Consider the following 72,089-nt stretch of genomic DNA (forward strand, 5'->3'; position numbering starts at 1 on the left):
ACCACTCTACTTGAATTTTGGACCACTCCTCTTTCGCCAACTGTTCCAGGTCTCTCAGATTGGAAGGGTTCCTTTTCCCAACTGCTGTTATAAGATCTCTCCACAGGTGCTCTATGGGATTTAGATCTGGACTCTTTGCTAGCCAGTTCAGTACTTTCCACGCTTTTTCTTAAACCATTTCTGGGTGCTTTTTGATGTGTGATTTGACGTGTGCATTCTCCTGCTGTAAGACCTATGGCCTCTGATATCAGAGACCCAACCTTCTGACACAAGCCCTACATTGCACCCTAGAATTTTTTAGTAGTTTTCAGATTTCATAATACCATTCACACAGTCAAGACATCCAGTGCCTGAAGCAGCAAAGTAACCGCAAAACATCAGTTAACGTCCACCATGTTTGACTGTATGGACTGTATTATTTTCTTTAAATGCCTCATTTCTTTTTCTGAAAACAGTAGAATGATGGGCTTTACCATAAAGCTGTGATTTTGTTTCGTCTGTCCACAGCACATTCTCCCAAAAGGATTTTGGCTTCCTCAGGTAAGTTTTGTCAAACTCCAATCTGGCTTTTTATGTTTCTGTGTCAGCAGTGGGGTCCTCCTGGGTCTCCTACCATAGCGTCCCCTTTCATTCAGATGGTGACATATAGTGCAAGCTGGCACAGTTGTACCCTGTGCCTGAAGGTCAGCTTGAATTTGTCTGGAAGTTGATTGAAGTCCTTTATCCACCATTCGAACAATCCTTTGTTGCAATCTTTGATCAATGTTTCTCTTTTGTCCACGTCCAGGGAGATTAGCTAAAGTGCCATGGGCTGTAAACTTCTTGACAATATTGCGCACAGTGGACACAGGACATTAGGATCTCTGGAGATGGACTTGTAACAATTTTTGTTCTCAAATCAACAGAAAGTTCTTTGTTGCTCTTTCTCTTCTCCATTCTCCGTGTGGCACACAAAGACACACAACAGAAAGGTTGAATCAATTTTTCACCATTTTAACTGATTGCCGGTGTGATTTCTGTATTGTCAGCACCAGTTCATTGATACAGGTGAGTTTAACCCTCCTCTTATGTTCGAATTCCGTTACTATCCATGATGTTTAGGGTCAGTTTTGACCCGTGTTTTAAATCAGCCATAAAATACCCTCTGAATAATTATTTATCATCAAATTTGTTTCTTACCTCTTGGTTACCTTGTTAGGCTTCTTTATCCTTGAAAAGATTGGTTTTAATATTTTTGGTGTGACCCCTAGACCTTTCTTTTGATAGCATACCTCTCATTTTCAAATTTAAAAAATGGTAAAATAAAGTCAGCAACTCTGAAATGAATTTTTCCTATGTTTCTTCACTTTATTTAGAGAAGCAGACAAGCAGGAAAAGAGATAGGCCCCTCCCTACCTACAGCTCACAGGGTTGAGAGGGGATTGGCTGTCAGTGTTACTAAGCAGAGAGAGTGTTTATGATTTCAGTTTTGGCACTTATTAGTGTCCTAAAATCCTATATTATAACTGGGTCAGAATTGACCCTAACACCATGAACGTCTTAATTTTCACCACAGTATTTTATAATTTAGTGAAAAGGATTATTTTTCTATTACATTGTTTAAATAGAGGTTCCTGACAAAGTAAAAAAATCTTGATGCAATAAACAAATTTATGTGATACTTATAGACATTCAAAACCTGAAAACAGGTCAGTTCTGACTCTAACACAAGAGGAGGGTTAATTACAAATTACAGGAGCATCACAAACTTGGAATGCAATTATTTCTTACAATTTCGGGAAGGTGCCAATAATTTTGTCCCATTCATTTTTGGAGTTTTGTGTGGAATGTGTCAGATTTGGCTTTTTGTTTCTCCATTTTTGTGTCATACCAATACAAACAAAATTAAATAAACATGAAATTGCCTAAACATTTGTGATTGCAACAACTTTGTGGGCGAAGTGGTGCATTATCTGACTGAAATGAAGGGATGCCAATATTTTTGGCCACGACTGTATGTAATATTCAGTTTTTAATGCAGCCTGTGGGCTGAACGAAAAAAGAGAACCTAACAGATTCTTCCATTCACATTGATCAATGTGGATGAAGAAATCTCTGCTAGGAAAAGTGTGTTGTATGCCCACCATTAGAGTATACCTTCCTGCATCCACCAACTTCTAATGATCGGCATAGATGCAATGTTCTTTTTTTTTTTTTTTCGTTTTTCCAATGAGCTGAACGAAAAAAAGAACCTAACAGGTTCCTCGCCGATCGATGTAGACAAAGAAATCTCGGACAAAAAAAGTGAAAAAATGTATGCCGAAGCATAAGGGTAACTGCCCACTGACCACCTGAGGCCTCAAATGCTTGGGCATATATGTTTTTTAACTGCGGATGAGAAATCTCCTCCAGCAGTGCTGCAAAGGCTGATATATATATACCGTATATATATATATATATATATATATATATGTATACAGTATATATATATATATATATATATATATATTTATATATAGCAATATTTTCATATTTTTTGCATTGGGCTTGATATGGTTCTGCCATCGTTACCGGTAACACTTCCAACACATTTAAGTTGAAAACCCAAGTGTGAGAACTGAGACAATGACCATTCCAGCATCTTTGGTTTGTTTTGTTTATTTTGTAATAGGGATGGGAGAAGGGAATGAGTGGGATACTCCTCTGGCTCAACTGGGACACTGTACCAAAAAATGCCTGTTAGCGCTGTCTTGACGCCAGCTGAATGCCGGCCAACGCTCCCTGGCGCTTGAAGATTCTGTTCTGCTGAACTGTGCTGAAACTTCGACTTTAATCCTCAGATAAACTCAGAAGATCCAGGACTGAAAGACATTTAACTCCTGACACTCTGTTTAGCTCAAAGGTTCGGTGAACAGCTCCCTCCAGCCCTTCCCTGACTGAGGTGGCTCCTTGTAACTGCTGTTGTTGCTTGCTGCAACTCTCAACACTGTACACTTCACACTGTACACTTAGCTCTTCAGGGCCCAACCGCTGGCATCCCCTCTAACACTTCTGGGTCCTCTTTACTGGGCACCCCCTCTAACACTTCAGGGTCCTATCGCTAGGCACCCCTCTGACACTTCAGGGTCCCCTCACTATGCACCCCCCTTGACACTAGCTGACTCCTGGATCCCTGGGACCTTCAGCAGAGTGGTCCCCTCTACACTTCATGCAGACCTTCAGGGGGCAATTCACAGTACTCACAAACTTGGCATGCTTTCCTGAAACTGAACCCCTCTATTTCCACTGGTCCTTGGCACACCGGATCCTCTCTGCAGCTCAGCTCAGCTCTCTCTCTGGACTCTCAGGCAGCCACCCGAGACACCCGATCCTTCTGACAGAAGGAGAGACAGCTGTACCCTCCCTCCTGGGACTCTGCTTCCCACCAAAGATGCTGCGTCATGCATTTTCCTCAAACTTATACCCACTCCCAGAATCCTCTGCGGCAGAATCAGCCTTCTGGGGTAGATACAGGCCTGAATGAGTCACTGATTGGGTTTCCTCCACTGCCCAATGAGAATCCTCTCATGGAGCCAGTGGGGAGACTCCCCTCTCAGCAGTCACACCTGGGAGACATGACAGCCCAGCTGATAATCATGGCCTGCTGTTAGGCAGCCAAGGCCCACTATACTTTTACCTAGCACCTACCTTGTAGGGTGCTACATATATATACAGTATCTCACATAAGTGAGTACACAGCCATTAATGTCTAAACCGCTGGCAACAAAAGTGAGAACACCCCTAAGTGAAAATGTGGAAATTGGGCCCAATTAGCTATTTCCTCCCCGGTTGTCATGTGACTTGTGTGAATGGGGAGCAGGTGTGTTAAATTTGGTGTTATCGCTCTCACTCTCTCATACTGGTCACTGGAGGTTCATCATGGCACCTCATGGCAAAAAAACTCTCTGAGGATCTGAAAAAAAGAATTGTTGCTCTACATAAAGATGGCCTAGGCTAAAGGAAGATTGCCAAGACCCTGAGCTGCAGCACGGTGGCCAAGACCGTACAGTGATTTAACAGGACAGGTTCCACTCAGAACAGGCCTCGCCATGGTCAACCAAAGAAATTGAGTGCACGTGCTCAGCCTCATATCCAGAAGTTGTCTTTGGGAAATAGATGTATGAGTGTTGCAAACATTGCTGCAGAGGTTGAAGGGGTGGTGGGTCAGCCTATCAGTGTTCAGACTATATGCCGCACACTGCATCAAATTGGTCTGCATGGCTGTCTTACCAGAAGGAAGCCTATTCTAAAGATGATGCAGAAGAAATCTCGCAAACAGTTTGCTGAAGACAAACAGACTAAGGACATGAATTACTGCAACCATGTCCTGTGGTCTGATGAGACCAAGATAAACTTATTTGGTTCAGATGGTGTCAAGCGTGTGTGGCAGCAACCAGGTGCGGAGTACAAAGACAAGTGTGTCTTGCCTACAGTCAAGCATGGTGGTGGGAGTGTCATGGTCTGGGACGGCATAAGTGCTGCAGGCACTGGGGAGCTACAGTTCATTGAGGGAACCATAAATGCCAACATGTTGTGACATACTGAAGAAGAGCAGAAGTAATGTATGCTTATTGCTTCCTGTTAGCTATATCAAAAACCCGGACAGAGCAGTTCCAGTCTTTGTCGCCTCTACGATCGCCGACTGGTCAATCGGGTGTCCTAGTGGGACAGAACAGTCCGAGGGATGGGGGAGGCATCCCCTCCCGCTGCTTGGAAAAAGAGATCAAGCGGCTAGTTAGCTGCTCGGGTTGCTTTTGCAAGAGAGCCACACGTTGGCTCTAAACGTTGGCTACATTTTTTAATGCCTGGAACTGCATGTCCCGGATGTCAGACAAATGAAATTAAACATCCCTGTGTACATGACCTGCAGGGAGAGCAGAGCTATGGGAGGGGCCCAACAGACTCCACCCACTACAAAAAAACTACAGAAGGACCAGTCTTTATTACAGGAGAGGAAGGGGTTAATTTACTAAAACTGGAGAGTGCAAACTCAGGTGCAACTGTACATGATAGCCAATCAGCTTCTGACTTCAGCTTGTTCAATTAAGCTTTGATAATAAAACCTGAAAGCTGATTGGTTTCTATTCAGAGCAGCACCATTTGTTGCACTCTCCAGTTTTAGTAAACCCCCCCAAAGTTTTTACATGGTATTACGGCACAGATCTGGAAGAAATACACAAAGCGATTCAAGAAAATTACACATAACAAATTGATTTAGAGAATATTTGTTGATCTCAAAACTCACCTTTAACCACTTGCCGACTGCCGCACGACTATTTAATAAAGTTAACCCCTTCCCTGCCAGTGTCATTTTTTCAGTAACAGTGCAAATTTTTAGCACTGATTACTGTAGTAATGTCACTGGTACCCCCAAAAGTGTCAAAAATGTCAGTCAGGGGTCCTATCTGTCCATTTCAATGTCGCAGTCCCGCAAAAAAAATTGCAGATCGCCGCCATTACTAGTTAAAAAAAACAATAAAAATGACATAAATCTTTCCCGTAGTTAGTAAACGCAATAACTTTTGCACAAACCAATCAAAATACGCTTATTCTGATTTTTTTTTACCAAAAATATGTAGCAGAAAACAAATTGGCCTAAAATTTTAAAAAATTTAGATTTTTACATTTTTTTGAGAATTTCATATAAAAAAATGTGAAAAATATTGTTATTTTTTCAAAATTGTCACTCTTTTTTTGTTTATAGCACAAAAAGTAAAAACCGCACAGGTGATCAAATACCACCAAAAGAAAGCTCTGTTTGTGGGGAAAAGAAGGACATAAATTTCATTTGGGTACATCGTCGCATGACCACGCAATTGTCCGTTACAGTCACTCAGTGCCGAATCGCAAAATAGGGCCTGGTCTTTGAGCAGTCAAATCCTCCGGGGCTTAATTGGTTAAAGTGGAACTTCAACTTAAAACAGAAGTGCCACTCACCCTCCTCCTCCTCCTCCCCTCCCCCTCTCCTATACCTTTGGTATTTTTTTTCCTGGCAGTTACCCCCTCCCACATCCGCTGGAATCGTCTATAGGCCATCCCATACACTCAGTGGGAAGCTGCAGGGAGTCAAAGCCATCTTTCCACAGTAAACATGCCGAGGGCCAAAGCCCTGGGCTGGAAAGCGTCTTTTTAATAAAAGTCAGCAGTAACAGTATTCATAGCTGCTGACTTTTTTTTTTCCACGGTGAAGATTTCTCTAAATACTTTTCTTAGGAACCTCCCTCCCCCACACTTCCAGGTTCCTGTACCAGGTGAAAATGACGTTCTGAGTTTTTGGAGGCCTCCTGGGTAGAGATGAGGGATGAACTTGTATCCTAGTCCCTCCAGGAAGCTGTCACTGCACCCTGCCGATAATAAGGGCTCATTTACACTTGGTGGTTGGGGCAGCGTTAAAACCCCACATTTGAGCCACAGTTTTGTCGAATTATTAGCCACTCCCTCTTTAGCTGGGAAGGCAGCGGCTAGGGGTGCACATACGCTGTGGTCGTGATGCTTTGCTTCACGTCCACAGCAGTAATTATACCCCCTGTTTCACAGGGTGGGGGGGCACTACCACCCACCTAACCTGAACCATTCAACTGAATAGGGCTGCCCTGCAACTGCACACAATATATACGGTTGTGGCACGGTAGTCTGCCATTCTGAGGGTTAAACAGGCATAGTGGAAGCAATTCAGTGCCTCCAAAACACCTGTCAAATGCTATTTAATCCACCTGTGACACAAAGTAACATCATGCTATTTCGAGATTTGGTCCTGAAAGAATTGGAAGAAAAAGAAATACATCATAAATCACAAGGAGATCTAATGAAAGGTGTGAAAACATTATGTGATAACAAAAAACCTTATCATTAGACCTGACGATAAAGGAGGGGGAATCGTACTACTTAAGAGGGATGATTATATCCAAGAAATGGAAAACCTTCTGTCGGATAATAGTACATACGAAATTTTGAAGAAAGACCCCACACACCTTTACAAAAGACAGTTGGAAAAATTAATCAATAAAGGTTTTAAGGAAGGCATTCTAAATAAAAAAGAAAAAGAATTCCTAATACCTTTGGCACTGAGACTACCCCCTATCTATTATCTCCCGAAGATTCATAAGAATCTAAATCAGCCACCTGGAAGACCCATTGTTAGTGGGATAGACTCGGTATCCTCGAGAATAGGTAAATACGTGGATTTTTTCTTGCAGCCACTGGTTCAGAAAACTCCTGCTTTTTTAAAAGATACCACCCAGTGCATTCAGGAGATAACTCAGTTGAATGTAGATGGAGACATTTTGCTGGTGACGGCAGATGTTGCCCCTCTATATACTGTCATTCCTCATCATATAGGATATGAAGCCGCAAGTATTTTTTTTCACCAGGATTTCGAGATCCCACTAAAACCAAAGCAGTTTTATCCTCGATTGACTTATTTTTGGGATGGAACACAACTATTTTTACTATGGTAATAAGTTCTATCGCCAACAAACGGGAGTAGCCATGGGGGCTAAGTTTTCCCCTAGCCTTGCAAACTTATTCATGGCTTTATGGGAGGACAGAAACATATTTTCTAATAATATCAAAGAGCTGATATTATGGAGAAGATACATTGATGACATGCTCATAATATGGAAAGGCAGTGTCGATTCTCTACAGCTCTTTATGGAAAATCTTAACTGCAATAGCTGGGGAATAAGATTCAGTTATGAGTACAGTTCTACCAATGTTAATTTCCTTGATTTGGTGATCTCTAGAAAAGGGCTGAGCTTTTCTACCAAATCATACTTCAAGCCCACGGACAAAAACGGTTTCATAGCAAATGATAGTTGCCATCACCCAATATGGTTGAAATCAGTTCCGAAGGGTCAGTTTAGAAGGATCCGTAGGAACTGCACCGATGATGCAGATTTCCAAGAACAAGCTTTAGTTCTGAAAAAGAAGTTTGTGGAAAAAGACTATAACCCACTCAATCTGGAAGCAGATATTCATGAGATAGGAGAGGTCAAACAATTGGAACTGATTACCCCTAAGGAGAAACCTACACAGGATAAAAACTCCTCCAAGTTCCAGTTTGCATTTACGACTCGGTTTTCAAATATAAATGGATGAAAAATATTTTTTCCGCAAATATTGGGGAGTCCTTCAAGGAGACAAGATTTTAGGACCCGTGCTCCCAGATAAACCACAAATGGTTTATAAGAGAGCTCCAAATTTAAAGGAATTAGTGGCCCCTAACCCCATAGAGAAACCACTTGTTCCTAACATGTTCCCCAACATGAAGGGTTTCTTCCCATGCAGGAACTGCAAAGTCTGCAAAACAGCCAAAACAATTAAGACGAAGAATTTTACTTCTACTGTCACTGGAAAGGAATATTCCATTAAACACTTCATCTCTTGTCATACTAAGGGAGTAGTGTACCTTCTCCAGTGCAGCTGCGGACAACAATACGTGGGGAGAACCATACGAACAGCAGGAATAAGGATAGGGGAACACTTGGCCAATATCCGAAAGGGTTTTGTGGGACGCAGTCTCTCACAGCATTATGCTAAATATCATCATAGAGTCCCCACTAACCTACAAGTGATTGTCATTGAAAAATATGTGCCTCATTGGAGGGGGTACTAATTTGAAAAGAACCATATCCAGAAGGGAAACCTTCTGGATTTATGAATTAAGATGTTTCCGCCCTTTTGGGCATAACATTGAGTGGGACATAAAAGCTCACATCAATAATAGTTAATTACATTGTAGGCTGATTCAACAATGCTACACTTTCTGAAATATAAGCAGGTGATTTTATGTTTTATTCCATTTTAATTAATTTATGGTAATTCCCAATATTCCTATAATTATTTATTACATAGTTTGTAATATATACCTGGTTTTTATATGATATAATTAATGTGAATTTTTAACAGCTGCCCTATCCTACATGCATTCATTGGTATGCCCCTGCAGGATATAGGAAGTATAGATACTTCCGTTGTCATCTGTACAAATTGTAATTTTTTAAGGTTTTTAAATTATTTTTTCCATTAAAGATTGTATGTTCATCTCTTCCTTTAGAGGAGTGGGCTCTTGACAATATTGGATCATTTCCTCTTTTAAAAATACGTAAGTTAATGCTTACAGCAATGAGGTACACAAAAAGTCCGGTCCACATCCGGTATTTTGTTGCAGACACCAGGAAGTGTCTGCTCTTCATTGGGTATATTAAGGACGGAAGTGACGGCGTTGGCATTCTCCCCTTTCAGTAGAAGCTTTTTACAAGGAAACTACGGGAAATTTATTTCATTTTTATTGTTTTTTTTTTTTAACTAGTAATGGCGGCGATCTGCGATTTTTTTTGCGGGACTGCGACATTACGGCGGACAGATCGGACCCTTGACTGACATTTTCGACACTTTTGGGGGTACCAGTGACATTACTACAGTAATCAGTGCTATAAATATGCACTGTTACTGTAAAAATGACACTGGCATGGAAGGGATTAACTTTATTGGAGAGGGAGGAGTTAATGTATGCCTGGTGCTTACTAACGTGTGTGGGGGGAGGGGACTGTGTGACACAGGCACAGATCGCAGGTTCAGCTATGCTGAATCCTGCAATCTGTCACTGTTTGTCACTTAGGAGATCCGCCCGCTTTGTTTACACACTCGATCCCCGACGATCGGGGAAGAGCGGCGGTGATCACCGGCGCTCCTCCCCTGGCCCGACTTCCGCTGTGACTGAATACAGCGGGAGCGAGCCTCCGATGGCGCGCGTGTGCGCTGCCCACAAGGGGAGGAGTCCAACGACGTAGGTCTACGTCGCTGGACGATATCGAGCCACTTTGCCGCAGTACGGTCAACCTGACCGGTCGGCAAGTGGTTAAAGATAAAAAAATAAAATATTGACCCAATATATGGGCAAGATATACCAGACTACATGGGCATATATGCCTAAGATTATATTATATTGTGCTAGAAGCCTCATTTTATAAGCGGTTATAAGACTTAATAGATAGAATACAGGTGTAAATTGTGGCATAGACCATTGTCTTTGCAAATGCTGGTAATTATAAGAACATGTGAAGAAATGCACATAAGTATATCAGTAAATGTACAAGGATCAAACAATACCTGTATATAGAAGATAAGTGGAAGAAGAGGTAGAGAAAGAGTCCTTCTCGATGGTCACTCACTGCAACAGTGTGTGAACCAAACCGCCATTTAGAATATTGTCCGTTAAAATGGAACAATCCTGCCCCTATATAGAGTAGATGGATGATTGCTGTAATCCCCCACAGCTGAACAGTAATACTAAAGCTTTTTTTTTTTTTTTTTTTTAAATAACAAACATGTTATACTTACCTGCTCTGTCCAGTGGTTTTGTACAGAGCAGCTCCGATCCTCTTCTTTTCGGGTCCCTCACCAGCGGTCCTCCCCCTTCAGCGGTGCTTCCAGAGAAAACTGCTTGCCCTGGGGGCACTGCTGCATGCTCGCTCCCGAACCGCTGCTCTATGCGTCCATAAGACAAATAGAGCTGCAGCTCCGCCCCGCCCACCGCTCTCTCCTCATTGGCTCACTGTTTGTGATTGACAGCAGTGGCAGCTAATGGGCTCCTGCTGCTGTCTCATATGCATGAAGGTAAAAACCTTCAGCCTTTAGAACCACTTTAAAGCAGACATAAAGTCTGATATATTTTTTCATGTTAAATACAAGTAATGTGTGACATGTGGGTGTTATTTCTCGCAGGGATCTCTGTGCTCCCCCTCATAATGGCCTTGTCCACCTATTTCCCCAAAAGGCTTGTATCATCTTTGTTCGGGCATCTCCAAGGGTCATCTGAGATGCTCAGTTACATAGGGGTGTCTGTACAGTGTCATATGGTATTGGCTCTGGGTATACAAGTCTGTAACACTAATCAGTTTGCTGCTTCCACTTATTCTGAAATCTGCTAAATATGTGCATTTTGACCCACTAACTGAGAAAAGAGACTGAGAAAATGTTTTCCTTTTGCCTGCTGCATATTAATTACATTAGGCAGAACTCTCAATGGTTGTGCGTAGGCAGGCTTTTTTTGTGCTGGAAGGCATCGGTACTGCTTACTGGGACCTCCCAGCAGTGGGACAGAGTTGATATGACATGAATAATTGTACATATCTGTCCAGGTACTACAACCAGTGGCGGCTGGTGCTCAAAATTTTTGGGGGGGGGGGGGGCGCAAACAGAAAAAATCGAATAGGCATTGCTTTGCGGCAAAAAATTACATGACTTTGAGGTCAAGAAAGTGTGAAAGGGGCCTTCAGTAATCAAAGTATAGTGTGCCCCCATCAATGCAGAGTTACTACAGCGTGCCTCCATTCAATGCAGAGTTACTACAGCGTGCCCCAATTCAATACAGAGTTACCACAGCGTGCCCCCATTCAATGCAGAGTTAACACAGCATGCCCCCATTCAATGCAGAGTTAACACAGCATGCCCCCATTCAATGCAGAGTCACCACAGCATGCCCCCATTCAATGCAGTGACCAGCATGCCCCCCATCAATGCAGTGACCAGCGTGCCGTGCCCCCATCAATGCAGTGACCAGCGTGCCGTGCCCCCATCAATGCAGTGACCAGCTTGCCGTGCCCCCATCAATGCAGTGACCAGCGTGCCGTGCCCCCTTCAATGCGGTGACCAGCGTGCCCCCATCAATGCAGTGACCAGCGTGCCGTGCCCCCATCAATGCAGTGACCAGCGTACCCCCCATCAATGCAGTGACCAGCTTGCCATGCCCCCATCAATGCAGTGACCAGCGTGCCGTGCCCCCTTCAATGCAGTGACCAGCGTGCCCCCATCAATGCAGTGACCAGCGTGCCATGCCCCCTTCAATGCAGTGACCAGCGTGCCCCCATCAATGCAGTGACCAGCATGCCGTGCCCCCATCAATGCAGTGACCAGAGTACCCCCCATCAATGCAGTGACCAGTGGGCCGTGCCGCCATCAATGCAGTGACCAGCGTGCCGTGCCCCCATCAATGCAGTGACCAGCGTGCCGTGCCCCCTTCAATGCAGTGACCAGCGTGCCCCCCATCAATGCAGTGACCAGCGTGCCCCCATCAATGCAGTGACCAGCTTGCCGTGCCCCCATCAATGCAGTGACCAGCGTACCCCCATCAATGCAGTGACCAGCGTGCCGTGCCCCCATCAATGCAGTGACCAGCATGCCGTGCCCCCATCAACACAGTGACCAGCGTACCCCCCATCAATGCAGTGACTAGCGTGCCGTGCCCCCTTCAATGCAGTGACCAGCGTGCCGTGCCCCCCCTCAATGCAGTGACCAGCGTACCGTTCCCCCTTCAATGCATTGACCAGCGTGCCGTGCCCCCATCAATGCAGTGACCAGCATGCCGTGCCCCCATCAATGCAGAGAGACTTACCTGCAGCCATGGATTCTCCTGTCCTCGAGTCCTCCCGCCTCCTCCTCGGCCAATGGCATGCATTCGCCTTTCGGCCAATCCGGAGCGGGTCTCGGACCTGCTTCCTGATTGGCCAGGAGGCGGATCCGTGTGACAATAGCGAATTTTCATTCGCTATTGTCACACAATGGGCGCCCCGCATGCAGATTAGGGGGCCAGACGCATGGATAGGGGGGGCGGCGCCCCTGCACCCCCAACACACCGGCCGCCACTGACTACAACCCTACAATGTCTGGACATCTATGCTTACACTTTGTAGTCAGTGCTGTGACAAGGTCATCCATTGCTGAGGGTAAAGATGCCAAACTGTGCCCCTCCTGGGTGGAGGAGGTGCTGTTAGATACGTCATGTGCAGTGCACGGCACCAAAACATATGTGTCATATAAGTTTAATAGCAGTGCACATTCTGTCTCAAAGTAAAATATGGGCTAACAATAAAAATAAAAAATTAAAAAACACTCCAGTGAGAAGGAGGTCTGTTCTGAGAAAGAATTGCTCTGCTATAGGTGTAAAGGGAAATGCCCCTGCAATGGTGGTGTCCCTGTAAGTAAACAAAAATTTACCTACAATGGGGGTGTCACTGGAAAGAAAAGATGCCCCTGTGTGTGGTGTCACTGGAAGCAAAAATTGCCCTTGTGTCTGTAGTGTCAACCTTAGAAGAAAATGCCCCTCTGTCGGTGATGTTACCTGAAGGCATAAAATGTACCTGTGTCAATGGTATCACTAGAGGGAATAAATGCCCCTGCATCAGTGGTGTCACTGGAAGGGAAAAAAAATGACCCTGCACCATTGCTACCACTGGTGCTCTGTGGCTAGAGGATGGCATGTTGTCACATCTCCTCTCTCTCCCCTTTATTTCACTTTCTTCCCCTACCCACTGCTCTGTCCTGTCTTCCCATGCCTACTGTTTGCTGGTTTCTGTGTTGTTCACTGTTAACTTTTTAAATGTAAGGTTGGGTAAATTACCTGTTTTGGATATTGCTAAAGCCTCACTAAAGCCACATCATAAAAAAAAAACTATCAATAAATGCTGTATTACATGCTGTTCATACTCAGTCACTATGGGATTAGTTTTCTGTATTCTGCAAAAAAAACAGGTTGATCCTGCTGCTCTCTATCTCCACCTTCTGTTCATGTCCCCAATTCAGTTAGGGATTTTGCAGACCAGTGTTGGCGGCTCTGCACATGCTCAGTGAGTTTCTATACTGAGCATTTTCTCCCTATAACATCTGGCCAGCCCACTCCCTCCCTCATCCTCCATGTCCACTAATCAGCTAAACACAATGGGGGCAGGATATTACATGTAGATTAGTGGTGACTTTACCTCCCTCTTATTTTAGGCTGGAGGGATGTGAGACAGACTGTGAGTGGCAGAAATCCGCCCACACCATGTTTTTTCCACAAAATAATAAAAATTTGATTTTAAATATATATTTATATGACGATTTAAAACAGTTTATTGATATTATTTATTTATTTTTGTCCCCTTAGTGAGAACCACCCTCTCTATTTGTCCTGTTTACCATTATCATTGAAAGTGGAAGTAAAAGAAAATCCCACATTTTGAGTTGTCCCTAGAAAAGGACACTAGTTCTGGTGACCTGGGGGGCCCCAAGAAATTCCCTTAATTTTCCAGGGATTTACTCTTACTTCCTGTGTTGGCTATGAGACAGGAAGTGAAGGTAAACCTCCCCAATGGGACACAGATGGCAAAAAAAACCTTACAGGGGTTATAGTTCTACTTTATTGAGCTTGAGTGAAAGGACTGTTGCTGGCGCCAAGCCAATTAATTACAGCGGTTCCTTCAGGCGTAGAGCTACACATGCTGAAGTTGTATCTACAGCTCACGATACATTAGCAGGATTGGTAGGTTGTAGAAAGGTTCAAATATTGAGAATGAAGAATGTGACATACCTATACCTATACAACATCCTCTTGGCTATAAAAAACAATAACAATTCTAAAGCACAACTTTGCTTTCTCAATCAGCATTGACTATTTTTACATTTCTTCAGTTACTTCCTGGTTTCCAGGTCTAGGCAAATGATGTCATACATCCTAGGAGTCTGCAAAAGGAAAGGAGGGTTTTTCTTAGTTAAGCAAACCCTCCTGCCTGCATACCTGAGCTAAGGGCAGATGGATTCCATGAAGTAAATGCTACATGAATCATCTGCCCTTACTCAAGATGGTTATGACTAGAAAAGCTACAGGTGGTTTTGAAAGTGATTTTTCAGCAAAATAGGGAGACATGGATGGGTGGACGAGTTTGCTTTGAATATTAAAAGTGAATTAATGTTGATAATTTTGCTTTGTGGTGCTCAGATACAGTGTAGATCTTTAGTGATTTTTTTTTTTTTAATAATGTCTATATAAGAAACACACTGTGCAAACTGTAGTGTCATTGTGGACTGGTGGGCAGGGGAGAACTGTTCCTCTACACTGGTGGTCAGCGACATTAGATCAGGGCTCGACAAACCCCGTTTTGCGACTAGAATTAGCGACCTGGCGCCTGGAGTGCCCTGCAGGAGGTGTCCTGTCCCTTTTGAGCCCCCACCTCCTTCCCGAGTGCACGGACTTCCGCGCCGTCCAAAAACTGAGGCCCCGGCTTTTCAGCCTTCTGAGATGAGAGGCTTCCAATGCGGAACTGGCGCCCTCTTGTGGTGGCCGGGAGTAATGACTGTTTCCACTGCCAATGTTCTCAATGCCTTCCCATATCCTTCCAAAGAGGAGATGAGAGGGAAGTTTTTGCAGGCTTCATCTCCCTGTCCAGTTACCTTTGCTTAAAGGCAAGTGGGCAGGGAGTGTGGTTATTATTATCAATTTTTTAAATTAAAAAAATAAATAAATAAATAATAATAATTTTAAAGATAAAGATAAAAAATGTTTCTTTTTTTTTTTTCCAATTCTTATTATAAAAATATATATATATATATATATATATATATATATATATATATAAATATAATCTTTTTTTTTTCCCCTCATCGCCGTGCCACAGCCAAAGGCCCCTTTCACACGGGCTGTCTGATCAGGTCCGCCCGTCAGACCTGATCGGACCCTTCATTCTCCTCTATGGAGCAGTAATCTGCCGCCATCTGATCCTGTCTGCCAAAAACAGACGGATGGTGGTTCTATTTTCTATCCATCCTGTGGATCGGATCAGATGGCAGCGGATGGAAAGAGACAGTCTGTTTCCATCCAATTGCGCTATAGAGGAGAGTGGGGTTCTAGTCGTATTTATGTGTAAATTTAGTATCCGTTTTATTAAACAAAGCTTGGTTGTTAGTTAAAAAAACAAAAACAAAACTGGCTCCTAACTTTTTTAGCTGGCTCCTAGATTTCAGGCAAATTTGTCAAGCCCTGCATTAGATACATTGTATGATAGTGCAAAATGATCCTCTTACATTCTTTCTTTGAGCTGCAAGTAGGATAATGTAGAAAATTGTATGTATCAATTTAGGGGAACCATATTTTAAAGTGAAGCTCCACTCAAAAGGGGAAGTTCCGGTTTAGGCACTCCTGCCCCCCAAATATGCCACATTTGGCATGTCATTTTTTGGGGGGGGGGGAACAGGTATCTAGTTTTGACAGGTGGCTCAAGCGGAAGTTCTCCTCTCCCCCTCCATTCTTGCAATCTTCCAGGACATGTCAGAGGTCCCAGAAGATTGCCTGACCAATAGGGAGGCGCTGCACAGCCCGTGCTTGCGCAGCGCGCACCCGACTGTGAAGCCGCAAGCTGTCACAGCCAGATGCCCACACTTGCAATGCCGCATCGTGGAGAGGAGAGGGAAAGAAGCGAGGCTTCGGGCGGCCGCATCGCTGGATCATAGGACAGGTGAGTGTGTTTATTCAAAGTCAGCAGCTACACTTTTTGTAGCTGCTGACTTTTAATAAAACACAAAAATGAGTGGAACTCCGCTTTTAAGAATTTGATGTGAAAGAGTGTTGTTGACTAGCAACTTCTAATTCATCTAATGTTATCAGTTTGTGTAGCTTTTGTGCTAGTTCTGTTACTGAGAGTAACTGGGGTTGTATCCAGTACATCATTATGAGCTTTTTGGAAGCCAAAATTCACATGTTGACATTTGGATAATTGGGTTTTGTTTTAGGCAGGCTGATGAATTACATGAAGAAGGGTCATTGTATTAGAGAGACCTTTTACATTTAGTGAGTTGGAACATGTAGGCATAACTGTTTATGAAAAGCTTGGATCTGGGAACAGTTCCATAAGAGATGGTCTACGCCCGGTCTGGGTTTGTGAAGTTAAAAAGTTTAGATTTAAAAGTTTGTTAAAAGTGACTTTGAGAGGGACATTTGATGGGCAGGGTAAATGCGTAATAGGCCCTGCGGGAAATTTTTAAATTAATTTCTCTCCATGATTTGCTGCTCATGGCCTTGGGAATGCAGTCAACTATTCGCCATCAGATCCAGGGTGACTTCCATGATCAACCGAAGGGTATGAATCCATACTGAAATTAAAGCAGAACTCAATCAACATTTTCAATTATTGGTAATCCTCATGATGCTAGCAGCATTAGTAAATAGATAGGAAAGTATATCATATTGTATTAAATATAAAAAATATTTTTACATTTCTTCAGTTACTTCCTGGTTTCCAGACCTGGGCAAATGATTTCATACATCCTAGAAGTCTTCAGGAGGGAAGGAGGGTTTGCTGAGCCTGAGCCAAGGGCAGTTTGATTTCAGGAAGTAAATGCTACACGAATCATCTGCCCTTACTCAAGATGGCCGCAGCCAGAGATGCTAGGGGGTGATTGTTAAAGTGATTCACATCACATAGTCAAAAAGAAACATTTTGGCTCTTGATATACTTTAAATGGAAATCTCTAAGCATGTTTTCCCCTGTGCAAGGTCCCCAATGAACTTGCAGACAGTGAGTCAAATATAACTTATTTCAGCACTACAGTTCTTCTTAGACTTTTTAGTCATGGTCCTAGTTCACAGTTCTGCTTTCCTAGAACATAGAACAGTATACCTCTGCTTGATGTTGCAGGTCAACTACAGCCACCAGTGACTCAGTGGATATACTGAAGAAAAGTTAAGAACCTCTGTCAGCTGAGCAGAAAGAAGTGATAGACAATCTCTCCAACAGAGACATTGAAAGGAATTTACTAAAACTAGAGCAGCTAAAATCTGAAGCAGCTGTGCATAGCAATCACCAAGCTTCAACTTTCATTCTTAAAGCTAGGGTTGCGCCAATACCGGTATTGGTGCCAAAACTAGGCTGAGAACAGTGGAGGGAGAGGGGCGGTGCTCGGAGTAGATGGGAGAGGTACAGTGGCTGTTGGCTGACCTTCCGGTTGGGGTATCGAGGAGCAGCTGGGTGGCGGGACTCCTGAATAATACTGCCGGCCCGGTGCTAGGGAGAGCCCTAATCAGATGCAAAATAGAGGCCATGGAAAGGTAAAGAGGATGATGGATCCACCGATCTACACTGTACTTGTACATTGTATGTGTGTGTGTGTGCGTGGTGGGGGGGGGATTGGAGGGGGGAGTGTAAGTATTGTAGGAAGTAGAAATCTGGTAGGTCAGTGTAGGGGGCAGGTAGGTCAGTGTACTTAGGTCAGTGAAGGTAGGCCAGTGGTGTGGTCAGGTAGGTAGGTTAGTATAGGCGGGGCAAGGTAGGTCAGTTTAGGTGTCAGGTAGAGGTCAGTTGTCAAGGTCTCACCTTGTCCTTCTGTTGGCAGCCATCTTGGACATGTGCAGACTGCTGCCTCTTATAAACTCTGATTGCATCATCACTTGCCTTCTGCCTGGGTGTCGCACAGTGACGATGCTGCATGCCTGACTATATTAAGCACCTGATGGGTTGCAGTCCTCGCCCTTGCGTTTGAGCTCCAATGTGCATCTCTGCTTTGTTACATGGCATTGAAGATGCTCCTAAGAGGCAGCTGGTGGAATTGATAAATCACCAAAAATTGTCAAGTTGAGCTCTCAGGACTCTCCTTTGTTTTTGACACCCAACACTTCCAAATGCGGATCCTCCTCCTCTGCATAATATATACAAAGTGGAGTGCTGTCCTGTCATCTAAATACCTAATGGACCTGGAGAAAAGAAGCAGCTTCGCGAGTGAGATGATTGTGTGTCTCCTCCTTCTTTATAAAGTAGTTGTTGAGAAATGGCCCGGGACGCTCAGCATTCTTGTATGCTGAGTGTGGAGCAGGCCTGTGTATATGAACAATCCACAGGCTGTAGCAGTCAGCAGGGCAGTAAAGCGCCCCCCAGGTATTGTATATCACTGCCTCGCTTGGACAAATATTTTATAGCCTGCCCACCAGATTTTTTTCGGCCGAAAAGTCGGAGTCGGTTGTCGGAAGCATCATACTAACAAGCCGAAAATCGGCAGATCGGTCAATTCCCTGACGATTTTCGACGCGTGTGTACGAGGCTTTATATTGAAGTGTTCTTTTCTTGAGCACGGTTTCCTTTAGATAGCAGCAGTAAATAGGGTCACTACACCTAAACAGCTTAGATGCACTGAGCTGAACCTGTAAGCAATCTCAGCTTGCAGTAATCTCCCAGGATTGGCACGGAGCAGGTTAAACAAGGAAAACAACTGCAGACACTTCAATTTCCCTAAGAGAACCTTTAGGCCCCATTCACACTAGTGTGACTTGTCCCGCGATTTTGGACCGCAAAATCGCATGACAAGTCGTTTTCCATTATTTTCAATGAGCTCCATTCATATCAGTGCGTTTTGAAGTCGCACCGACTTCAAAGTAGTTCCTGCACTACTTTGCCATGATTTTAATGCATTTTGAGGCATATAGCCTTGCCCATGCTTTCAAAATCGCGGCAAAAATCGTGCCGCGAAATCGCGGCAAAATTGCGTTGCAATAGTGTGAAAGGGGCCTTAATGGAAAATTGTACTAAGTGTGACGAATGCGGGGTAAACTCACACCAGGCTGCCATGAACACGTCACAATAACACAATCAGCCTCACCCTGCACAAAGATTTTCCAGCTCGTGGGACCACAATCTAGGTACCAGCAGGCTGAGAGCGATTGACACTGTATTTAGTTAATTGCACAGTTAACCTATAACATAACTCCCAACTGTCCCTGATTTCGAGGAACTTTCCCTAATTTGGAACTCTGTCCCTTTTTCCTCCTCCTTTGTCCCTCATTTTGGTCTGATCTATATAGTTGTATATAAAATGCACTATTTATCTTTCAAAAAGAATTTCCCAGTGCTAAACTTTTATCCAATTTCTAAATCGCTGCATTTGTAAATGTCAAAAGTCAGTATAAAGGAATAGTAGGGGTAAAGAAAGCACTTGTTGGTTTAACTAATCATTTTTTTTTTGTATAGTTCTCCTTTAACTACTTGCTGACCGCCGCAGTTTGACTGCGCCAGGCTGGCTCGGCTGCACGGAACGACGTAGGGCTACGTCGGTCGCGCGGGTGGTGCTAGGGGGCGAGCGTGCGGTGCTGGCAGCGCGCTCCTGTCCCCACTAGGCAGCAGGGGTGCCGATCCATGGGACCGGCGGCCGCGATTGCCGCCGGACACCCGCGAACACTCCCCGCTGAGAGAGAAGATGGTCAGCTGTTGTAAACACAGCTGACCGTTCTTCTCTCTGAAATTATCACAGAGCGCCTGTGATCCTTCTATATAGGATCACAGGTCTCTATGGTCATTTCACAAGCCCATCCCCCATACAGTTAGAAAACATTTCCCTAGGCTCACACTTAACCCTTTGATCACCACTGTGTTAACCCCTTCCCTGCCAATGTCATTACTACAGTAACAGTGCATATTTTTTAGCACTGATTACTGTAGTAATGTCACTGGTCCCCCCAAAAGTGTCAAAAATGTAATTTAGGGTTCGATCTGTCCGCCGCAATGTCGCAGTCCCGCTAAAAATCATAGATCACCGCCATTACTGGTATAAAATAAATAAAAAAAATAAAAATGACATAAATCTTTCCCCTAGTTGTAGACGCGATAACTTTTGCACAAACCAATCAAAATACACTTATTGCGATTTACCAAAAATATGTAGCAGAATACAAATTGGCCTAAAAGGTTGAAAATTTTTGATTTTTAAATTTTTTTTTTTGGGAACGTTATATAGCAGAATGTGAAATATATATATATATATATATATGTATATATATATATATTTTTTTTTTTTTTCCAGAATTGTTGATCTTTTTTTGTTTATAGCGAAAAAAATAAAAATCGCACAGGTGATCAAATACCACCAAAAAAAGCTTTATTTGTGAGAAAAAAAGGCCATTTTTTATTTCGGTACAATGTCGCACGACCGTGCAATATTTCGTTAAAGTAACGCAAGTGCCGAATCGCAAAAAATGGCCTGGTCGTTAAGGGGGGAAACTTTCTGGTCCAGAAGTGGTTAACAAAGAATGTGTAGTACCTAAAAGTGCAGTGGTATGAAATGTAAAACAAAAAAAAAATAAGGGAAATTTATTAAAACTGGAGCAGACAGACTCTAGAGCAGTTGTGCTTAGCAACCAATCAGCTTCTATCTTCAACTGGTTAAGGTAAAGTGATTGTAAAGCCTTAAGGTTTTTCACCTTAATACATTCTATATATTAAGGTGAAAAACCTTCTGTGCTGAAAAACCTTCTGTGTTGCAGCCCCCCCAGACACCCCTTTTTCTTACCTGAGCCCATCCGATCCAGCAATGTGCATGAGCACGGTGGTTCCCGCCGCTGTCGTCTCTCCTCATTGGACAGATTGATAGCAGCGGGAACCATTGTCTCCCATTGCTGTCAATCAAATCTGGTGACACGAGAGGGGGGCCGAGTCCCGATGTCTGTGTCAATGAACGCAGCAGCAGGACTCGGGAGCAAGCACGCAAGGGTGCCCCCAGGGAAAGCTGTTTTCCCTGGAGGCACCCGATGAAGAGAAGGAGCCAGGAACACCAACGGGGGACCCCAGAAGAAGAGGGTCGGAGCTGCTCTGTGCAAAACCATTGCAGACATTAGCAGAAACAAGCAGACCTTTTCAGCACTATAGAATACTACACACTGTGATACTTGAACAATGCTTATGATGTAATGTAGGCAGAGTTTAGCAGAGTCATGCTGTCAGATTGTAGCAATAGGCAGCAGGGTTTAAGGGGAGCACAGTGGAGTGATCCTGGGGTGCATTGGACCCTGCTTTCATTCCCTTAATGTGAGAAAGACAAGAGCAGGGGTGGCAAAAACAGCAAATCTGATGGGCAGCCTAACCATGTGGTGCCCCTCCCCAATGGAAAACTACCCTTGCTGCCCACCCCTGCTCCCGGTGCTGCTTCCTCCACTCACTCATCAGATGCCGGCGCTCCGAGTGGGAGGAAGTCCTGTCAGCTCTATTATATGGGCAGAACATGAGAGGAGACTTGCTCTCAGACTGAGCTCCGGCAGTCACTGAAGCATTGGGTGCAGACTCACTGGAGGTGCCGGGTCTGTGCAGGGCAGGTCTGTGTAACACAAATTGTCAGGTGGCCGCAACACTCCCACATCGATTGATGGTAATGAAAATTATCAACCTACAGAGGGCTGAATTCAAAAAATCAAAGGGCAAAACTGATGCAGCAGGCTAGTCCATATTTGCTGAGATTTCATTGCAGCAACTCAAAATGGTACTAAGTAAATTGTATGGCCCCCACATGCTTGAATGCATGCCTGACAATGTCAGGGCATGATCCTAATGAGACAACAGATGGTGTTCTTGGGTATTTCCTCCCAGATCTGGACCAGGGCATCACTGAGCTCCTGAACAGACTGAGGTGCAATCTGGCAGCGTCATATGGACCGAAACATAAAGTCCCAGAGATGTTCTATTGGATTTAGGTCAGGCGAGCGTGGGGGCCATTTAATGGTATCAATTCCTTCACCCTCCATGAACTGGCTGCGTACTCTCACCACATAGAGCCGGGCATTGTTGTGAACAAGGAGGAACCCAGGACCCACTGCACCAGCGTAGGGTCTGACAATGGGTCCAAGGAATCCATCCTGATACTGGCAGCCACGGTGCCATTGTCTAGCCTGTGGAGGTCTGTGCTACCCTGCATGGATATGCCTCCCCAGACCATCACTGACCCACCACCAAACCGATCATGCTGAATGATGTTACAGGCATCATTACTTTCTCCACAACTTCTCCAGACCCTTTCACATCTGTCACATGTGCTCAGGGTGAACCTGCTTTCATGTGTGAAAAGCACAGGGCACCAGTGGCGGACCTGCCAATTCTAGTGTTCAATGACAAATGCCAATCGAGCTTCATAGTGCCGGGCAGTGAGCACAGGGCACACTAGAGGAAGTTGGGCTCTCAGGCCACCCTCATGAAGTCTGTTTCTACTTTTTTGGCCAGAGACATTCACACCAACGGCCTGCTGGAGGTCATTTTGTAGGGCTCTGATAGTGCTCATCCTGTTCCTCCTTTAACAAAGGAGCAGATACCGGTCCTGCTGATTGGTTAAGGACCTTCTACGGCCCTGTCCAGCTCTGCTAGAGGGACTACCTGTCTCTTGGAATCTCCTCCATGCTCTTAAGACTATGCTGGGAGACCCAGCAAACCTTCTGGCAATGGCACGTATTGATGTGCCATCCTGGAGGAGTTGGACTGCCTGTGCAACCTCTATAGGGTCCAGGTATCGCCTAATGCTTACAGTAGTGACATTGACCCTAGCCAAATAAAAAACTAGTGAAAAACAGTCAGAAAAGATGAGATGAGTAGAGTAGATGAGACCTCCTGTTTTGGAGGTCGTCTCATTGTTGCCCATCTTGTGCGCCTGTTGTTAATTGAATTAAAACCAAAGCAGTTGAAACTGATTAACAACCCTCCTGCTACTTAACTGACCAGATTAATATCCCAGGAGTTAAACTGACTTGATTCTATACCCTGATTAAAGTGTTCCTTTAATTTTTTTGAGCAGTATATGTTTGCATTTTGGGTTGAATACCTCTTAAACGCTGTGATAAGCAAATATTGTCTAAATACAAGAAGCATCAACATTTTTACTTTAATCTTCATGCCCTCGGTCAGTGACGCCACAAAGGATTTGTGCCAACCAGCAACCTCACCCGGTGGCCCCGCCCCTTAGTTATTTAAGAGCTGTCAGATGGCAGAGGTGGCAGACAGGTGGGAGCATTCATCGGGACCTGAGGTTTTTTTTTTTTTTCTTTTTCCAGGTCGGCGGTGGCGTCCTGATTGACGTTGAATCTACAGCATAGGACATTTTTTTTTAATTTTTGATTTTTTAATAAAAGACTTGTCAAAAACTTGTGTTGTGTTTTATTTACTTTTTACACTTTTTTGATGAATGACTAGGGTACCCCATACTTATTCGCATGGGGGGCTGGGATTTGGGATCTTAAAGGGGGCTTCCAGATTCCGATAAACCTCTGCCCGCAGACCCCCACAACCAACAGCCAGGGTTGTGATGCAAAGGCCCTTTGTCCCCATTAACATGGGGACAAGGTGCTTTGAGAGGGCGAAGCCCCCCTGCCCCAAAGCACTCCCTCATATTGAGGGCATGTGACCTGCTATGGTTCAGGAGGGGGGCTCACTCATCCCCTCCAGTTCCTGACCCGCCAGGCTGCATGCTTGGATAAGGGTCTGGTATTGATTTTGGCAGAGACCCCATGCCATTTTTCAAAAAAGTTTGGCATGGAGTTCCCGATCAAAATCCATACCAGACAGAAAGTACCTTGTATTGATTGGGGTTGGGACCCCCATGCTGTTTTTTTTACATTTTTGTATTGCTGGGAATGTTTTTTTTTTTCAGATTCAGCTGTCAGCAGGGAACCTTGCTGACAGCTGATGACTCATCTGTTGTTAAGCATGTGGCGGCTGGCTTCCCCGTAACAAACGTAGCTTAACCACTTAAGCCCCGGAAGATTTTACCCCCATTCCGACCAGGGGGTATTTTGCGATTCGGCACTGCGTGACTTTAACGGACAATTGCGCGGTCGTGCGATGCTGTACCTAAACGAATTTGGCGTCCTTTTTTTCCCACAAACAGAGCTTTCTTTTGGTGGTATTTGATCACCTGTGCAATTTTTTGATCACGCACTATAAACAAAAAAAGAGCGTCAATTTTGCAAAAATAGCAATATTTTTCACATTTTTTTATATGAAATTCCCAAAAAAAAAAATGTAAAAATCAAAATTTTTTAACTTTTTCGGCCAATTTGTTTTATGCTACCTATGTTTGATAAAAAAAATCGCAAAAAGCGTATTTTGATTGGTTTGCGCAAAAGTTATCGCGTTTACTAACAAAGGGAAAGATTTTTGTCATTTTTGTTGTTTTTTTTTTTAACGTGTAATGGCGGCGATCTGCGATTTTTTTTTGCGGTACTGCGACATTGGGGCGGACAGATCGGACCCTTGACTGACATTTTTGACACTTTTGGGGTTACCAGTGACATTTCTACAGTAATCAGTGCTATATATATGCACTGTTACTGTAAAAATACACTGGTAGTGAAGGGGTTAACTTTATTTGGGAGGGAGGGGCTGTGTGTATCCCTAGGGGCGTGCTTTCTACTGTGATTGGCTGTGGCTTCAGCTGTAAGGACACTGATCAACGGATCTACATACTAGATCCGAGTGATCAGTGTCTTAACAGCAAGGAGAATGACAGGTGGCTTGTTTACACAAGCTGCCTGACATTCTCCCTCTCCCCCGCCGATCGCCGAGTGACCGGCGGACATGGGGTCCGCCGGTCACACGCGCGGGGGGGTCCGTGACCACGCTGGAGCGGGAGCGCGCCTCCGGGGGCGCGCGCTCGCTCTCTAGACCCTCACAAGCTAGTGACGTAGCCCTACGTCACTTTGCCTGTGAGGGGCTGACTGCCGACGTAGATCGGCGTTAGGCAGTCGGCAAGTGGTTAAATACTAGACTAACACTGCAAGACGCCGGCAAAAAATGCTAAAACATTAGCATTTCTACAGCAGTTTATACCTTTCTAGTGCGCATGAGGCCTTTGTGTTGCATCTGTGCAGTAATCCAGTGTAACACTGGAGCTTCCTGTAATAAAGAGCAATCACTGCTGCTCTCACTCCTTGTCTCCGCCCCCTCCTGTAGTTTTCTGCAGGTAGCCTGTAGTGGGTGGGATCTGCTGGGCCCCTCTCACAGCTCTGCTTCCTGTACAGACTATGCACAGTGATGATGTTACTGCTGACATTCCAAGTCTCCCACGACTTGCAGGAGTCTCCTGCCTTTGGCCGGCAGTTCACGGTCACCCGCAAGTGCCGTGCGATCTCCTGGCTGCTGCGGGAGACTTAGAATGTCTGCAGTCAGTGACAGAGCCGCTGCTTCCTGTATAGTTCCGGCTCTGTCACAGGCAGAGTTATATGAAATGCACTTCACCTGTGAGAGGAGCCATACAGGAAGCAGTGGCTCTGCTCTCTACTACAGCCGCTGCTTCCTCCAGCATTACCCGCATGACCAGCATTACCCGCCAGCAGTGCCAGCATTACCCACCAGCATTACTCGCCAGCAGTAACCACCAGCATTACCCACCAGAATTACCAGCTAGTAGTAACCGCCAGAAGTACCCGCAAGCAGTAACCGCCAGCACTACCCACCAACACTACCCGCCAGCAGTAACTGCCAGTAGTAATTGCCAGCATTACCCACCAGCAGTAACCCCCAGTAGTAACCGCCAGCATTACCCACCAGCAGTAACCGCCAGCAGTAACCGCCAGCATTACCCACCAGCATTAACCGTCAGCACTACCCACCAGCAGTAACCGCACCAGCAGTAACCACCAGCTTTCTGCAAAATAAGTAGAAATGGTATGTGCATTAGTGTGTGTAAATTGTTGCAATATGTTTTTTAATAACTAGTTGTGTTTTGTCATAATATGTCATGGTCATCCTGGTGTCATACATGTATGAAGAATCACATGACATTTTCTGGCTGCCCATGTCACATGTGCTAGAAGTGCAACTATCCCCCAGCACATAACTGTAAATATCCCAGCATGTGCAATGTTTCTGACTCCTACCACCATCACCACTTCAAATCACTGAACTGGTTGGTCATGGTGGTTAGAGTCTTCCTTTATTATCTCTCAGAAGAAGTAAACCTCTGTATACTGATTCCATTTCATTTCATCATTGTCTAGTTGTGTTAAATTAGTGTGGGGGGGCGCTGGAAACGTGCAGCGGCGGCGCAGAGTGCCACCTCCCTGAAATTAGTTTTTGCAGGTTGGGATGCCTGGTACTGCTACTTTCATAAGGTAATATCTGGGCTTTCAAAAGCACTTGGTGCACACAAAGTAGATTTATATCCTTTCTGGCCATTGGGGACTATATTTACATGAAAACATTTGTGGCCAGAGTTCAGCTTTAAACACAGCAGTGTTGACACAGAGCAGGCAGTATTAATTGATTCAGGTACAATTCTTTTGGATTTTTTATTTTTTGTCAGTGCCGCTTTAAGAGCTGAAGTAGACCCAGGAATATGCCAACTGTGTGCCAGCACTTCCACCCACTAAATACAGCACCCACCAACACAGCATTGGGTGTTTACTGATTTCCACAATGTGCACTACCGAAAACGGCCAGCAGGTGGGAGCAGAGCACTGACAGTGAGATTGCCGGCTCCTCCGATTCTCTTCCGTGTCTCACTTCCCCCAGCTCTCCGGCCGGAGGCGCCGCTTTGAATTGTCCGCCGAGCAGTGTGCAGGAGGTGGACTTGGCCGGGGGGATTATGGCGGCCTCTATGGGCGCTCTGCTGCACTGGGACACTATGGAGCAGAGGAAGCATAAGGGGCAGAATCTCTACTACGACCTCTTCCGCTGGAAGCTGCTGCAGCTCCCCCCAGATGTGCACAGGTTCTGCGACCCCCTACTGTCCGCCCCCCGCAGGAAGGAACTTCTCCACCTTCTACGGAGTCTGGAGGAGGAATCGAGCTGTCAGCGCCTGCAGATCCTCTTCTCCTTCTCTGTGCCCAGTCCACAGGTGCTGGACCTGCTGTGTGCTCTACACTGCCCCCTGGTGTCTGCGGGAGCGGTGAGTACCCCACCACACTGCCCCCTGTACCATCCTCTACACTGCCCCCTGGTGTCTGCGGGAGCGGTGAGTACCCCACCACACTGCCCCCTGTACCATCCTCTACACTGCCCCCTGGTGTCTGCGGGAGCGGTGAGTACCCCACCACACTGCCCCCTGTACCATCCTCTACACTGCCCCCTGGTGTCTGCGGGAGCGGTGAGTACCCCACCACACAGCCCCCTGTACCAGCCTCTACACTGCCCCCTGGTGTCTGCGGGAGCGGTGAGTATCCCACCACACTGCCCCCTGTACCATCCTCTACACTGCCTCCTGGTGTCTGCGGGAGTAGTGAGTACCCCACCACACTGCCCCCTGTACCAGCCTCTACACTGCCCCCTGGTGTCTGCGGGAGCGGTGAGTACCCCACCACACTGCCCCCTGTACCAGCCTCTACACTGCCCCCTGGTGTCTGCGGGAGCGGTGAGTACCCCACCACACTGCCCCCTGTACCAGCCTCTACACTGCCCCCTGGTGTCTGCGGGAGCGGTGAGTACCCCACCACACTGCCCCCTGTACCATCCTCTACACTGCCCCCTGGTGTCTGCGGGAGCGGTGAGTACCCCACCACACTGCCCCCTGTACCATCCTCTACACTGCCCCCTGGTGTCTGCGGGAGCGGTGAGTACCCCACCACACTGCCCCCTGTACCATCCTCTACACTGCCCCCTGGTGTCTGCGGGAGCGGTGAGTACCCCACCACACTGCCGCCTGTACCATCCTCTACACTGCCCCCTGGTGTCTGCGGGAGCGGTGAGTACCCCACCACACTGCCCCCTGTACCAGCCTCTACACTGCCCCCTGGTGTCTGCGGGAGCGGTGAGTACCCCACCACACTGCCCCCTGTACCATCCTCTACACTGCCTCCTGGTGTCTGCGGGAGCAGTGAGTACCCCACCACACTGCCCCCTGTACCAGCCTCTACACTGCCCCCTGGTGTCTGCGGGAGCGGTGAGTACCCCACCACACTGCCCCCTGTACCAGCCTCTACACTGCCTCCTGGTGTCTGCGGGAGTAGTGAGTACCCCACCACACTGCCCCCTGTACCAGCCTCTACACTGCCCCCTGGTGTCTGCGGGAGCGGTGAGTACCCCACCACACTGCCCCCTGTACCAGCCTCTACACTGCCCCCTGGTGTCTGCGGGAGCGGTGAGTACCCCACCACACTGCCCCCTGTACCAGCCTCTACACTGCCCCCTGGTGTCTGCGGGAGCGGTGAGTACCCCACCACACTGCCCCCTGTACCAGCCTCTACACTACCCCCTGGTGTCTGCGGGAGCGGTGAGTACCCCACCACACTGCCGCCTGTACCATCCTCTACACTGCCCCCTGGTGTCTGCGGGAGCGATGAGTACCCCACCACGCTGCCCCCTGTACCAGCCTCTACACTGCCCCCTGGTGTCTGCGGGAGCGGTGAGTACCCCACCACACTGCCCACTGTACCATCCTCTACACTGCCCCCTGGTGTCTGCGGGAGCGGTGAGTACCCCACCACACTGCCCCCTGTACCAGCCTCTACACTACCCCCTGGTGTCTGCGGGAGCGGTGAGTACCCCACCACACTGCCGGCTGTACCATCCTCTACACTGCCCCCTGGTGTCTGCGGGAGCGGTGAGTACTCCACCACACTGCCCACTGTACCATCCTCTACACTGCCCCCTGGTGTCTGCGGGAGTAGTGAGTACCCCACCACACTGCCCACTGTACCATCCTCTACACTGCCCCCTGGTGTCTGCGGGAGCGGTGAGTACCCCACCACACTGCCCCCTGTAACATCTTTTACACTGCCCCCTGGTGTCTGCGGGAGTGGTGAGTACCCCACCACACTGCCCACTGGTGTCTGCGGGAGCGGTGAGTACCCGACCACACTGCCCACTGTACCATCCTCTACACTGCCCCTGGTGTCTGCGGGAGCGGTGAGCACCCCACCACATTGCCCCCTGTACCATCCTCTACACTGCCCCCTGGTGTCTGCGGGAGCGGTGAGTACCCCACCACACTGCCCCCTGTACCATCCTCTACACTGCCCCCTGGTGTCTGCGGGAGCGGTGAGTACCCCACCACACTGCCCCCTGTACCATCCTCTACACTGCCCCCTGGTGTCTGCGGGAGCGATGAGTACCCTACCACACTGCCCCCTGTACCATCCTCTACACTGCCCCCTGGTGTCTGCGGGAGCGGTGAGTACCCCTCCACACTGCCCCCTGTACCATCCTCTACACTGCCCCCTGGTGTCTGCGGGAGCGGTGAGTACCCCACCACACTGCCCACTGTACCATCCTCTACACTGCCCCCTGGTGTCTGCGGGAGCGGTGAGTACCCCACCACACTGCCCCCTGTACCATCCTCCACACTGCCCCCTGGTGTCTGCGGGAGCGGTGAATACCCCATCACACTGCCCACTGTACCATCCTCTACACTGCCCCCTGGTTTCTGCGGGAGCGGTGAGTACCCCACCACACTGCCCACTGTACCAGCCTCTACACTGCCCCCTAGTGTCTGCGGGAGCGGTGAGTACCCCACCACACTGCCCACTGTACCATCCTCTACACTGCCCCCTGGTGTCTGCAGGAGAGGTGAGTACCCCACCACACTGCCCACTGTACCAGCCTCTACACTGCCCCCTGGTGTCTGCGGGAGCGGTGAGTACCCCACCACACTGCCCCCTGTACCATCCTCTACACTGCCCCCTGGTGTCTGCGGGAGCGGTGAGTACCCCACCACACTGCCCACTGTACCATCCTCTACACTGCCCCCTGGTGTCTGCGGGAGCGGTGGGTACCCCACCACACTGCCCACTATACCAGCCTCTACACTGCCCCCTGGTGTCTGCGGGAGTGGTGAGTACCCCACCACACTGCCCACTGTACCATCCTCTACACTGCCCCCTGGTGTCTGCGGGAGCGGTGAGTACCCCACCACACAGCCCACTCTACCATCCTCTACACTGCCCTCTGGTGTCTCTGGGAGCGGTAAGTACCCCACCACACTGCCCACTCTACCATCCTGTAAACTGCCCTCTGGTGTATGCGGGAGCGGTGAGTACCCCACCATCCTCTACACTGCCCCCTGGTGTCTATGGGAGCAGTGAGTGCCCCACCACACTGCCCACCATACCATCCTCTACACTGCCACCTGGTGTCTGCAGTAGCGGTGAGTACCCCACCACACTGCCCACTATACCATCCTCTACACTGCCCCCTGGTGTCTGCGGGAGCGGTGAGTACCCCACCACACTGCCCACTATACCATCCTCTACACTGCCCCCTGGTGTCTGCGGAAGCGGTGAGTACCTCATCACACTGCCCCCTCTACCACCCTCCACACTGCCCCCTGGTTTCTGCGGGAGCGCTGAGTACCCCACCACAATGCCCACTGTACCCTCCTCTACACTGCCTCCTGGTGTCTGCGGAAGCGGTGAGTACCCCACCACACTGCCCACTATACCATCCTCCACATTGCCCCCTGGTGTCGGCGGGAGCGGTGAGTACCCCACCTCACTACCCATTGTACCATCCTCTACACTGCCTCCTGGTATCTGCAGGAGTGGTGAATACCCATCCACACTGCCCCTGGTGTCTGCAGGAGTAGTGAGGACCCCATCCCACCATCCACTGTACCATCCTCCACACTGCCCACTGGTGTCTTCAGTGAACACCCCACCGCACTGCCCCCCACACTATGCACTACCCACCATACCTCTCCATGCTGCCCCATGGTGTCTGAAGGAGCTGTGAGTACCCTACTACACCGCCCACCATCAAACCCTGCACACTGCTCCCTGGTGTCTGCAGGGACGGTGAGTACCGAACCACACTGTCTGCTGAACTACCCACCACGTTAACCCGTTATATCTCCAGGGGCTGTGAGTACCCCACCACGTTGCCCACTGCACTACCCACCATACCACACTCCCCCTATTGTCTGCAGAAGCTGTGAATACCTCACCACTCTGCACTATCCACTAAACTTCCCCCTTCTGTCTTCAGTGAGCACCCCACCACACTGCCCCCCACACTATGCACTACCCACCATACTTTACACTGGACCCTGGTGTCTGCAGGAGCTGTGAGTACCCCACCACATTGCCCACCACACTATGCACTACCCACCATACCACTCTCCACACTGCCCTCTGGTGTCTGCAGGAGCTGTGAGTACCTACTACAACACCCATTGCACTACCCACCACACTGCCCCCTGGTGTCTGCAGGAGCTGTGAGTACCCCACCACACTGCCCACCACACTATGCACTACCCACCATACCACTCTTCACACTGCCCTCTGTTGTCTGCAGGAGCTGTGAGTACCTACTACAACACCCATTGCACTACCCACCACACTGCCCCCTGGTGTCTGCAGGAGCTGTGAGTACCCCACCACACTGCCCACCACACTATGCACTACCCACCATACCACTCTTCACACTGCCCTCTGGTGTCTACAGGAGCTGTGAGTACCTACTACAACACCCATTGCACTACCCACCACACTGCCCCCTGGTGTCTGCAGGAGCTGTGAGTACACCACCACATTGCCCACTGCACTACCCACCATACAAGCCTCCACACTGCCCCCGGTGTCTGCAGGAGCTGTGAGTACCCCACCACAGTGCCTTCCACACTGCCACCTGGTGTCAGCAGGAGCCGTAAGTACCTTACTGCACTATCCACCATACTGCCACCTGGTGTCAGTAGGAGCTTTGAGTACCCCACCACACTGTGCACTGCCCACCATACCACTCTCCACACTGGTGTCTGCAAGAGCTGTGTGTATCCAACCACACTACTCACCACAAGGATACCACATTGCCCTCTAGACCACCCAATGCACTGCCTTTCAAATTGCCTTGCACACTACCCACAATACTTCCCTCCACCCTGCAGAGGTCATCTTCTTCAATCCTTCCAGGAGATCTGCTATAATTGGATACATAGTGGTAAAGTAGCTGCACAGCCTTGCTTTATTGCAGGAAGCTATTTCTCCATTAATGAAGGGTCCATTGGCTTTACACCTGTAGAATTTCATGTGAAAATTTTCTATTTCCTAAGTTTACATAGACATCAAATTTTAAAGTAAACTTTTTTGCACCTATAGTGTTATTGTATGGTTCATATGTGTGTACAGGTGATGAAGCGGCACTGGGAACATGTTACATGTTCTACCCTGTAATCGGATGTAACATGTTCCCAAAGGTGTACTTATCCTTTAAGCTAGCCATACACACTGTGCTTTCTCTCATTCGGCCCCTGTGCTGATAATCAATAATTTCTATTTATCCTTGATGGGGAAATCCCCACTGCTCCACATGTGGCTGCCTGAATACCTGAACATCCAAACAACTCCTGGAATGCAGTCGCTGTTCAGCTAAGAATTTCCCATCTGGCTCAGCAAATTTTTAGATCAACTTTTGTCAAGTTGGTGATGCTTGCAGGGTCACCCATGGCTAAAATTTCAACTGATTCCTGATAAAATTTAAGCCGTATATGGTCAGAGTAGTGTGGTTCTAAAGCCTTAAAGTGGTATTAAAGCTTTGGCTTTTTTACATTAAAATAAACATGTCATACTGTCAGGGTGTTAGGAGAGAGCAGACCACACGGGAATGCAGGTAAAATAAAGCAGTTTATTGAAGCAAACAATAATAAACGCACAGCAAGAGTGAGGAAGCAAGATCAGGAACAAGCTGGGGTCAAGTCCAGAAGCAGGTCGTCTGCCGATGCGGAGTCGAGAGCCAAGCCAGGTCATACACGGTGAATAGAAGACTGCTAGCAGTGATGCACCTTGGAGCAAAAACGCAAGGGCAAGGACTGCAACTCATCAGGTGATAGATATAGTCAGGTGTGCAACATCATCACTGTGCGACACCCAGGCAGCAGGCAAGTGATGATATAATCAGAGTTTATAAGAGGCAGCAGTCTGCACAGGTCCAAGATGGCTGCCAACAGGAAGGCAAGGTAAGACCTTGATACATACCTTCTCTTTGCAATGGTTTTGCACAGAGCAGCCCCAATCCTCCTCCTCTTGGGACCCTAACGGCGCTCCTGGCCCTCCCTCCCACGAGCAAGCTATGGGGGCACCCAAGCAGGCTTGCTCCCGAGCTGCTTCTCTGCCTGTCCATTCACACACAAAGCCATGGCTCGGCCACACCCCTCTCTCTCTCCTTATCGGCTTACTGGCTGTGATTGACAGCAGCGGGAGCCAATGGCTCCTCCTGCTGTCTCAGCCAATAAGAAGGGGGGTCCCTGGAGAGCTGGAGGAAGATCAGACTCAGGTAAGCATTGGGGGGGCTGCTTCATAGAGAAGGTTTGTTACCTTCATGCATAGAATTCATGAAGGTAAAAAAACTTACATTTTTAGAACCACTTTAAGGTCTTTTTTTTTAACATTACAGCATTAGGGTAAAAAACCTTTTGTGCTGCACAACCCCCCCCCCCCCCTTTATACTTACCTGATCCTGATCCATCAATGTGTACCAGAGAACACTGCTGTCTCCCTCCTGACTTGGCAGATTGATAGCAGTGTCAATGGACACAGACCAGGCAACGTGGGAGTGAGCCTGCGCAAGTACCTCCAAAAAACGAGGCTTTCTATGGGGGCACTAACCTAAGCGGAGAAGCCTGGAGCGCATGCTGGGGACCCCAGAAGACCAGGATCTGGGCTGCTCTGTGCAAAGCCACTGCACAGGGCAGGTAAGTATAACATGTTTATTATTTTAATAAAAAAGAAACTAAAGCTTTAATGTCCCTTTAACCTCTATGGGCAGACATTCTTCCATTTTCCCATAGCTCAAAGGGGACCACCTGGTGCTGAGAGGCAACACAAACTGTCTAAGGGAACATTTTACTTTTATAAATGGAATCATTATTTATGCTAAGAATAAAAAAGGAAGTAATGAAGGAGTATCCCGCTGCAGGCAGCTTGCTGTGTTGTAAATTCTTTATTACCGTATAAAAGCAATATGCTGCAGCAGAAGTAGATGGGCAAATTTCTAGACAGACATGGTATGAATGTCATAATGGTCACCATTACATGCTTATTTTGCTTTTCTTTTGTAAATGTGGCTTTTCTTAATCTAGGGCACTGGCTACTGGGAATTTTTACTACAGAGTCGTGGGCTTGACGTGGTTGCTTTTGACCAAAATCGCATTTTTCCACCTGAGATGCGTTACACAGAGATCATGGTAAGATAATTTCTATAAAAAGAATTGTGGAAAGAGCATGTAAAGCCTAGGCTCCATGCACACAGGGTGTCATAAAAACGAGCTCCAAAGCTGTTTCTTGACGCCGGGAAAAAGCAGCTGTAAAAACGTGCTTTCAGTAGCTTTTTCCATTAGCGTTATTGCACGTTTGGCCACGTAGCTTTTAGCAGCGTTTTTTCTGCCTCCATTCAAAATCAATGGTTCCCTATGGGAGCCTATTGATTTGACTGGAAGTCGCACCGCAAGTCGGATCATGATAATCCGACTTGCGGCGTGACTTGCGCTGTGAGAATCTTGAGGGGGAACTCCACGGCAAATTGGGGAAAAAAACGGTGTGGGGTTCCCCCCCAGGTTCCAAACCAGGCCCTTCGGGTCTGGTATGGAATTTGAGGGAAGCCCCATGCCGAAAAAACGGCGTGGGTCCCCCCCAAAATCCATACCAGACCCTTATCCGAGCATGCAGCCCGGCAGGCCAGGAAAGGGGAGGGGACGAGCGAGCGGCCCCACCCCCCCTGGACCATACCAGGCCACACGCCCTCAACATGGGGGGGGGTGGGTGCTTTGGGGCAGGGGGGGGGCTCTGCACCCCCCACCTCAAAGCACCTTGCCCCCATGTTGATGAGGACAAGGGCCTCATCCCCACAACCCTGGCCGGTGGTTGTGGGGGTCTGCGGGCAGGGGGCTCATCGGAATCTGGAAGCCCCCTTTAACAAGGGGGCCCCCCATATCCCGGACCCCCTCCCTATGGGAATGGGTATGGGGTACACTGTACCCCTACCCATTCACCCCATAAAAGGCAGTGTGTGTAAATAACGACAGGAGACGTTTTAAAAAGTTTATTAAAAATCTTCATCCGGTCTTCTCCTCTCCGCTCTTCTCCTCTCTTCTGGTCTCCCCTCCGCTCTTCTGCCCTCCGCTCTTCTGCCCTTTTGCCTCCTCTGCCCTTTTGCCTCCTCTGGTCTTTTGCCTCCTCTGGTCTTTTGCCTCCTCTGGTCTTTTGCCTCCTCTGGTCTTCTTCCTCCGGTCCTCCTCCGACGCTGTCACCGGTGATTATGCCGGTTTCCGGTCTCTGCAGCTTATTATATAGTCATTAGGGGCGGGGCCTCCCGGTGACGTCTGAGAGGCCACGCCCCTAATGGCTATATAACAAGCTGCAGAGACCGGCATAATCACCGATGACAGCGTCGGAGGAGGACCGGAGGAAGAAGAAGACCAGAGGAGGCAAAAGAGCAGAAGAGCGGAGAGAAGAGAGAAGCTACCCTCAAATTCCATACCAGACCCGAAGGGCTTGGTTTGGAACCTGGGGGGGAACCCCACGCCGTTTTTTTTCCCATTTTTGGCATGAAGTTCCCTCTCAAGATTCTCACAGCGCAAGTCGCGCCGCAAGTCGGATCATCCTGATCCGACTTACGGTGCGACTTCCATTCAAATCAATAGGCTCCCATAGGGAACCATTGATTTTGAATGGAAGAAAAAAAAACGTATAACGTGGCTTAACGCACGTTAAGCAACGTTATTCATCCTTTAGCAGCGTCAGACGTTTTTACAGCTTGACGCTGCAGCTCCAGAACGCACATTTCCTGGGTTTTTTTTGGAGCTGTAAAACGCCTATGCCACTTGGAGCTCCTAAAAGCTCTATGTGTGCATGAGGCCATAGAATAACATGGATGGGCGTTCTGCAGCTGCAAAAAAAAACGTCTGACGCTGCTAACAGCAGTTCCAAAAATGTCCAGTGTGCATGAGGCCTTAGTGTAAAATGCCATTACACCGTGTTATCCATATATCTGTAAGGCTGCGTACACAATATGGCAGTACGATGCAATGCAATAAGAGCATGTTATCCTGAAGGTTGTGGTTCATTCTTAAACTGAAAGAAAATCCTGGCTATAACTATTCTTAAGGGTTTCCCTACCTCCTAACTATCCTGCCTACCCTATATGAAAAAAGATCTGTGTACTTACCTATTTTTTATCTGCTTTGGTCATGTGATCCTGCAGTTCCAGCTCCCCTGTGTCGGTGAGCGACTGCCGCAGGGAAGAGGAGAGAGTGGCAACAAGGGCTGGGCCATGGGAGCCTATGAGTGGTGTCACGGCACCAGGAACTCACAGCCATTGTCAAGCACTCCCTTACACAGGGAGACAGAGCTGCGGGATTATGTGATTGGACCAGAGAGGATTAAGAATAGGTGAGTACACAGATCTTCTTTTTTTATATAGGTTAGGTGGTGGAGGAACATATTTAGGAATAAATATAGTTAGGCTTTTCTTCCACTTTAATGTCACTATAATGCACCTGTATTACAGTGAACCACAACACACAGGCACCCTATTCAAGGTATAGGCTGCTTTAACCCAATACACATTAATGCATGGCATATTGCACATTAGCACACATGCATTGTTGCCCTGCAAAAGTATCGATCCAGCCTAAAGCTTTCCATTAAAACTTTTACTGGTTATCTGTCTTTGAATGCATTTTTTTAAGTTCTATCCATCAAGTGTTGTAAACTGTTGCTCATGTTTTGTGGCTTTGTACTGTTTGTTTCATCCTAAGTTGTAAATATGAGATGTACCATCAGATGCTGCACCTTCATTAGGATATTTGTGTGCACTTATGACCATGCAGGCTTCTAGCCAAATTTGAAGAATACAGGTGTTTAAAACAGTAAATTTTCAATCGCTCTAGCCTTGTATTCATCTGCAAGTAGCCATTTGCTATACATAGTCCTTGTTTTTTTACCTTGAGGTGGGGGGGGGGGGGGGGCATTGCAGGGGGGAACTTTCTGTTAAGTTTAAAGCTGATCTCTCTCATTAGCATGACAGGAGAGCGTGCCCGGCCCGGCTCTCAATTTAGCGGGTTCCCATATCTCCATGGGGACTGCGGAGCATATCGCATAGGTGTCCTGTGCGTCTTTGGCTCCGTTTCAGGTCAGAATTCAGGCAAATATTCGGGCCTGATTTTGTCCTTGAAATGGAGAACAGGGATGCACCAGACCCCCTTCTGTGAACCACATCCGATTTAAGTGTGAACCCAGCCTTTAAGTGGTTCTAAAGGCAGAAGGTTTTTTATCTTAATGCATTCTATGCATTAAGCTAAAAAGCCTTCTGTGTCCAGCATCCTCCCTCAGCCCCCCTAATACTTTCCTGAGCCCCCTCTCGATCCAGCATTGTTGCATGACAGCCTTGGCTGTCCGGGACTCTCCCTCCTGGTTAGCTGAGACACAGCAGTGGGCGCCATTGGATCCCACTGCTGTCAATCAAAGTCAGTGAGCCAATAAGGAGAGAGAGGGGACTGGGCCGAGCAACAGCTCTGTGTCTGAATGGACACACAGGGCAGCGGCTCAGCAAGCTGCTAGCAGTGGGGGCACTCGGCAGGAGGGAGGGGCCAGGAGGTTCGGTGAGGGACCCGAGAATAGGGTGGATCTGGGCTGCTCTGTGCAAAACTACTGCACAGGGCAGGTAAGTATGATATGTCAAATGGATAACAATCCAACAGAATAAGCCGATTGCGCGCCCCCGGCGGCATGCAGCTTGGCAATCGATAGTGCAATGTGTCTCTCTGACATACCGCATCTCCAATCTCAGTAAAGAGCCTATGACGTATGGCTCTTTACCATGTGATCAGTTGTGTCCAATCACAGCTGGTCATATCATAACCAGGAAGTGCCGTTTCTCAGTTTTTCTTCTATTTGCACTGACAAGGCGCGGGTAGAGGAAAGCCAATCAGTGGCTCTCCTGAAGGGGGGGGTCTGCGCTGACAATCAGTGCAGACCCATCAAGGATGCCCATCAGGGATGCCAGTCAGTGCCCACCAAGGATGCCAATAAGTAATGCCTGTCATTGCCACCCATCAGTGCTGTATATCAGTGTTGCCTATCAGTGCCCATCAGTGCTGCATATCAGTGCCTCATCATCAGTGCCCTTTCATCAGTGCCTGTCAGTGCAGCCTCATCAGTGCCTGTCAGTGAAGGAGAAAACCTACTTTTTTTCAAAATTTTATAACAGAAACTTTTTTTCTTCAAAATCTTAGCAAAAAAAAACCCAGTGGTGATCAAATACCACCAAAAGAAAGCTCTATTTGTGGGAAAAAAAAATATAAAAGTTTCATTTGGGTACAGCATTGCATGACCGCGCAATTGTCATTCAAAATGCGACAGCGCTGAAAAAGTTATATTTTCCTAGATAATTGCTTGAAAAACAAAACTACCGCCTACACTTTTTAATAATGAGTGCCTGAAGCAAAGTTTTAAAGCTGAAAATAGATGACTTTTCTTTTAATCAGCCAGCAGATTGAACAGAAAAAACACAAGAGAGGAATCTTCCCCTGCAGGTACATTGTATTCTGACAGCGGGACTCTCTGCTGTCAAAATAAATTGATCAGCGGCTGCAGCCAGCTGAGCAAGTAAAATTGTGCAACAAGCCCATGTGAAATAAGTCGATCTACCAGCAAATTTACATAAATGCCATCTTTTCGATGGGGTTATAGGTATTGGTACTTATACATTCCTAACTGTGACTATTAGCATGTCTTTCGGTTAAAGTGGTCCATTCAAGCTAAACCTGGCATTAAAATTGGTCATTAAAACTGGTCACACACTAGCAGATTGTAAAACCTAAAATTTTCTAGATTTGACCTTTAATACAAATGTTAAAGAAGCAGTCATTAGGAAAGCAAGCTGACAATCCAACGCTCAGTAGTTGCTATAGAAATGGTGATACAGTAATCATCATGGATAAACCATATGCGGTCTAGCGATGACCAGCTGCCTCACACATAGTTGCTATTTGTTGCTTTTATATCAAATGTTGATTAACAATGTAGATCTTTTATGATACAGGCTGCTTTCATTTTCTAAACTTTGGAATTGAATTGCTCTGGGTAACATCTCACCTCTGCTCTCCTATTGCTCATGAAGCCCACTGCTGATTTGTTTTTTAATGCAGAAAGTTAATGAATTAATAGAAGGTGTAAAGGAAGGACTTTCTGTTGCATGCGCTGTGTGTTGGTATTATTATTTTTATTGTCACACTGGTTACAGGACCCAGATTCAGCTACTGAACATACAACTTATTGTGTCTAGACTGGAGGTCCTGAGCTGTTAGAGAATTACCCAGACAGAGCCTTATTTCTTGCCTGGCCGGATGCAGACGGTAAGTTATCTCTTGACACTGTCAAGACTCCAAAAAGTGCTCATTGTTGTACACAGAATGCTGTAATGAATTGTGAATAGCATGATAAGCAGTATAATGGGCAGCACAGTGGCTTAGTGGTTGGCACCTCCGCCTATCAGCACTGGAGTCTTGAATCCCAACCACGACACTACCTGCCTGGAGTTTGTGTTCTCTCTGTTACCTCCGGGTTAACTCCCACACTCCAAAGACATGCTGGTAGGTTTATTGGCTTCTGTCTAAATTGGCGTATGTGTATGAATGTGAGTTGGGGACCTTAGATTGTAAGCTCTTTGAGGGAAGGGACTGATTTGAATATATAATATACAGTATCTCACAGAAGTGAGTACACCCCTCAGATTTTTGTAAATATTTTATATTTTTTCATGTGACAACACTGAAGAAATGACACTTTGCTACAATGTAAAGTGGTGAGTGTACAGCTTGTATAATAGTGTAAATTTGCTGTCCCCTCAAAATAACTCAGCACACAGCCATTAATGTCTAAACCGCTGGCAACAAAAGTGAGTACACCCCTTAGTTAAAATGTCCAACCTGGGCGCAAAGTGTCAATATTTTGTGTGGCCACCATTATTTTCCAGCACTGCATTATCCCTCTTGGGCATGGAGTTCGCCATAGTTTCACAGGTTGCCTCTGGAGTCCTCTTCCACTCCTCCATGACGACATCATGGAGCTGGTGGATGTTAGAGACCTTGTGCGCCTCCACCTTCTGTTTGAGGATGCCCCACAGATGCTCAGTAGGGTTTAGATCTGGAGACATGCTTGGCCAGTCCATCACCTTTACCCTCAGCTTCTTTAGCAAGGCAGTGGTCGTCTTGGAGGTGTGTTTGGGGTCATTATCATGTTAAAATACTGCCCTGCGATCCAGTCTCCGAAGGGAGGGGATCATACTCTACTTCACTATATCACAGTATATGTTGGCATTCATAGATCCCTCAATAAACTGTAGCTCCCCAGTTCCGCCAGCATTCTTGCAGCCCTAGACCAGGACACTCCTACCACTATGCTTGACTGTAGGCAAGACACCCTTGTTTTTATACACCTCACCTGGTTGCTGCCACACACACTTGACACCGTCTGAACCAAATATGTTTATTTTGGTCTCATCAGACCACAGGACATGGTTCCAGTAATCCATGTCCTTAGTCTGCTTATATTTAGCAAACTGTTTGCAGGCTTTCTTGTTCATTATCTTTAGAATAAGCTTCCTTCTGGGATGACAGACATGCAGACCAATTTGATGCAGTGTGTGGCGTATGGTCTGAGCACTGACAGGCTGACCCCCCCACCCCTTCAACCTCTGCATCAGTGCTGGCAGTACTCATACATCTATTTCCCAAAGACAACATCTGGATATAATGCTGAGCATGTACACTCAACTTGTTTGATCGAGCATGGCGAGGCCTGTTCTGAATGGAACCTGTCCTGTTAAACTGCTGTATGGTTTTGGCCACCGTGCTGCAGCTTAGTTCCAGGGTCTTGGCAATCTTGATGGCCTAGACCATCTTTAAGTAGAGCAACAATTCTTTTTTTCAGATCCTCTGAGTGTTCTTTGCCATGAGGTGCCATGTTGAACTTCAGTGACCAGTATGAGAGATTGAGAGTGATAACACCAAATTCACCACACCTGCTCCCCATTCACACCTGAGACCTTGTAACACTAACAAGTCAAGAGGGAAAATGGCTAATTGGGGCCAATTTGGACATGTTCACTTAGGGGTGTATTCACTTTTGTTGCCAGCGGTTTAGTCATTAATGGCTGTGTGTTGAGTTATTTTGAGGGGACAGCAAATTTACACTGTTATACAAGCTGTACACTCACTCCTTTGCATTGTAGCAAAGTGTAATTTCTTCAGTGTTGTCACATGAAAAGATATAATAAAATATTTACAAAAATGTTAGAGGTGTACTCACTTTTGTGAGATACTGTATACGTAAAAGCACTATGTAAATTGTGTAGTAATAATGTTAATAATAATATCAGACTATACATGCAATGCTGAATGATTCAGAGGCGGGACACACCTCTCCTACAGGCAGAGATAAGAGCTGTCTAGATTTTCAATCTGTAAAACAAGTCAAGTACACAGAAAGTTTTAAAGTACAGCTCTCGCTTTCTTTCTGGAAGCACTGAGAGCAGCTGGGGTCATAGGTTCTTGCTGCTGTCATTCAACCTTTTGTGAGGAGGAAGCAGGGATGTGGTTTACCAGCATTGTGTGTCTATAGATGCACACACCCCAGCTGGGGAGCCCATGCGCAGGGGTTCCCCCTTTCGCTTGCTAAAGAGGCACCTAAAGGAAGAAGGAGCAGACAGCGCTGACGGGGGAATAAAAAAAGATGTAAGAGACCTCTCTGTGTAATATCATTGCTCAGAGCAGGGAAGTATAACCTCCTTAGTTTAATTTAAAAAATGTGTCACTTTAATCTCCAGGTGATAAAATATACACAAAGGAATGCGGCTATGTAATCATGAATACAGTAATATATGTACATTTTTTTAAATACAAGCAAAGTAAGAACAGGGTTTTGACTTTGTATAAACCTCTTGTAGTGCCTTTACAGCAGAGCTCAGACTTTGGAGAGGGAGAAACAGCTCCCATATACTATATTTCATCTGTCTATTTAGCTGTTTGCCTGGAGTTCAGCTTTACATAAAATTGACTAGAAACTAGTATGGTTTCCCTGTCAAATTTGGCCAGAATGGGTGAAGATTGTCTTATCTATGAGTAGCAGCAGACAGCCTTGGCTGGTTATTTTCAGAGGAAAAATCATCGAGCATCCAGTTGGGGAATCTTTACTCCTTAGTTATTGTTTCTCTGAGAGTAGAACAACACTACACTGCGCCATTTCGTGTTTGCATAGCCATGCATGTTTGAGCAATAAAAGCATGCATGGTAATGTGACAATCATTTACGAAAACTGTTCTGCTCCCCCAGAGTTTTATAACTGCCACTTGGAGCTACACAGCCGCTGCTGCAAAATATTCCAGCTGAGCAGCTTATCCTCCTTTGTATGTGCACAAAATCTCGATTCCTATGGGAAGACTGTCTATTAAGTGGATGACCTTTCTTTAGGAATGACAGATCAGTATAAGACTTCAGGGTGCTAGGGGAGAATGTATTTGGGGCAGGGGGGGGGGGGGCAGTTAAAGGGATAACAGTTATTGTGTTGACAGACATAAGAGAACACTATTATGTTTTGTCTGGGTCGGACCAAATCGATTCGCCCACCCATCCACACATTTGTGATGGGAAAAGAAGTCCCCCCCACCCTATGCTATTGTATTCTGACAGTGAATACTTCACTGTCAGAATACACTGATCAGCGCTATAGCTGATTGGCTGCAATGCTAATCAAATGAAATATTTTCATCATCCCCTATTCATTTCTCTCTAGGCATAGATGGACCGGAATTCGCCTGGTCCCTGCAGGACTGTCAAAATCATGATCCATCTATAGACAGCTTAAGCCTTTTTGAGGCAACAATTGAATATCTGAAATTCATTGTACCCATGAGACAGCTTGTGTCTGCTGAGCTTACAGCTCCCCTTGTCTCTGACAAACATGTACAACAATATCGTACAAGAATGTTCGCTTGGTGGCCTGATACGACATACATCTCCAAGTAGCAAACACATACAACTGAAAAAAAAAAAATATTGAACAAATTCAGAACTATTGAAAGCCAAAGCCTCCCCTGCAAGAGCTTACAATCTACAGCGAAGTGTTGAGGATGAAATTTGGTCAATGAATAGCATAAAATGACACTATAAGCAGCTGAACTCTCAGGTCAAAATACAACACCCATCTAAAGTCATAGAAATAAAATAGAGCAGCGCTAATATTAAACCAGATGAAAATAGCAGCTTCAATGTTGGAAAAAATGAAGGGTAAAACGTAAAAAAGTCCATGCAATGCCCGTGAGGTAGAGGTGACACAGACGACTTCTTAATTAAGGATGCAGGTGCTCTCAGTGCACTCACGACCACCACCATATAGATTGGCCTCTCACCTTAACCTTACTTGTACTAAGCGTAAAACTCCTTTTAACACCGGACAATCAAGGATCAATCCTCCCTCAATTGGACACAATGGATCGGCCACAATAACTCTTCACAACACCAGTAAGCCAGCAATACTCCAGGGTCAGCACAGATCGGCAGCTCCACTCATGTGCATGTGTTAAAAGAACATAAAACCGGGCAAGCCCATAGTGTAATACTGTAAACTTTTAATGGTATATTGCATAAAAGACAGCCTCTTACTTGGTTCGACGATAAAATCAGCATGTAGTGATACAGCGGTGCCAGCGAGTCTTGCAGAGACCTCGCCGGACTTCCAGATAGCAGCGGGTGACGTCCACGGCTCCGCTATCGGGGGTCGACACGCGTACGGGGGGAAGGTGGAGCCGTCGACGTCACCCGCTGCTATCTGGAAGTCCGGCGAGGTCTCTGCAAGACTCGCTGGCACCGCTGTATCACTACATGCTGATTTTATCTTCGAACCAAGAGGCTGTCTTTTATGCAATATACCATTAAAAGTTTACAGTATTACACTATGGGCTTGCCCGGTTTTATGTTCTTTTAACACATGCACACGAGTGGAGCTGCCGATCTGTGCTGACCCTGGAGTATTGCTGGCTTACTGGTGTTGTGAAGAGTTATAGTGGCCGATCCATTGTGTCCAATTGAGGGAGGATTGATCCTTGATTGTCCGGTGTTAAAAGGAGTTATACGCTTAGTACAAGTAAGGTTAAGGTGAGAGGCCAATCTATATGGTGGTGGTCGTGAGTGCACTGAGAGCACCTGCATCCTTAATTAGGAAGTCGTCTGTGTCACCTCTACCTCACGGGCATTGCATGGACTTTTTTACCTTTTACCCTTCATTTTTTCCATCATTGAAGCTGCTATTTTCATCTGGTTTAATATTAGCGCTGCTCTATTTTATTTCTATGACTTTAGATGGGTGTTCTATTTTGACCTGAGAGTTCAGCTGCTTATAGTTTCATTTTATCCACTTGCGCTGATATTGCTTTTTATTCTGTTTAATAAATAGCATAATACCATTTATAAAATAATTATTCATACATATAGCTAGACTTTGTTTGCATGGACTATAAACATGGGATATAAATGCTTTCATTTAAAGGCTAAGTTCAACTTTAGGAACATGTTCTACCTCTATGTAGGGTGTAACATGTTCCTCAGTAACCCCCCCTGAGCCCCTCATCCCCTGTAACATTATGCAGGGGATCCTCTCCCCAGGCACATTTAGTTTTGGCGTGGCTGTGCGGAGGTCTGCCCGTACAGCTGCATCATTCATTAATGGAGATCTGTGAATGAATAAACTACAAGGCCCATCTTCCACCGCGGCAAATTGACTTGATGTTCTAAATGGACTAAGAGTGCAGTAATCAGTGCACTCCTAGTCCATTGATACTTCCTTCAGCTTTCTAACTGAAAGCCCACAGACGTATGAGCAGAAAGCGGGAGGAAGTGTCTGAAGGAGCCTGGCATTGCACCTACAATCCACAGATCACAGGTGCAATGCTTTGCAGGCTCCTATAAAAAAAATGCCCTTTTGTTTTCCTGCAAAACATGTGCATTTATTATTTTTTTAAAGGTGAACCTAGCGTTTAAAGGCTAAGTTCACCTTTGGAACATGTTACATGTTCTGCCTGTATTAAGGACGTTCCAGTTCTTGCCTCATCTACTCCTGCTCCCCCCCCCTCCCTGTGACAGCGGGCAGGGGGTCTTCTCCCTGTACCTACTGTTACATGAGAACGTCATTCATTCACTGTTTCCTGTGAATGAATGCCTACAAGTACTACCAGCCATTGCAGTTGACAACGTATAGTTCCCAATGAACTGCGAGGGTGCTGGTGTGCACTCTTGTAGTCCATTGATTCTTAATGCTATTCAGTTACTGCCTGTCTGTATGTGTGTCTACAGGATCCAGGCATTGCACTCACAATCTTCTGATCACAGGTGCAATGCTTTACAGACTGCAGGGAAAAAAATGATAAAGGCACGTTTTTTTACCTGAAAAAGATGTGCATTTATTATTTTTTGTACAAGGTAAACTTCTGCTTTAAACCGCAACAAGAATCTCAAGAAAAATCCTGCTGCTGTCCGAAGGTGGAAGTCCTGCAGATATGATCAGTAGAGGGCAGTATTTATACACGTGTTATGATCATAGGGATTTTCCAGCTTGCACTTAAAATCATAATGCAGAAAAATCTATTTTCATTGTAGCATCAAACAATATACAATCGCTAAAAGTGAAACTTAGGCCTTTACATGTGTTCATGTAAGATACACCCCATAGGACCTGTATAGCAAATGCAGCAATGTGACAAAAATATGCTCTTTCCTAATTCCAGTTTGTGGTGGATGTTCTTAATAGAGACATCCAAAGCCAGTCCTCCTGAACCACTTGTCTTGTGTCACCTCCCTCGTACCCCAACTGACATGCTCTAACTAGGATTATATGTTAGACACAAAAGGCACACTGAGGCTGAAGGAGAAGCAGAAAGAGACAGTTTGCCTAGTTTGTGTCGATACACCAAGAATAGGGTAAATGATCACCCCACAATTCTAGCAGTACACAGCACACTATTCCGCCAACATATTTGCAATGACGGCAACAATGAGGACCCAGCCAGATGGTACTGGTAGGCAGGATGATAGTGTGGAATCTTTTATCAAACATGGGAACGTTTTACTGATAATATATTTTTGTATACTGTATGTACTGCCCCAGGCATCTGTGCCACACACTGCGTATGTTGGCTTTTTTCTACAATCCAGGCTTCAAAGCATCCATCAGTCCAGAAGGAAGTCTCCTAATCTGCCTTTCCCTGGCTATGCAGTTTGATAATGTAGTAATAAAATACCTCCCCCCTCCTCCTAAATGCAATGGGCACGTACCCTTACCACACTATTCTCTGCGTATTCCTCCAGGATTAGGAGTTTCGCAGCAGAAATATATGGACTATATATGTAGAATATTCAGTCAAAAAGATTGAGTATTCATTACATGGCGTATTTTCAAAGAACACTGCATTAGTATTCTTTAATGTAAAGACCAAAGGCACCATTTATCACTGGCAACTCTGCTTGTGTGCTGATATACTATTCAGCCCTGGCATCTGGGGAATGCTTGGCAGGCATAAGGAACAACTGCAGAGTGCCATTTTTACATCCTTGTTTTCAGGGCTTTTTTAATATTTCATATAAAAAGCTCAGGTTGATGTAAATAATTGTATCAATGTTCAATTTTTTAAACACCTTTTTATCTTCAGAAAAAAGAGGGAGAGAACAGCTATATATGCTGATTACACATTCAGACTTTGCTTCCTGCTTTGCAGTGCTCCACAATGGTTGTGCTTTACTGTCACCATTTATGTCTACAAATCTGATGACTCCGTGACAAAAATACATGCCTATGTGGCTCATATCTAAATGCCTATCAAATAGTTAGGCATATTAACTGCAGTAGCTGATCTGTTCTCCCTCTAAAACTGGCCATACACATGGCAATTTGATATAGTGATCACAATTTCAATTCCAATTATTGTCAAAAAGGTTTTAATTGACCAAAAGAAGAAGGGATTGAAAACAGCCTTTCTTTTACATTCCTGTTTTCAGGGCTTTTTATTCTTTAGTATAAAAACCCAATTGCTTTCTTTAAAATTGCCATAGTTTTTTCCCTTCTTGATTCAATGTTTTCATAAACTGTATTGAAGCTTTCAATTTGTTGCCCAGTTTGGACCTCACAATTGACCAAAGGTTGGTGGTTGATTGAACTTTTGGTTGGTAGATTGCTTTGTTTCTGCCAATTACTTCTGATCTAGTCTTTTATTCCCAGTAGATGGATAGTGTATGAAGTTGGTGGAAAACAACCATGTCTATGACTAGCTTAATCTCTAGGGGGTGTATTTATCAATGACTCGTTGATGAAATATTTATACACAGTTTCAGCACTAGGAGGGTTGATGCTGTTTTTATGTTAGGTTTTGTTAAAAAAAAAAAAACTGCCTCCCTCCAACTAACCAAGCTGACATGTCAGGCATGCAGGCTGATATCCCCATAGCAAGGGAGAGGCAAGCATGTAGCCCCCTACTATACTGATTCCAGTCCCACATACCCTTCAGTGTCCCAAACACACCCTAGCCTTTCCATTCCTTCCAGGGTCTTCCTGGAGCCACCTTTGTGTACATACTTCCAGTTATGCAAAAAGCTAGCACAAAATAAATAAAAAAGGTACTAGAGGGAAACCTTACATAATAGTTGAGGATTTTAATACTACTTTAATCTGATTCCGTACATTATGAAGACATGCAGCATTGGAAAATCTTTATTTTTAAAGCAAACTATGGAACAATCTTTCAGCGAGCCCAAGATTAGCATTATGTTAAAAAATCTTGGCGAATAAAACTTCTAATGCATGAATATGCTCAGTCACATTAACATCTAAAAGAGTGATTAGGAGATGCTGAGGTCAATCTACTCATTTACGAACATTGCACAATCAATACGTAACACTTGATCTTGGCCTATGTGGAAGGAGCTTTATTTCACATTGTCTTCTCTTTTCCAGAATCTTCCCGTTTTTCTCTGGATTGTCTGGCTTACTTCAGGGGACACACACTGTTCCATGTGGGTGAACTGCTTGGTGAAACGTTGTCTTCCAATCCCTGGGGGCAGTCCACGTCACGTGACTTCCAGCTTGCATTGGCTGAGGATTTCTGCTGTGTGAAGAGGATACGGCTTCCCAACTGGCCAGGGCATGTTGACTCATTCACTGTATGGAAGAGGAAGAACCCTCAGTTTGTACTGTGTGACGGCGCCCATTTCCAGTATGTCGATACACAGCTGGAAGCAGATCAGTAAAAAATAACGCAACACATGGATTTCTTGACTGCAGATTCAATACAGCTTCCATCGGAATGTGACTTGACAATCGTCTGTGTATTGCTGTGCCTACCCTACCTCCACCTATTTATAGGTAGATCTTCCATTGTTTGTACAGTTGTGAATGTAAAATTTCTTCACTGTTATGGAAATCACCCTTTGGGGATGTCTACATAATTTCAGTGAACCTCTCCACCCAAAGCTAATATTTTCATTATAGGTGTAACCTGTTAGGCTGAAGCACATATCAGCTGCCTAAAGTTCACTAGGCCTTCTAAGGGGCCCCATAATTTTTTGGATTCGTTTCACCCAATTTTCGACAAAATTGCATTTTCACCTGCTCCTAAAACATGGACATAGTAAGTGGTAGCGGTGAATTGCCAGTGAGAAAAAGTCCAAAAACTTGTCCGAAAAACATGAAAACAATTTAATTAGCTTCATCTAAGTCCTTCTGCAAATTATGTTGAAAGTAGTGGATCACACCATGTTTAGGACTTGTATAAATGGACACTGTTTTTGTTTGCTTCTGACTGGAATTTTTAAAGCAGACCTGAACTCTGGAAACTGCATCCAAAAAGCCAGACCGAAAACCAAGGACTAGTCACCAGTATTGCCTGTGGGTTCCCTGCAGCTGATCTTTTCCCAATTATTGACTTACCATGTCTTGTTGGTCACTGTGTCTCTGTGTAGGGCGACCATATATTTAAAGGCAGGGCTTTGCTTCCTCATATCAGAGCCTCCAGCAAGGAGAACAGTGGGCAGCACAGTAGCAGCATCACCAAATCTCATGAGACCAGCAGTCAGAAGCAGCAGAGCCTTAGATCTCACACCACAGATATACAGTATCTCACAAAAGTGAGTACACCCCCACATTTTTGTAAATATTTTATTATATCTTTTTATGTGACAACACTGAAGAAATGACGCTTTGCTACAATGTAAAGTAGTGAGTGTACAGCTTGTATAACAGTGTAATGCTGTCCCCTCAAAATAACTCAACACACAGCCAATAGTGTCTAAACCGCAGGCAACAAAAGTGAGCACACCCCTAAGTGAAAATGTTGAAATTAGGCCCAACGTGTCAATATTTTGTGTGGCCACCATTATTTTCCAGCACTGCCTTAACCCTCTTGGGCATGGAGTTTACCAGAGCTTCACAGATTGCCACTTGAGTACTCTTCCATTCCTCCATGATGACATCACGGAGCTGGTGGAGGTTAAAAACCTTGTGCTCCGCCACCTTCCATTTGAGGATGCCCCACATATGCTGAATAGGGTTTAGGTCTGGAGACATGCTTGGCCAGTCCATCATCTTTACCCTCTGCTTCTTTAGCAAGGCAGGGGTCGTCTTGGAGCTGTGTTTGGGGTCGTTATCATGTTGAAATACTCCGAAGGGAGGGGATCATGCTCTGCTTCAGTATGTCACAGTACATGTTAGCATTCATGGCTCCCTCAATGAACTGTAGCTCCCCAGTGCCGGCCATGACACTCCCACCACCATACTTGACTGTAAGCAAGACACACTTGTCTTTGTTCTCCTCACCTGGTTGCAACCACACACGTTTGACACCATCTGAACCAAATACGTTTATCTTTGTCTCATCAGACCACAGGGCATGGTTCCAGTAATCTATGTCCTTAGTCTGCTTGTCGTCAGCAAACTGTTTGCAGGATTTCTTGTGCATTATCTTTAGAAGAGGCTTCCTTCTGGGACGACAGCCATGCAGACCAATTTGATGCAGTGTGCCGCGTATGGTCTGAGCACTGACAGGCTGACCCCCCCACCCCTTCAACCTCTGCAGCAAAGCTGGCAGCACTCATACGTCTATTTCCCAAAGACAACCTCTGGATATGACGCTGAGCATGTGCACTCAACTCCTTTGGTTGACCATGGCGAGGCCTGTTCTGAGTGGAACCTGTCCTGTTAAACTGCTGTATAATCTTGGCCACCATCTTGCAGCTCAGTTTCAGGGTCTTGGCAATCTTCTTATAGCCTAGGCCATATTTAGACCATCTTGAGCAACAATTCTTTTTTTTTTTTTTTTTCAGATCCTTAGAGAGTTTTTTGCCATGCGGTGCCATGTTGAACTTCCAGTAACCAGTATGAGAGAGTGAGAGCGATAACACCAATTGTAACACATCTGCTCCCCATTCACAGCTGAGATCTTGTAACACTAACGGGTCACATGACACCGGGGAGGGAAAATGGCTTATTGGGCCCAACTTGGACATTTTCACTTAGGGGTGTACTCACCTTTGTTGCCAGCAGTTTACCCATTAATGGCTGTGTGTTGAGTTATTTTGAGTGGACAGCAAATGTACACTGTTATACAAGCTGAACAGTCACTACTTTACATTGTAGCAAAGTATAATTTCTTCAGTGTTGCCACGTGAAAATATACAATAAAATATTTAAAAAAAATGTGAGGGGTGTAATCACTTTTGTGAGATACTGTACAGCAATGAGGTTAATGGAACAGGAATGCCTAGATACCCTCATACACAAGCAAATGGTCTGCTTTTCAAGAGGAATTCCAGACAAAGGGTAAATGTTTCAGGGTATTGCTTTGGCACAATTAATATTTTTAGATGTTCCCTATTACCTACAAAATCTTCACTTCTTGAGTTCAGATCAACGCTAATGTGGTTTGAAAGGATTTGGAATGCAGTGCTTGAGTTTTGGCTTAGATCATATGGAGCAGTACAAATCTGGGTAAACAGAGCATGTCCTTTTCTGCTGCATTACCTGCTTTTTCCCTCCTGTGAATGCAAAATAAAACAGCGAGTCAAGAAATTAAAGGCGGGTCAGAAGCAACTCAAAGTGATCTCAAGCGCAAATCTTTTTTTTTTTTTTCTAAAGTACCTGAAAATATGCTGCATTTGACTTGCTTCTGACTTGAACACACATACGGAAACTTGGACATAGGCAAAAAAAAATTGATTTTGCCAGTTTTATTTTGGTGATTAAAAAGTGCTAAAGAATGGTGACATAATGCCACCTTTCTGCTTAAATAGGTAGAAAGGAAAAATCCTGAACCTGGCAAAAGATTTTGCCTATAGAACCTACTGCAGAATTTTGAGACCTAAATTATGGAAATAAGGGCTGCGAGGAGAACTCGCCTACGTATTTCTGATCAGTTTAAATACAAGGTGCTTTACCTACTGGGATACCATCAGAACTAACAAATATATGTTTTAGGTGTAGTCCTTAAAGTAAAGTTGTCAGTCATATTGAACATGTAAAAAACAGACTCTGTAGGACGTATTATATTTTATTTAACCTTCTTTTAAAATTAGTTTACTTGGTTGCTTGAGGTCAGTTCTCCCTCATCGCTTGTCTTATGAGAGTAGCTCCTGGTAACCAAAGTGAAATTGGTTTCAGAGGGAAATACAGATGAGACCTTTTTGACTAAGGGTGTGAACTGATGACCATTAGAGGTTACCAAATCCTACCTGCATTGTTTGCATGTGCACTTGACCGTTTTATCGGTCACGGAGCAAAAGATCTAAATAGGAATGTCCAATGAAAGTACAGTTTAAATAGCCTCTTATAAAGGCCATTTACAAAAGCCACAACAAAGGCCGTAATGGACAGCTAACAGTGTTTTCTCTTAGGACTTTACCTAAAGCTGGTGCCAGTTTCACTTTAAAGATAAAATTTCAGTTTTGTTAAATATCGACTTAACAGTTATCAATTTTTTTACTTAAGCCATATTACTATTTATTGTTTATTTATTCTAGCTTGTAGCTATCCATGGGTTTCTTTAACTGCCAGAAAATACATGTTTTGCTTCTGTACAACCAGGGCTCAGTACTCTTCTTTTTTTTTTTAGTAATTGGCTCACTGTTTTGTCTAAGGGTCTTCAAAGATCTCAAAGGGACTCTGTCGCTAAGAAAAAAGACCATCTGTAAAATAAATATACTACCCGTCCTGCCACTTAGTGACTCCAATATTCTTGCAGCTTTGGAAGAATCTGCAGGCACACATAGTGGCTGATGTCTGGAACTACAACAAACAGTAGGAGATGTTGGCATCTGACATAACAGAAAGTGTTGGATGCTAAATATACTTGCTCACACTTTAACGCTACAAGAAAGTGAAGACGGTAGTTACTGGCAGATGGGTCTGGTAAGGCTGTATTTGGGCTGGATTCACACCATGCAGTCTTATTTAATCAATTTCCATTGCCTAACAAAATACATGTGGTAAGATGGACATCCACTCGTGTCAATGATGCACCTCAAAATGTTTTGACACATTGTTGACTTTTAATGCATAGTACATTGCAACATGTTTAAAAAAAATTTCAATGAAAATTGTTATCGAGAGGAAAAATGGATAGGTGTAGTAGAAATCTACTTTTACAGACTGTTTTTTTTATTTGTTTTGTTTTTAAGATAAGGTTTAAAGCTTAATGTTGGTCAGTAATAAATTAAATATGCACTCGCCAGGATCAAATGCTTGTTGTATTCAGGGGATCACATAAAACAGAGTATTACTTTCCTTTTACCCAGGATCCTATGGTCTGCCTCCATGCTGAATCTAGTTGCGACAACCAGTACCCCAGACTTCTCTTCCTGACAATCTTTGATCAGCCTGTTGTCGCCCCCTCACACCGGCTCCATCACATATTAAGGAAGGACAAGCAACCATGTGATGACGTGACCGCTAGTCCTGTGTTGTATGTGATGACATTGGAAGCCCTGTGTCTATAGAATAATGGTTAGTAAAGCAGCTGCAATGAAGTTTGCTAACATCTGTACAATGTGTGTTTTCCTAAAACTAGAGTTGAATTTTAATTCTCTGCACTATCTGATATTAAAGGCCGTTTACAAAGTATTTACTTGTAGGAAAGGTGCTCCATGAGTGAATAGAATACATAATCACTCTCCATAGAATGTTTTTTTTTCTTCCACAAATTTTATATATTTTATATATTTATGAAAACAGATTGTATTGTGGTTCTTCAATTCCGGGGAAAAAAAAAAAAGTTAGATGGCGTTCTATCCTGTGTACAGACATCGTCATCAAACTAAGTCGCCTATCTGTGCTTTATGATGTGACGTTGATGCTGATTGGGGATCAGGAATATTTATGCCCCATACACAGACATTTATGATTAATGTCTTCTTGTGAAAATCATTCTGGATTTTGAGCATCTTTTATTATTTTGTTTTTGCATGAATACATGATACAAAATCTTTAAAGAAGCTATTAAAACAATGCAGTTGATCTGAAAAAAGAGTTTAAATATTAATTTAGTTTGAAAGACTTGTGAAATAAAATTATTTTTACTTTTTTGTGTCTGTGTTACAATTTTAAATAAAATCTCTGAATAAAAAGGCTGAGTGATCTTTATAAAATTCCTGTTAACATTACACTCCTGTTCTTTGCACACAAAACTTTGAATAGTACAAAATACCAAGAATCTAGTTTTAGTTCTAGTTAACACACTGATATAGAATTCAAAGGCCTTACACCAGTTGTTTGCATCAATGGCAGACACATGCTGGGGATGCAGAGCTTCGCCAGGGGATCTACTGCACATTTTTAGGTCCTCCCCCTCTTTGCAACCCTTTTGGGCAGAAGTGCGTCGTTGCTCCAAATACTTTACAGATGATGATCTGGATAAAACTGCACCACAACACTTTCCCCAGAAAGATACACAGATCTGTTCTGCCTCATTTACTGAATGCTGCTTGGAGTTGCATTCTGTTACTGTGGAAGCAACCACATGCTCCCTCTATCGCTACATACAGAGCTAAAGTAAATGAAATCAAATGCATGAAGGAGCTTATCCCTCTAGCAAGGCACACATAAGTTCTAGTCAACCTGGTCCGATTAGACTGAATACACTATTACATTCGTATATGAAGCCTTTCTAAGCCCTGCTTCCCCACCATGATTTCCTGAGTTTCAGAAGAGATGGGGGTTGCTGTCTAGAGGAAGAGTTGAGAGACAAAGAGACCCCCCCAACTCCCAAACGCTTTTCCTCCCCATCAGGATTTTGGACCAGTTTCTCCCCTCAACCCCTTTCCTGACGTTCTGCCAAAACCCCTTTTTTTTCCCCCACTTCTGAAAAATGATTTGCATATTGATGACTACTCCTCCCCGAATGTTCTCCATTACACAGTGTAACCCTATAGCTGGATACACACTATACAACTTTTGTGGTTAGATTTCCTTCAGATTTACCTTTTCTATGTAGTGCATGGGCCTGCCAGAATGCATACAAATTGAAAGTGTTTAGGTTTGACCTCATATTATATGGTTTTGGTAAGTCTAAAGGAAAAAGTCTTCAGAAAATCTTATAGTGTGTATGGCCCTTATGTTTGTGGTAAACGCTCCTCCCATACAGTACACCACAGTAACCAAAACATGAGATGTATGGCTATATTTATTGTGTCAAGTTCATTTTATTGTACTTTGAACAATGATATATAACCAATGTATGAACCTCTGGAGAAATAAAGCATGCAAAACAAAATAACACAATAGGCAAGCTCCAAGACACGGTACGGCTACAGGAAAATTGTGTCATACTCTTTAGGTTCAAGCAGATAAGTTCATAACTTTACTATTCTGCTTTTCCCATGTCCCAAATTACAACAACAATCTCATTTTTAAAAATGTTCCCTTTCAGAAGCCCATGAGTTCCTGCTCGTGTGATTGGTCCTAAGTATATTTGGGATTTGCCTGAAAGGAGCATTCTGGAAGAATTATGTCATTAGCCTGCAGCAGCCGGCTTATCTCTCATAGTAATTACTTACTGGTACTGTTCAATGTTATTTTTTTGTCAAGTCACAGGTGAGAGGCAGAAGATTGGCTAATTAGTGTTAGCTTGTCATTGATTTTTGAGAGACACAAGAGGAACTAAGCCAATGGTTCTCAAACAATAGCCTGCTGGTTGCCTGTTATGTACCTTCTCATTGCATGCAGGGAGCAGCTGTATGCAGAGTGGCAGCAGATACTGAGCCCTGAAACACAGTGCTGGAACCAACACTGGGACATTTTTAGCTCCCATTGACCCCAGGATATCTATTACTGACTGTGAGACATCTTTTGCTCCCACTGTGGCATTTTACACTTCCATTGATTACAAGTGAAGGGGTGTTTTTTTCCCAGGACATCTTTTTCTATTACTGACAGTGGAGCATTTGTTTTACTCCCACTTACACCAGGGAATTTTTTACTCAAACTGACCTCTGACACTGGGTCAATTTTTATTTCTACTGTCCTCAGACCAGTCCTTCAACAGTCTCCTCACGGACAGTGAACTGACCTTTTGTTTAAAAAGCTGAATAAAACTATATAAAGCAAAGAATATAACCCCCCTTCCCCAGCCTGCCTCTTAAGGCCTGTACACACGATACGAAAATCTGAAGTAAAATTTCATCCGACGAACGATCTGCCGATTTTCGGATTGTTAGTATGGTGCTTTCGACAGCCGGTTACGAATTTTCGGGCAACAAAATCTGGATGTGCAGGCTATAAAATTTTTATTGTACGTCAATTAGTACAGTTTTCGTCAGAAAAAAATCATAAGAACAAGACTAGGCATGCTCAGAAACGAAAGAACACATACAAAACAATTCAACACATGACATCACTTCTGAAGTTGAATTCTGTCGTACGAGAATTTTCGTATGAAAGTAACCTCTTCACTTTCGATATGAGACTAGGATGCAACAAAAAATGGACGCAAGATCGTTCGATAATCTGATCGTGTGTAGGAGGCTTTAGTCTGACTAGGAGATGTTGGCTCTATATAATGGCTAGACAAAGATGGCTGCAGACTTCTGCGAAGAATAAAAGATTAGGCATTTTCGAGAGTATATTACTTTGAGATTTTAGGTTACACATACAAATTGTGTAGCATGCTTGTACTGGATATGAAAAAATGAGCCCTTGGGTAAATCTGCATTAAACATCTATATAGTATGATGTTCACTTACAGAGCAAGCAAACCATTTTAAAAATAAAAGTGCTGCCACAGTGTTGGCACCACAAGATGTTTATTACCTTAGATATAAAAAAGCCTCTTCTGTGCTCCCATTCTGAATCTGCTTTCCTGATTTTACTAAAAGCTTGACGTTACTGTCTTTCGGGGCCAAACCCTGCCCATCAGTTACAATGGATAAAGTATTTATTTAAAGGATCATTATAGTTTATTTTAAAAGCCACCTATCCACTTACCCTCCCTATCAGCTCTATATGCCACACTGTATATCCCATTTGTCAAATCTATAGCCTACCCCTGGTCTGGCAATGTTTAATTTCTCCTATGATCATGCCAGCAGAACAGTGCCACATGCAGTACTGTTGACCCACAAGCTCACCAAAGAACTGAACCAATCTTTGGAATAGGCTGATCCGAGGTTCATTTTGGGACAGGTAAATGATGAACATGGGGGCTTGTGAATGTTATAGAACATCAGAATTCCCCTTTATCAGGACCCATCAAAATACTATAGCTTTTTCTTGTTCAAGCAGTGTTCTTTGTAAAAGCGATGCAGAAAATGTCAATCCTGCATAAACGATTAAAGAAATGTATTCAAGTGACACTAAACACTGGTTTTAAAAATATTACATTTCTATTTCTATTAATATTCTATTTCAGTATGTATACTTAAAAGAGAAATGTGGGTTTTCAAAAAAGACAATTCTGCTCACCTAGATGCTGCATCTGTCCCTTGCTGCCTCTAAGACCAAGAACTGAGCAATTAAAAACTCACTGATCGCTCAGGTCTTGGTCTTCAGTGAGCAGAGAGCAATGACTGTCAGTTACTAGCTCTCTGCGGTGCTCCACCAGCACTCAATGGAGCACTGGGTTTTGGAGGGGGTGGGAGCAGCTGGCTCAGGCTCTCAGCAGGGAGCTTAGTGGCTAAGCCAGCTGCAGGTCAGGCATCTGAGCAGATCCGAATGAATCTGGGTCACAGGAGTGCAGAACTAAGTGCACTCCTGTGACCCACAGGAGAAATATGGCCAAACGAGTTTTGCCCATAGTTCTCCTTTAACTCAAAAAAGTACATTCTATTGTTCTCAGCTTCTTCCAAATTCCTTTTTTTTCCCACTGTGATCTGATTTCCTGTGAGAGGGTGGCTATTTTTATTCTATGATAAAACAGGTGTGTATTATCCCGCGCTCCCTAACCTAATGTGTCCCTCACTTCTAGCTTGTGTCTGATGGCTGCAACCAAATAATTGTGTTCCCACAACTGCAATCTAAATAAAGTCAAAAATGTTGGCTGCGCTTATCCGTGTGCAATCCAATTAATGTTTTTAAACCAAAACCTTACTTTCAAACCACAAATTTGCTATTAATATTCAGTGACAAATTTTCTTGTGTACAATAAAATAAAACAAATGTGACAGTCCCAAATGACTATAGTTCAATTAGTAGTGCTTTTCTTCTTTCAAAGATTTTTCACTTTAAATGTTCTTCTCATATTCCGCAGTTTTTTCACCTTTGTGGATTTCAGTTAATACAATTGTGCAGTGACTCCCACCACCTTTCACCACTGCGCTCACCTCTGATTTAGAACTGTTTCCAGGTCTAAAATCGCCTTCTCCTGCTCGGGTTAAATCCAGGCTCCTCAGCTATTCAATTTCCTTCCACTTTCCTCTCTCCTCACTGAGCTGGCTTTGTCTGGACTTCCTTTCCTCCACATCCCCTCAGTATAAAAGATACACTCCCATTGTGTAGTATATAAAGGTTTCACATTTATTGCATAATATCCACTTACATTGAAACTTGAAACCTTGAGGAAGTCACGTGATCGTGACGATACGCGTGGAAGGAGTCGGGTGATAGAGGACTGTGTTTGTGGAACATACGAGAGCTGCTGCCCCATTGGATAATTTTTTAAAGAGCACTGTCTCAAGTTTTAATGTAAGTGGTTATTATGCAATAAATGTTAAACCTTTATATACTACACAATGGGAGTGTATCTTTAGATCTGTAGATGCAGGTAGCAGAGCTTGGGAACGAGCCCACGCCAGTTCCCCCATAGGAAGCGGCTTCTTATGGGGGCACTGGTTGAAGAGGAGGAGCCATGAGCAGCAGCAGGGGACCTGAGAAGAGGGGAATCAGGGCTGCACTGTGCAAAACCATTGCGCAGAGCAGGTAAGTATGACATGTTATTTTAGTAAAAAAAAGCTTTACAAGCACTTTAGTGTTCCTACTGTAAGTAGGAAAGTAGCAACCCTCTCTTTCTTGCACCCACAATGGACTAGGGACCAAGGATTGTAGTGTGCATAGAGTTAAGGCCCATACACACGATATGAAAATCGGAAGGAAAATTTCGTCCGACGAACGATTTGCCGATTTTCGGATTGTTAGTATAGTGCTTTAGACAGCCGATTACAAATTTTCGAATTTCTGGATGTTTCGAAAAACTGGATGTGCAGGCTATAAAATTTTTATCGAACATCAACACAACGTCCAATTTTCGATTAATTAGTACAGTTTTCGTCTAAAAAAATCGTAAGAGCAAGACTAGGCATGCTCAGAAACGAAAGAACACATACAAAACAATTCAACACATGACATCACTTCTGAAGTTGAATTCTGTCGTGCGAGAATTTTTGTATGAAAGTAACCTCTTCGCTTTCGACATGAGACTAGCATGCAACAAAAAACGGACGACAGATCGTTCGATAATCTGATCATGTGTACAGGCCTTTAGTCCACATGGCCACAGCTACAGTGCACTGCACTTTCACAGCACGAGATCGGGTTCCAAGGAGGTAGAAAAACACATTAAGAAACATTTTCATTAAAATAGATTAGAGGGACATTAAACAGTAGATGTGTATGGATTATTTTTTGGGGAAAAGGATATCGTTTAGTGCCATTTTAAGGATAAATAATTATGAATAAAATATAAATAATTATGAATAAAATATAAATAATTACTCAGTTTACATTTACTGAATATAACCGTGATTTCCAACAACACGCATTGATGACAAGTCCAGTATTGCTTCATCTTGCTGCAACTTGTTATTTACAGCTCGGAAATTTTATCTCCTGCACTTTTTAAAATGTAATAAATTGTTAATATGGACTAGATGCCAGCTTTATAGAGCGATTCGAGTTGTAAAACAGCCTAATGACTAATTACAAGGTGCAGGCTGAGACCTGGAGCACTTTTAAAAATATTATTTAAATAGCCAAGACAGTGAAATTATGGAAATGTAGTGTAACCTGCCAGCAATTTGATGATACATAAGAAAAATATGTGCTATACTGTATAAACATGACTCATACTCCTGCTGGGTAGATCTGATCACTTCTATCGTAGTCAGCTCACGGTTATCTTTCCAGAGCTAGAGAATTATTTATAACACAGTCATCAATCAAAACAATTGAGGCGGCGGTTATGGTGGCACGGTGAGGGGTGGCACTTAAACCAAACTGTCTATTCTGTCCTTAGTGCATGTTTAGCCCTGTGTATGTTCAGCTCCCAGTCTGCACAGCATAATTGATTTGTTAAGGTGCAAGTCTGTGATTGTAGTTCACATACTATATGGGTGCAACAACAGACATAACAGACAATGCAACCTCTATAGGATCTTCTATTGCCTGACTGCACTGGGATTTATCAGTGATAAGTGCAGTGACTTAGGTATAAACAATATACAGTATAGTGCAAATGGTATCCCAAAATATATGTTTGAGACATCTATTTTAACGTGGTATCGATAATAAAATTCCTTTATCAACAAAAGATAATAACGTTTGATAAAAGGAATTCCAAAGCAAAAAAGGTGAGAATGACAACTGACAACAGATAATATAGACTGGCTCTCTGTTTCATTCATACAGCACACAGATCTAGTGTGCCTTTAAATATCAGTGCATGTGCACCCATTTTTCCTGGGAACTTCACATGGTTGCCCAATGCATGACAGCTTGGCCAAATTCTAAGTTTGTTGCCATGGGTATGGGGAAGGAAAAAAGCTGCCCAATGGATTGTTAACTCTAAAGCCCCGTACACACGTACCGATGGTCGGCTTACAAATGTTCCTCTTTTCTCCCCGGGATGTCGGTGTCTGCTGAAAAGTGCAAAGACAGCACAAGGACAGCACAAGAATTTTGTCCGCCGACTGCAGAAGTGATGTCATGTAATGGTTAACTTTCCCTGTGTTTTCTATTTTCTGAGCATGCCCAGTCTTGCAAATCTGCGGTCTGTCGGCCGAATTGTGTACTGACAGGCGAACAATCGTCCGTTCTGGTGTCGGCATACAAATATTTTCATGTTTGCACGAAAGACTTTTGTCCGCGGATTGTGCGCAGACATCTGTCGGAGGCACCATACTAACACGCGTACAATCGGCAGATCCTTCGTCCACCGACGTTTGTATGCCGACGATCGGTACGTGTGTACGGGCCTTAAGGAGACAATTGTCTAATCCAATTAAAAACATTGGAAAGCATTCACAGTCCATATACAAAAAAGTAATCTTAAGTGGAATAAATTAGTGCTCAATAAATGCTGTCACCCCCACTGTGCCTTCTTATTTTGATTCAAGTGCTCCGCCTTGTGATAAGACTCATAAGGTCCCTTTCACACACGGAGTCCGTTCAGATCCGCCTGTCAGTTTTTTTGGTGGATCCGAACGGACGCCCCATGCATCTCTATGGGGCATCGGATGTCAGCGGACACATCCAATCCGATCCGTCAAAAGCAGACTGATGGAAACCCTATTTTCCATCCGTCTGTCGGATCGTATGAGAATGTAAAGATGGTCCGTTCTCATTCGATTCCCCCATTGAGAAGAATGGGGAACTGACAGCTGAGCGCGGAGACACAGCTGTCATCCGCCTGCTCAGCGGGGGATCGGCGGATCAATCCCCTGCTTAGAAAAACTGAGTCTGCCTGACGGGCTTCGTGTGTAAAAGGGGCCTTAATCTGCTCACCAGAAGCGCCAGGTCCCCGGAACCATACAGCCCTATCAGCAATCCGGACACCTGGATGGGTCTGCACCTCTCTAATCCCTCTCAGATGGCCGATGTTGATTATATGGAGGTAAAACAGAGACACCCACAATATACTTTTTTGTATATGGACTGTGAATACTTCACATTTATTAATTTCTGCTGGTTATATAGCAATAGTGTATTGTTGTGTTCACACTATTGGCACATTTGTATGTAATTTTCCATTATATTTACATTAGTAATCACTTAACAGCGCCTGCTTTATATGTATTATTTTTGTTTTTAGTGTTTTTTACTTAAAGGGGTAGCAGTTAAGGGAACTCACAATCTGGATGAGGCGCCCTTCATAGATTATTTCATTGGTTAAAAACATTGTTCCTCATAAGGAGGCCATTGCTTGATCTGGTTGAAGACATCTACATTGCATGCTAAGTTCCTTAAAGTCTGGGTGCCAAGGTTGACATATGCTGACTGGCATCCTGAGTGATCCCCGGTCCCCTACTCCTCCTTTTTCCCCTCCATCTCTACTTTTCTCTTTTGACTTTGACTTACCTTTTTCTTCTCTCTCTTTCTGGGGCCCTTAGCCCTCCTTAGTTATCGATGTCCAGGACTATTTCAATGCTGAGCTTTTACATATTTGTCCTGGTTACTCTTGTACTCTATGGGGTTAACCCCAAATTTACAAATGGTTTTCTGTGATCGTTCAGTTAGGAGGCTTTCCTCCTCTGTTTATGTTGTATGTTCCATGTTTTCCATGTGCCAGTCCTAGCCCCTGCGTGGGCAGCCTAAGTGCCTCTGATATTGTATGTTTCAATGCTATATCTGCAATAAAAATGATTGAACCAGAAGACATCCAGATTAGGCAGCTGTGGTGACTAGTATTATTGTCACATATGACAAACAATGATCCCTTCTTATTTTAATAACACCTTGTTAGAGATGTCCTTACTAGTTATCTTATCTCATTTTAGAATAATGTGTGATATTTGTACAATTCTGGCCAAGGCAAATTCTGGCCAATTTTTGCCAAGGCAAAAAAAAAACAAAACTGGGCACAGAATGAGCAGGCACCTCCAGATGCCCAAATATTGACTTTGCTCCTCTCTATAGCACCCATGTATTCCAGAAACCGGATTTGGCTTGAACTGCATATTTATTGTGAGTCAACTGGTTCACTTTGGAGGGAACCCATACTACCATTGCTTACCACCCTCTGAAAATGTGGGTTGCATGGCTATCTATGGCATTCTGAGACCCAGCATAAGCACACAGACAGCTATGTCCGAGTGAAGTTAGGACTCCAGACGTTCTTGTTCTCGTTCTGGGTCAGTGACTCAGAAAGAATTGAACCAAATAGATTAATGTAAGGATCTACTGGTGAGATCCATGCAGTCAGAGGAAGGATGGCAGAGAATGATCTGGGTCAATAGCAGGACTATGATAGGAACACAGGCACCAGAGGTGTTTTCTGTTGTGTTTCAGATATTTTCTAATGTGTAAACCCAGGATTTCTTAATTTATGGCACTAAGGTAGACAGTAGGGCTAAGGCAGAGTACAAAGCCTTGGATGTAGTAGTCAGACCAGGGGTCTGATAGCAGGATGTTAGAGAGAAAGGTACCAAAACAGAGACAAAAGCATGATCAGCAACAGAGGTTAAACTATGACAAATGTGCAACCACAACCCATAGAGCAAAGTCTATAATGGGCAGTTTTACTTGGGAATAACAGACCGCGTAAAGTCCCTGGGTTCCTCTGTTGATGCATGTTCATGTGTGCACATATAACACTTAAAAGTGATTGTGAAGGGTTTGAAGTTTTTTTTAATAACAAAACATGTCATATTGGTTTTGCACAGAGCAGCCCCAATCCTCATCTTCTGGGGTCCCCCACTGGGGCTCCTCCCTTCTAAGTGCCCCATATCAAGCCGCTATGGGGGCACTTGTGCAGGCTTGTATTCTGTGAGGAGGGAGAGTGCAGTGCTGCTGCTCTCAAGTACAACACTGAATCGAGATTGGGCTCAGGTAAGTATTTTTATGGGGGCTGGGGGGGAACTGATCATAGAACGTTTTTAGCTTAATGCAGGCAATGCATTAACCACTTTTACTGCAGCAGGTCGGCTCTGTCCTCCCAAATGATGTACCTGCGCGTCGCTTCATTAGACAGCTAGTGGGGGTGCACGCGCCAATTGGCCACAGGGGGAGCCAATCAGCGGGTCTGGCGGATGTGATGTCCGCCGGGCATCTGCAATTGTTCTCCATGGAGACAGAACGGCAGTCTACCAATGTAAACACGGTAGACCGCTGTTCTTTCAGTGATAAACACTGGGATCCTATGTTCCTCCTATTTAGGAACACAGGTCTCTGTGTTCATCCAGCAAGTCCATCCCCCACACAGTTATAAAGCATCCCCTAGGGACATACTTAACCCTTTGACCCTGTTTTTAACCCCTTCCCTGCCAGTGTCATTAGTACAGTAACAGTGCATATTTTTAGCACTGATTACTGTAGTAATGTCCCTGGTCCCCCCAAAAGTGTCAGTTAAGTGTCCAATCTGTCAGACGCAGTGTCGCAGTCTCACTAAAAATCCCTGATCGGCGCCAATACTAGTTAAAAAAAAAAAAAAAATGAATAAAAATGACATAAATCATTTCCCTAGTTTGTAGATGCAATAACTTTTGTGAAAACCAATCAATATATACTTATTGGGATTTTTTTTCTCCAAAAATATATAGCAGAATACATATTGGCCTAAAATGATGAAAAAAATTGTTTTTATTGGGAATGTTTTTTAGCAGAAAGTAAAAAATATATTTTTTTTTCCAGAATTGTCGCTCTTTTTTTGTTTATAGTGCAAAAAATAAAAATCGCAGAGGGGATCAAATGCCACCAAATGAAAGCTCTATTTGTGGGAAAAAAAGAAAATCTATTTTATTTGGTTACATCGTCGCACGACCGTGCAATTGTCAGTTAAAATAATGCAGTGCCGTATCACAGAAAATGGCCTGGTCATGAAGAGGGTAAAACCTTCCGGTCCATACGTGGTTAAGGTAAAAAAAAAAAAAAAAACTTACAATTTTACAATCACTTTAACATAAATAAAATACGAACACCAATATAAATTGAAAGCAACCAAGGAAGCAGTAGCGGGTAAGTTTCTCACAATCAGCATAATTAAAACAGGCAACTAGCATTTTCAGAGAGGTCAGCAGTGGCAGTGCCAAGTGCAGGCTTGCTTTAATACTTTTTAAATATTCATGTGAACCAAACTAGTGTAACATAATATAAACCATCTTATCAGTATGTGTTTTTGCATTAAAGTGGAGTTCCGGGCACAAAAACGTTTTTTCAATAAACATACCCCCGGGACAGTCTGGGCTAGTACATTCCACAATGGCTAGCCTCTGATCTGTCCCGGTTCGCACTTACCTGCAAGAAGAAATACTTACTTATAAAATTTATTCTACAGCGTTGCCATCTCTGTTGTGGGCAGCTGAAGCCGGCGCGATCCTCTTCTGCGTCCTCTTCCGTGTCTTCTTCTCCCAGACCGGCCCCTCTCGTCACTTCCGGTGCGGCGCCGCATTCCTCCACAGCTTCTGGGCATGCTCAGAAGCTGTTTAGCAGGGAATGTGGCGTCGCCCCGGAAGTGACGAGCGGGGCAGGTGCCGTCGCATTGATTCCTGGGAGCGATGACGTTCAGCTCCCAGGAATCATCGCAAAGAGGAAGTGACGGCGCGGGCCGCGGCCACAGAGGGAGGAAGTGGAGAATAGGTGAGTATTTTCTATCTACAATTACAAGGTGAGTAAAAAAAATAAATATACCTAACTATCTAATTCCCTTTCAGGTGAAGAAGAGCCAGCGGATGGGCACAAAATCGATTAGGTCGATTTTGTGCCTGGAACTCCGCTTTAAGTCCTGGTTCACACTATGAATCACACAGGAAGGTGCTGCACATTCCTATCCAATTTACATGTGATTAAGTGCCGTGCAATTTGAGCCCATTCATTTTGAATGGGCCTAAATCACACTGTGTTGCACCAAAAGTAGTGCATGCACTACTTTTGGAAATACTCTGCAACCGTATCGCATGGTACTTTTGTACCATGAAATCTGGTGCAGGCAAAATGCGCTTGGAGTGTCATTAAATGAACATTGACACCCACTAAAGATCACAATCCATACAACCACTACAGATCACAATCCATACACCCTCTACAGGACACAATCCATACACCCACTACAGGACACAATCCATACACCCACTACAGGTCACAATCCGTACACCCACTACAGGACAAAATCCATACACCCACTACAGGTCACAATCCATACACCCACTACAGGACACAATCCATACACCCACTACAGGTCACAATCCATACACCCAATCCATACACCCACTACAGGTCACAATCCATACACTCACTACAGGTCACAATCCATACACCCACTACAGATCACAATCCATACACCCTCTACAGCAGTGGTCCTCAACTCCGGTCCTCAGGGCCCAGTAACAGGCCAGATTTTAGGTATTACCTTGGGGAGATGCAGACTAGAGTACTGCAATCACTGAGCAGCAAATTATATCACCTGGGATGTATTTCAGTTATCTTGCAAACCTGGCCTGTTAGTGGGCCCTGTAGACCAGGGTTGAGGACCACTGCTCTACAGGACACAATCCATACACCCAATACAGGTCACAATCCATACACCCACTACAGGTCACAATCCATACACCCACTACAGGTCACAATCCATAAACCCACTACAGGTCACAATACATACACCCACTACAGGTCACAATCCATACACCCACTACAGGTCACAATCCATACACCCACTACAGGTCACAATCCATAAACCCACTACAGGTCACAATACATACACCCACTACAGGACACAACCCATACACCCACTACAGGTCACAATACATACACCCACTACAGGACACAACCCATACACCCACTACAGGTCACAATCCATACACCCACTACAGATCACAATCCATACACCCACTACAGATCACAATCCATACACCCACTACAGATCACAATCCATACACCCACTATAGGTCACAATCCATACACCCACTACAGGTCACAATCCATACACCCACTACAGGTCACAATACATACACCCACTACAGGACACAACCCATACACCCACTACAGGTCACAATACATACACCCACTACAGGACACAACCCATACACCCACTACAGGTCACAATCCATACACCCACTACAGATCACAATCCATACACCCACTACAGATCACAATCCATACACCCACTATAGGTCACAATCCATACACCCACTACATGTCACAATCCATACACCCACAACAGGTCACAATCCATACACCCACTACAGGTCACAATCCATACACCCACTACAGGACACAACCCATACACCCACTACAGGTCACAATCCATACACCCACTACAGGTCACAACCCATAAACCCACTACAGGACACAATCCATATACCCACTACAGGTCACAATCCATACACCCACTACAGGTCACAATCCATACACCCACTACAGGACACAACCCATACACCCACTACAGGTCACAATCCATACACCCACTACAGGTCACAACCCATAAACCCACTACAGGACACAATCCATATACCCACTACAGGTCACAATCCATACACCCACTACAGGTCACAATCCATACACCCACTACAGGTCACAATCCATATACCCACTACAGGTCATAATCTATACACCCACTACAGGTCACAATCCATACACCCACTACAGGACACAATCCATACACCCACTACAAGTCACAACCCATACACCCACTACAGGTCACAATCCATACACCCACTACAGGTCACAATCCATACACCCACTACAAGTCACAACCCATAAACCCACTACAGGACACAATCCATACACCCACTACAAGTCACAACCCATAAACCCACTACAGGATACAATCCATACACCCACTACAGGTCACAATCCATACACCCACTACAGGTCACAATCCATACACCCACTACAGGTCACAATCCATACACCCACTACAGGACACAACCCATACACCCACTACAGGTCACAATCCATACACCCACTACAGGTCACAACCCATAAACCCACTACAGGTCACAATCCATATACCCACTACAGGTCATAATCTATACACCCACTACAGGTCACAATCCATACACCCACTACAGGACACAATCCATACACCCACTACAAGTCACAACCCATACACCCACTACAGGTCACAATCCATACACCCACTACAGGTCACAATCCATACACCCACTACAGGTCACAATCCATACACCCACTACAGGTCACAACCCATAAACCCACTACAGGACACAATCCATACACCCACTACAAGTCACAACCCATAAACCCACTACAGGATACAATCCATACACCCACTACAGGTCACAATCCATACACCCACTACAGGTCACAATCCATACACCCACTACAGGTCACAATCCATACACCCACTACAGGTCACAATCCATACACCCACTACAGGTCACAATCTATACACCCACTACAGGTCACAATCCATACACCCACTACAAAGAACTTAAAGAACTTTTCTATGTATAATTTTTAAATACATATGTACAAATGGGCGGCCATATTGTTGGCTGCTTCCTGTGGTGTAGTGCATCACAATGCTGTGTTTTGTTGCTCCTCACAGCAAATCTGACATACAAGGTCTGTCTGAATGAACACTGCACACTTTCTGCAGTCATGAAATATCCACAATGCTTTTGGTAGACAGAGATCACATTATACAGGCTTTGAGCTATGTGAGGGTCTCAGGAATAGAAGTCTATTATTCATGGTAGGTAGGAGGTACTTTATTACACTATATAGTTATGTGATCAAAAAAAGTTGTCCATAAGGTCTGCCTTTTTTTTTTTTTTTTACATTTGGGTTTTTTCTTTTGTTGTTTTGTTTGCTTTTGGTCTGAATATAAACCTGTTTCTCCCAAGAAGGATTCACTAATGCTGACGTCTGTCCTACTGATTCATGCCAAATGTAAAGTTAAAGGGTAACTCCACTTTCGTGGGGAAAAAATAGTAAAAAAGAAAAAACAATACGGTGTATACAATTGCGACACAAATCATATTGTAATTGAATGTTATTAAAAATGACCTTTCCTTTTCAATTTGCAGCTGTTGTAATTTTCTGAAAATGCAATGCAATATGGCTACCTGGAGCTGTTCTGTACGCAGAATGTGTACTGACCACACCCGAGCAACATCATTTCCTGCTTGTGTGATTGGCTCACCGGTTTTCCCAGAAGTCTGCACTAAGATACAAGTCAGATTTCTGGTATCCCCTGCAACAAAAATGTCATTTTTAGTGAGATACACCCAATAAGAACACATCTAAAGGGATACAGATCCAGCAGCTTCCTGATTAGAGCCCTGCAGGTGCAGCAGCTGATAGATAATTATGAAACCACTCCCATTTGACCCACTCAGCATGGAGGAACAAACAGGGATTTCTTCAGAATAACAAAAGGTAAGAATCTGCAACAAAGTTTGTTAAAATCCTTGTAATGTACAGAAATCACTCAGAGGGGAATGTTTTTTTCTTAACAAAAGTGGAGTTACGCTTTAATGAGAGGTTTATCCTGCCCTCCCTAAAGACTGAGAATTTACAAGACAAGAGAGTTCTATATACAGTAGATATAACCAGGTAGTATAATTAGAAAGCAGAATTATGGCTTATTCTTGGATCCACTTTGCCATTAAAATGCCTCATTGCTTAGCTTTTCCATAAAAGTCCTCAGACAGATAATATATGCTTAGAAAGTTATTCAACAGTATTTTTAAATGTTTTTGAGGGAAAAACTGTTAGAAATTCTGTTTATCCTGAAATAGGTTCAAATCTGCAGTGGAAATTGAAACCTGTGTATTGAACAGTTGAATCTGGTCACTATGGTGGTATACAAACCTATTTCTTCTCCATAAATAAAGCCAACCCAAGCTGTCATTGCCCCTTTGTAATTTTGCAGTGTGAATGTGAATGGTAGCTGTGGGACAAAACGGAAAGTGTGATGAGACTGTTCACATGTATCTTTTCTTGCTGAAGCATAGCCATTACCTGTGCAAGAGCAACATATTTGTTGCTGGTCTCAATGAATCATGACAATGAATACGACTGTCAGTAAAAATGCTACAGAATAACTCAGACGCAGGTTCATTGTAGAGATTGATCCTTTCTCCGAAGTATCTTGACTCAGCTAGCTGTTAAAAATTGTCATCTATCCATGCAGAACATGTGAATCATATGTGTCATGCACAATATAAGACAGATTTGGAAATAGCAGAGTGATCTCACCTATTAGGAGAAGTTTGTGTATCACAACAATGGGCACTCAAAATTACGAACTCTTTAGCAAGTAAATCTGCAACACCCATACAGTATATTCCTTCAATGTATTAAGCTGTTTTCTGAGAATTTCACCTTGAAGTGGATGTGTGCTGAGAAGCTGTTAATTTCACTTAAAAAAAAAAAAAAAACCCAAACATGTCTATACTTACCTGCTCTGTGCAATGGATTTGTACAGAGCGGCCGCAAACCTCCTCTTTTCGGGTCCCCTGCTGGCACTCCTGGACCTTTCCAGTGCCCCATGGGAAGTTGTTTCCCATGGGGGCACTCGTGCGTGCTCGCACCCGAGCCCCGCTGCTGCATCCATTGAAGGAAAGAAAATTCCTCTGGTCTTGGTGACGTCACGCGGCAGACGCTGCGTTCCATCTTGACACGTGGAGATCAGCCGGTCCCGGAAGAGAGCAGCCGGCTTGTTCTGTCCTCCGATTCCATTTACCGGCTTCGGTCAGCTCTTCTCCCGGACTCTGGACATTGGACTCTACCACCATTTCCTGGCATCAGATCGAGCCTACCATTTTGTACCCCATGTGAGTTGTTATATCTTGTGTGCTTGTTGGATTAAAAACTTACTGCACTTAGAGGCGTTTCGCCTGTTTGTTTTTTGCTGCATCCATTGACACAGACAGCGTGACTTGGCCTTGCCCTCTGCTCCCTAATCACTGGCTTTTATTGACAGCACTGGGAGCCAATAGCTCCTGGTGCCCCAGCAAAGCTAGCGAGCCGCAGAAGTGAGGGGAGAAAAGAGCTGCAGACATGCACTGCGCTTGATCGAATGAGGGCTCAGGTAAGTAAAAGGAGGGGGAGGAGGGGATGCTGACGCCTAAACATTTTGCATTAAGGAAAAAAATGTTTAGGCTTTACAACCACTTTAAAAGTTTTTTGAAATGTCTAATGGTTAAGAGCATCAAAAAAAGCCAATGCATTCCACTGCTTCAAGGTTTGGAGCCTGTGGAGATCTGTTTGTCCCTCCATGGATATGCCTCTCCAGACCATTACTGACCCACCACCAAACCGGTCATGCTGAACGATGTTACAGACAGCATAACATTCTCCACGGCCTCTCCAGACCCTTTCACGCCTGTCACATGTGCTCAGGGTGAACCTGCTGTCATCTGTGAAAAGCACAGGATGCCAGTGGCGAACCTGTCAATTCTGGTATTCAATGGAAAATGCCAATCAAGCTCCATGGTCCAGGGCCCACTAGAGGACGTTGGGCTCTCAGGCCACCCTTGTGAAGTTTCTTTATTCTTATTTCCGATTGTTTGGTCAGAGAAATTCACACCAGTGGCCTGCTGGAGGTCATTTTGTAGGGCTCTGGCAGTGCTCATCCTGTTCCTCCATGCACAAAGAAGCAGATACCGGTCCTGCTGATGGGTTAAGGACCTTCTACGGCCCTGTCCAGCTTTCCTAGAGTAACTGCCTGTCTCCTGGAATCTCCTCCATGCTCTTGAGCCTGTGCTGGGAGACACAGCAAACCTTCTGGCAATGGCACGTATTTATGTGCCATCCTGGAGGAATTGGACTGACTGTGCAATATATGTACAATAATTATTACAACCTATATAGGGTCCAGGTATCGCCTCATGCTACCAGTAGTGACACTGACCGTAGCCAAATGCAAAACTAGTGAATAACAGTCATAAAAGATCAGTAGGGAACAAAAATGCCAGTGGACTCCACATGTAAAACCATTCCTATTTTGGAGGTCTTCTCATTGTTAACCATCCAGTGCACCCATTGTTCATTTCAAACACCAAAGCAGCTGAAACTGATTAGCAACCCCCTTTGCTACTTAACTGACCAAAGCAATATCCCGAGATTTTTATTGACTTGATGCTATACTATGATTAAAAGTGTTTTTTCAGCAGTGTATATAGGTACAATCTTTGTTCTACAATTAGTAGAAAAGAATCATATCAATTTATGTCCATACACTACATTCTTCAGT

At 44.7% G+C, this 72,089-nt stretch overlaps 1 protein-coding gene across 1 annotated transcript; it reads left to right on the forward strand.

The window, feature by feature from the left end:
* Positions 1 to 27,053: 27,053 nt before the first annotated feature.
* On the forward strand, positions 27,054 to 49,217 carry LOC309547379 (uncharacterized protein). Its single transcript, XM_082247222.1, has 4 exons — positions 27,054 to 27,450; positions 34,567 to 34,671; positions 39,771 to 39,840; positions 48,482 to 49,217. Exons 1-4 carry the CDS (start codon positions 27,148 to 27,150, stop codon positions 48,772 to 48,774), a joined length of 771 nt encoding a protein of 256 aa, XP_082103348.1. The 5' UTR covers positions 27,054 to 27,147; the 3' UTR covers positions 48,775 to 49,217.
* The last annotated feature ends 22,872 nt before the right edge of the window (positions 49,218 to 72,089 follow it).

This window comes from Pelophylax lessonae, assembly GCF_965119305.1.
Source record: "Pelophylax lessonae genome assembly, chromosome: 2".
NCBI classification, from domain to species: domain Eukaryota; kingdom Metazoa; phylum Chordata; class Amphibia; order Anura; family Ranidae; genus Pelophylax; species Pelophylax lessonae.

Coding starts and splice junctions, on each gene's coding strand:
- LOC309547379 (XM_082247222.1), top strand. CDS start 27,148: ATGGCGGCCTCTATGGGCGCTCTGCTGCACTGGGACACTATGGAGCAG. Junction 27,451..34,566: donor CCCTGGTGTCTGCGGGAGCG/GTGAGTACCCCA, acceptor TTCTTAATCTAG/GGCACTGGCTACTGGGAATT. Junction 39,841..48,481: donor TGCCTGGCCGGATGCAGACG/GTAAGTTATCTC, acceptor TCTCTTTTCCAG/AATCTTCCCGTTTTTCTCTG.